The sequence below is a fragment of the Girardinichthys multiradiatus genome, chromosome 22 (genome assembly GCF_021462225.1).
Source record: "Girardinichthys multiradiatus isolate DD_20200921_A chromosome 22, DD_fGirMul_XY1, whole genome shotgun sequence".
NCBI classification, from domain to species: Eukaryota; Metazoa; Chordata; class Actinopteri; order Cyprinodontiformes; family Goodeidae; genus Girardinichthys; species Girardinichthys multiradiatus.
The window spans coordinates 10,959,017-11,029,154 of record NC_061814.1 but is presented as its reverse complement, the minus strand read 5'-3'; the positions used below and the strand labels follow the sequence as shown (position 1 = coordinate 11,029,154).

The window sequence follows — 70,138 nt, the reverse complement described above, 5'->3', positions numbered from 1 at the left end:
TGTGAGCAGGTGCCAGGTCGGGCTGAAAAATGAAATCTTCATCTCCATAAAGCTTTTCAGCAGATGGAAGCATGAAGTGCTCCAAAATCTCCTGATAGCTAGCTGCATTGACCCTGCCCTTGATAAAACACAGTGGACCAACACCAGCAGCTGACACGGCACCCCAGACCATCACTGACTGTGGGTACTTGACACTGGACTTCTGGCATTTTGGCATTTCCTTCTCCCCAGTCTTCCTCCAGACTCTGGCACCTTGATTTCCGAATGACATGCAGAATTTGCTTTCATCCGAAAAAAGTACTTTGGACCACTGAGCAACAGTCCAGTGCTGCTTCTCTGTAGCCCAGGTCAGGCGCTTCAGCCGCTGTTTCTGGTTCAAAAGTGGCTTGACCTGGGGAATGCGGCACCTGTAGCCCATTTCCTGCACACGCCTGTGCACGGTGGCTCTGGATGTTTCTACTCCAGACTCAGTCCACTGCTTCCGCAGGTCCCCCAAGGTCTGGAATCGGCCCTTCTCCACAATCTTCCTCAGGGTCCGGTCACCTCTTCTCGTTGTGCAGCATTTTCTGCCACACTTTTTCCTTCCCACAGACTTCCCACTGAGGTGCCTTGATACAGCACTCTGGGAACAGCCTATTCGTTCAGAAATTTCTTTCTGTGTCTTTCCCTCTTGCTTGAGGGTGTCAATAGTGGCCTTCTGGACAGCAGTCAGGTGGACAGTCTTACCCATGATTGGGGTTTTGAGTGATGAACCAGGCTGGGAGTTTTAAAGGCCTCAGGAATCTTTTGCAGGTGTTTAGAGTTAACTCGTTGATTCAGATGATTAGGTTCATAGCTCGTTTAGAGACCCTTTTAATGATATGCTAATTTTGTGAGATAGGAATTTTGGGTTTTCATGAGCTGTATGCCAAAATCATCCGTATTAAGACAATAAAAGACCTGAAATATTTCAGTTAGTGTGCAATGAATCTAAAATATATGAATGTTAAATTTTCATCATGACATTATGGAAAATAATGAACTTTATCACAATATGCTAATATTTTGAGAAGGACCTGTAGATATAACCTATATATACAACTGAAAAATGCAAGGGAATCTTTCTTTTCTGAGATCATCAGCAAAAACATTAACAATGCTCGTGCATTATTTGCCACGGTCGACAGGTTAACAAACCCTCCTGTAACTGTAGCATCTGAACTCCACTCTACCAGGTCCTGCAATAAATTTGCTAGCTTCTTCACTGAAAAAACCCAAAAGATCAGAGAGGCAGTCAGCACATCCACATCAACTCCAGTACCAATGTTGTCTCCAACTAGAAATTATTTTGACAAAATTTCCCAATTTCACCAAATAAACTACAAAAACTTAGAAGAAATCGTACAACAACTAAGCTCTTCTTCCTGCTGTCTCGATGTTTTACCCACAGCTTTCCTTAAGAAAGCTTTACCTGTAATAACATCTGATTTAACACAAATAATAAACACGTCCCTTTTGTCGGGTGTTTTTTCCCAGGCCCTGAAAACAGCAATTATCAAACCTCTATTGAAAAAGAGCAACTTGGACAAGCTGCTACTACAGAACTACAGGCCTATATCAAACCTCCCCTTCATCAGTAAGATTATTGAAAAAGCTGTGTTTCAGCAGTTAAACAACTTCCTAACAACGACCAACCGCTTCGATGTCTTCCAGTCAGGCTTCCTGCTCACCACAGTACAGAGACTGCTCTTGTCAAGGTGTTCAATGACATCCGTATAAATGCAGACTGTGGAAGAACCACAGTGCTGGTATTATTGAACCTTAGTGCAGCATTCGACACTGTTGATCACTCCAATTTATTAGAGCGCCTGGAAAACTGGGTTGGCCTTTCTGGTACAGCACTCAACTGGTTTAAATCCGACTTGAAGGACAGGGACTTTTTTGTGTCAGTAGATAACTACATCAGAGAGCACAAAAATCACATGTGGCGTTCCCCAAGGGTCCATCGCAGGGCCCCTCCTATTCAATATCTACATGCTCCCACTAACTCAGATTTTAATAAACAACAACGTAAGTTATCATAACTATGCAGACAACACAAAGCAATACATTACGATGTCACCAGGTAACTATGAACCCATTCAAGCGCTTGGTAAATGCTTAGAAGAAATCAATGCATGGATGGGACAAAATTTTCTTCAGCTGAATCAAAACCAAACTGAAGTATTAATCTTTGGACCAAAGTAAGAGCGTTTTAAAGTTAGCACACAGCTTCAGTTAATACAGCTAGAAACCACCAGTCAGGCTCGAAACCTGGGTGTAGTGATGAACTCAGACCTGAACCTTCAGAGGCACATAAAGACAGTAACAAGGTCGGCCTTCTATCACCTAAAGAACATCTCCAGGATTAAAGGACTAATGTCTCAGCAGGACCTTGAAAAACTAATTCATGCGTTGATCTTTAGTAGAATTGATTACTGCAACGGTGTTTTCACAGGTCTGCCTAAAAAGTCGATCAAACAGCTGCAGTTGATCCAGAACGCTGCTGCCCGCGTCCTCACTAGAACTAAGAAAGAGGAGCACATCACCCCAGTTCTAAAGTCCCTACACTGGCTCCCTGTAGCTCAGAGAATAGACTTTAAAATACTTCTGTTTGTCTATAAATCACTCAATGGCTTAGCACCAAAATACATTACAGACTTGTTGTCAGTGTATCAACCACCCAGACCTCTCAGGTCTTCTGACTCATATCTACTCTGCATACCCAGAACCAAACATGGAGAAGCAGGTTTTAGTTCTTATGCTCCACTAATCTGGAATAAACTCCCAGAAAACTGTAAAAGCGCCGAAACCCTAAGTTGCTTTAAATCAAGATAAAAAACGTATTTGTTTAAAGTGGCCTTTGACTAGGCCATCTAAACATTATTAGTTACATTTTCAGTCCAATTTTCCTTTCATTTTCTTATCCATCATTCTGTTCTATTCCTATTATTTTATTTTATTTGTATTTTGTATTTTAAATTACCTCTGTTGTTTGATTTTCTGTATCATTGTAATGTTTTTACTTGTGTACAGCGCCTTGAGTGCCCTGTTGCTGAAAAGCGCTATATAAATAAACTTGACTTGACATGACATTCAACAGACTGAGTGCTCGTTTGACCTCAGGGAACACCCCACATGGTAGGATATCTGGCAAAGAGAATCCAAGATGTTGAATATCCCCTGTTCGAGGTCTTAGTGGTCCTAACGTTATTCCAAGAAGACTAGATCACTCTTAACACACCACACATGGCAGGAATATCTCATAAGATTATTTTAAGAGCCACGATAATTGGGACATGTCAGAAGGGGTAGATCGGGGCAAAAATCGACATAAAATTCCTGCTGTGTGAACCAGGCATACGTTTGTAAATGTAATCTTCAATAATGTTTAAATTCTAACACTTATTTAGTGTCCAGTACCAAATATTTGCCTGGTTTGTATTATGAATGAGTATAAACTTTGAAAGTCACATAAAACTGGATTAGGGCATTTCTGTGTTGGAGAATGAAGAATTTAAAATGTGTTTCCAGCTGCAGCACTAATGCTAAACTTAAACTTGATGGCAGGCTGTGCTTCTTAACTCTTAAGGCAGTTGTCCAATGATTTTGACTGTGGTTGCCAGGGAAACTGTTTATATGCTACATTTTTAGAATATATTAAGTTTACTACTATTTGACTAACATTTGTCACAAAGCAATTATTTAACATGCAAACAAAACCCAGGTAAGAAAAATTATCTTGAAAGCTGGTTAGACATTAACTAATTCTGAATAAATGATCCAAAATACCATAACTAAGATTTAATCCTGTTCTTAAATCCTTAAAGTTTGTTTAACCAGTGCACTAACTTTTTGTATCCAAATGTTTACAATGTTTTTTTAATTTGGACTGAGCCTTCATTGGACAACACCTGGGTTTGCTAACACAATTTGCTAAACAGTTGCGATGAACTGTTTAGTGTTCAGAATAGCCTCTTTTCCCTTTCATATTTACCCTCAAAGGTTTCCGTAAATAGATTTACATTGACACCATTTTTGGATGCATCACCGGCTTTTCATTTCTAAGGCTGCAGCATCACATTAAGCAGCAAATTCAATGTGATTTGTAGCTAATTTTCCACACGTTTTCCTGGAGTCGTTTGAACTCCTGAGATTACATTGAGAATCACAGTTTTTCAAGGTTTGAACATTTCTGTGGTGCACAACCAGCATCTGTAATGAATGACCAAAGGGGCTGTGGGGCTCGAAATGATAACGGTGCATGAATAGATTCCTTTCCTCTCTTTGATAACATCTGCCTATCTCTGCCCTCTGGGTTTATTTTGGTTGAGCTACATCTGTTGGCTTCAGTGAATCAAAGCTAAAGGTTGAAATTTCTTCAAACACTGGCTGTGAGTTTATGGGATATTTGTCACATTTCTGTAGGAAGTGGGATAGAATTTTGAAATAGGGAAAAGTTGATAACAGAATTTGAAAATAATACAATATAAGAAAAAATGTCTGCACATTTTGAATCCTTGCATGCAAAATAATGCATAAGATGCATTTAACAACACAGTTTTGCCCGCAGTGGGCACAGGAAGTTGCTGCTTCCTGTTAAAACAATCTATCAGTACAATTGAAGCACAACATGTTATGCTCTAACAGGATAGCATGCTGCGGTCATGTAAACAGCTGCAGATATCAACTTCTTCTATACATTTAAACTTAAACCCACTTCGAAATGTAGACTTTCTTTAATCCAGCTTCAGAGGATTATCCACTCATGATCTCCATGTAATCACATTTAGGGATGAACAGTCTGTTGGAGGCCATCACAAAGTTAAATGTGTACTCGGCCTGTCCCATCCTCATCATAAGCACACCAGACCTGAGCTATGAATGAGGAGTGGGGACATTATAGAAGAATGCCTCAGTTCTCTCTGCTGATTCACCATCTTTCCCTCCTTCTTGCCAACATCTGTCACATCCCTAGCTATCCTCCTCGCCTGAATAACTGATGACAGAGTGAATTTAAGGCACAGTGAAAACATCTTTCTGCCTCACATTGCTGTGTTGGACTTTGTCATTGCAAAGGAGAGATGGGATCAAAATAGTTCAACAAAGACAAATTAGTAGTCACACTGTCCTGGTGGGTCTAAACAAAAGAGGCGTCAGAAATGGTAATTCAGCCATAAAATCCAAGAAATAACATCCATAACTTTGTAATGTTGCAATGTTCGTCTGGCACAGTGGAGAAAATATGCAGATGTTTTTCAAACAAGAACAATTCAGCCCAAAATGATTCATACACCTGGCAGATTTAGGTTTACATTTTTGTTTTTTATTTTTTTCTTTAATCCACATGTTTTATCTGACTGGAAGTGATTTTAATGCCCAGTCAGAATCCTGACTTGAATCTGATATAGAATATCTGCAGAAAGCCAAAGATTAAGGTAATGGCAAGGAGGCCTTCCAACATCAAAGAGATGGAGCTCATTGTACAATATGAAAGGTAAAAAATTTAGGGGGAGACATGTAAAACAATGATCAGTAATTCTGAGAAAGCTTTGATTGCTTTAATGCAAATAGAAAAATCTCCATTGATTTTTGAGAAATGTGAAAATTATTTTGGTGTCAGTCTTGCTTGTCTATTGTAGAGCTCAACTGGAGCAACCTGAAAAAAATACTTTAGTCATTTTTTATATTATATGTAAAAACTATGTAATGACACCAAAGCACCTTCAGCATCTGTGAAACCAACATTTGGATATAAAATAATTACAGATTCTAAGAGTTTTTTTGGATAAGCATACAATAAAAAGAAACCAATTCACTCAGCCCATAGAGTCAGCATAGCTTAGGAGGTTCTGCTGATAGGATTGATTCTTATCCACAACAATCTGTGACAGTGGCCCCATCTGAATCTGAACCCTGATCTGATCCAGTGTTTTGAACAAATGCATTCAAATTAGTGTGTTGAAGGATCAAGATCCTATCTTTTGAGAACTTAGATGAATCTTCCTAATTAAAGACTTTTTGAATGAACTTTAGCTGTTTTGCTTAGAAAAGAGCAACTGCCCTTGTGGAAAGTATCTGGTTGTAAGCTGTCAATGTTCCAAACCATCAGGGTGTTAAACATACATTTATTTTTCCATCTTCCTTCCACCGCTTTTAACGTTTCTCTCCAATGATCAGAAATTCATAAGTATGTTAAAAAAAACAGCACCTAGGTTCCCTTTCATATATGTGAGCTGAGACCTTTTAACTGATTGCCAATATAAAGTCAGGATTTGAGTGAAGCAGGAACTGATGCTCAGAAAGCTTAGTTCATAAAACTTAGTCTGACTTGATCTTTTTTTATCTCGCCAGCCACTTTATTAGGTACAATTGCTCGCTACCACAAAAAAGCTAATCAGCCCATCATGTGGCCTCGACTTACTGCACTTAAGAACCTAGACGTGGTGAAGATAACCTGCTGAAGTTCAAACTGAGCAGCAGAATGGGGGACAGAGGAGTGACTTTGAATGTGGCATGGTTGTTGGTTATTGATTGCTGGTCTGAGTATTTCAGAAATGGCTGATCTATTAAGATCTTGAGCAACAGTTATTTAAATACTGTTGATATCGAAAGTAAGAGAGAAAGGCAGTCTTGTTCAAGATGATAGAAAGGCAACAGTTTTTTAAATAACCACTCATCACAACCAAGTTGTACAGAATATCATTTTTGAAAGCAAGTTAAAGCAGATGGGCTAAAGCAGCAGAGGACCTCACCTGGAACCCCTCATGTCAACTAAATGCATGAACCTAATGCTATGATTCACTGTTCAGTCTGGTGGTGTGGTCAGGAGGTGGGGATATTTTCTTGGCACCCTTATTTCAAACTGAGCATGGCTTTTGACCACAGCACATCTGACACCTGTCACCATGTCACAAAACTCAAATCATCACTTCAAATCATTACTCTACTCCACAGTGAACAATGGCTCCACTTTCACCAGATCTCAGTCCAACACATCACATACAGGATGTGGAGGATGGGGAAATTGTCATCAGGATTGTTCAGCTGACAAATCTACAGTATCTGTGTAATACTGTCATCTCAATATGGCCAAAAATCTCTGAAGAATGTTGCCCACATTTTGGGAAAATAATAAAAAGAAAAAACTACGATCCACCATTGGAAATTACCAGATGAAGTACCACTGGAATGCCTGACGTCCACAGCAGAGGCCACACTTTACAGCCACTGGATTTTGAAAATTTTTGCAAGCTCTTTATGTAGGAATTTAAATGTTGAATAACATCATCATCATCTGTTCCTTCTCAGAGGTGCAAATAAAGTGGGTAAATCTTTTGCTAAAGTGGTTTTATGGATAGTTTTCTAACTCAAACAGACAAACGAAAGACTTTAATGTTTAGGTTTCCCAACTTTTACACATTAACAGCTTGGCATGGATGAACAAAAAACTGCAGCAGAGTTCAAAAAAGGCTAAATGTGAATCTGGTCCTGTTTAAAAGTCCGCTTTGTGAGCCAGAAATTGATACAAACCTCTCTCTTGATTTGTGTGCATTTTGTGCTTTGAATCCCCAAACTATCTTGGTTGAAATGTCACTTTTGGCTTTCTCTCTGAAGGAATGTTTGCTCCCTCTTGATTTTGCTGCTTGTGATCTTTGACAGTCAGTCAAGTCTCTCACAACGATGATCACACATGTATAGGTCTGACCCCGAAACCTGCAACCTCCGCCCAGACGATAACAGAACAGCATGAAGCTGTGGTTAATTTACACATGGAGCAAAACACAGGATTTCCTACAGGTCACTTGTGATTGCGAGTCAAAGTTTAAGTTTCTTACATGGCCTCAGAAAATTTGACTCAAATAATCTGATTTTACCCTGTATGGAACTCTCTTAATCTGAACCAGGTTGAGCCACGCAAACCCTACAACTCACCTGGTAAAATATATAAAACCTATTAAGTAAGACGCAAAGGTTTTTGGGTTATATCAACTAATTTTATTGCTAAAAAGAATTGGATTTAGTGCTGGACTTTGACTATGGAATTTTAACACATGAATGTGCTTTGATCTAAACCATCCATTGTAGTTCTGGTAGTATGTTTTGGGCCATTGTTCTCTAGAACTTCATTTATCTTCCCATCAACTCTGACCAGCTTTCCTGTCTCCAGTAAAGATAACATCCCTAGAGTATGATTCTGCCACCACCATGTCTGACTGTGGGAATGCTGTGTTCAGTTGAAAGTGCAATTTTAGTTTTCCCAACACAAAGTGATTTGCATAAGGGCCAAACACTTGTAAGGTGGATGTCTTATAGCTGCCCAGTCAACCAATTCTCCCTCCTGAGCTGTGTATCACTGCAGCTACTCATAAATAAAGCGCCGTGACTTGCTCCATAAAATCCAGGTCCGCCATGTTGAGGTGAGACCGGCAAGGAGCAGATAGAAGCTCCTTGTATTTGATGACGCGGTGAAGCGAGTGGAGCGTTGACGCCCATTGGCCATGCGAACTGCTGGTGAAATGTCAGGAAAGCAACAGTACGCGAATGAAACAAAAAATTAGCTGGAATCACGGTCGGTCTCAATGCACCATTAGGCATGATGCAGCATGAGCAGAGGAATGGTTGGAGTGATGACAAGTGTGGTATGATAACCTTCAGTAAAAATACCATTATTTCATTTCAAAATTTCTAACATAATCCCTTTGCTTATATTTATATAATTTATATTACTCTCTCATTTTGTTGTTCTGCTGTCTCGATAGTAACACTAGGAGTCAAACAAGATAATATTAGGAGGCTAATTAGCCAGGCTATTGGCTCAGTTAGCTAGCCTGTTACCATGCCAACTGTACTTACATTACTGCAATAACATTAATGAGCACTTTTTCAGTTTCCATGCTATGACTTCCCAAAGAGTTGATTTGTTACTTGTAAACAATAGAAATGAACTGGAGTGCAGTGAAATAGGTATTGGAGGGGGAGAGTGCAGAGCAGCTAGACTTCACATACAACCAGAGAAAACTTTGCTCCCTCCAATACTTTGTCTGACATTTTATTAAAATGACTTTAAACCATAGAAGGTTTGAAACTATATGTTATAAAACCCTGACATACCTTGAAAATGGTAATCAGCCTGTTTCTTCTTACCATGGTCCTCTTGATTGATTCTCTCATTAATGCATCTGATTTATATTTGTAAAATTGGAAAACCATGTATCATTTTCCTTCCACTTCACCATTATCCACTACTTTGTGATATTAAATGTGTTCACTGAAACCTCTTCTTAGGCATATTGTACTTTACTACTACACTTTATTGATTCAAATTAGAAAATGTTCAACTGAAATGTAGGAAAACAAATGACAAACAAAACAACATCTTTAGTTTTTATTTTATTTGTACACTTACAAAAGAATGGCAGGTAATAAAAAGTAGCTGCTATACACCATAGAAATAATATAGAAAACATTGTGTTAACCATCAAGAAAAAAAAGTCTACTTTTTTAGGAATAAAGGCACATTTTTTTCAAGCTTTTTTTATTAGGTTGACACTCGTGTGTGTATGTACGTGGATACAATCCACTCATATACAGAGACTAAAACCAATAATCATTTATCCGCTCATTCATCACGTCATGCATCAAAGCTATTTTATGTAGACTGTCAAAAAATTGCCTTTTTTGCTTTTTCCAGCAATAAAAAAGCCAAATTGAAAAGAAAAAAAGAAAAGCAAAAACTTTGAGGCACATTTTTTTCTAAATTGATTTTTTCAAAGTAAATTTTCTTAAGAAATACACAAAAAACAGAAAAGGTCTCTCACACTTTAGATCGGTGTAATAAATTCAATAGATTTTGCTTGTTTCTTTTCATAAATGTAAAAAGACGTATGCCTGGACCCCACCCTGAGACATCTGTTTTCACTGTCTGAATCCAAGCTGAGTGGTTTCAAAGGAAATCCTGTTGCAGAACGGTTTTGGCTAATTGTAAAGGATAGTTACAGATTTTTGAAGAAATATTAAGTTTAAATGTTATATATAGTAGATGACCCTTAGGATCTTAATTTACTATAAAGCCAATATTGAAGCTCAAACTACCTGCTAATCCAACACAGACCAAGACCAAAGTGGACTTTTGTTTTTAAACAACTCCAATCTTCAAAAATCTCAGAGCAGCTTATGCATACCCTATTTTATGAATCTTCAAACCGTTGTTAGTTTTTGGCTTGAGTAGTTGTTTACACAAAAGCTGATTATTCACCCAAAAAAATTGAGGTAGGAGGTTGTGCAGCACTAAAGATTTTACTATGTGAAACATACACTGAGAACGGAAAATGTTACATATTTCCAGTTAGAGCAACTGTATGATGTAAAACTGAAGTAAAAAGCAGAAAAGATTACAGCTGTTCAAGTGAACATTATTTCATAGATTATTATAATGATATATATATATCCGTTTGGGTTGTCATTTTGACCTGAAATGTTTTACATGTTCTGTTTTTACAAAATATTTCACAATTGAGGATCATTGGTGGCCCAAATCCTTCTACCTCCAGCTTCTGTTTAAATTAATGGCTTCTTTGTAAATTACCTCCTAATGCTCACATAACATTGATTTAAAGGTTCCTAAAATAGTGTTTGCACTAACTGCTATGACATTTTTGAGACTATAGTTGTTGCAGGACAGTAAACATCCATTTTTGTCTTGGACCTTCTTGGATTTGCTTCAGCTTCAAAGACTAACTAATCTGGATTTATACATCTATGCAACTGAGATGTTACTTGCTTTTAACTTTGTATTGACACATAATTTCAAAAATCCTGAAATTTCCCTTTAAGTGTTTACAGAAAATAAAAGCCTTTCTCAGGTTTTGAGAGCCTTTATAAAGCTCGGCGGAGAACTGAGCACAAACGTTTGTGAAATGGCAAAACCGCTTGAATACATGAAATCAATACACTTATCACACTTTTAAAACAACAGACAACAAGCCGAAACGGCTCAAAATATCTCATCTATGTCTTAAAAATCTTTACATTTTCTGCACTAAAACCGTGCAGCAAATATTTCCTGATGGAAGAAAAAAAGATAACGGACAACCTGTCTGGTGTCTGGCAGATTCTTTAGTTTTTCTTAGACATACATACTTTTTAAAAACAAGTGTAATTACAATAATGATGCACAAGACAGATTGAAAGGTGTTATGGTTAGAGTCCTAAAACAGCTCAATTTAACAGTGGGAAAATGGTTTAATCATGTGGATCAATGAGGAATTTTGAAGCTCCAGTTAAGTATTTTGTTCACATCTTCTCTTTGCACCTTTTTTTTATTTTTAGGGTTTCTGACAAACTTAATTTCCAAATAATTTCAAAACAGATTAAAAAGACAGCGACATTTGATCTACCAACTGGCCTTAAAGGGTTTACATTTCCCTTATTTTTATTGATAATTTGGCCTGTGAAATAAAAAAAATCCGTACACTGTTCATGAGATTCATCTGGGGGCAATTTGGATTTCTGAAAAGAAATGTGTTGCTTCATGCAGATGCCAGGGTAGTAGGTCTTCCTCACATCTTTCCATGTTATGTCTCGTGGTTTCATCACACATCTTTGTTCTGATGTGTTTCTGCTCAGCAGGAACTCCTCTCTGCTCTACCTTGCTCCTTTCCTCTCCATCCCATGTTGACCCCCCCCCCACCACCCTTCATTCCATGTTTCTTCTCGAAATGCTTCCTCTTCCCCTTTAAGACCACTTCCCAGGCTCCTCTAACAGGAAGCATGCACAATGTGTTGGCTCAAGAGAGAGATAACGCAGACAGGAAGGGGCGTGGTACAACCTCAAATGGACAGGAAGCCGGGTCCACTGTTTGCTTTAACTGATTAAAGGACAAAGAGAGAGAGGCAGTTGGCAGGCGATATGGCGAGGTGAACAAGGAGAGCAGGACTGAGAGTGAGGAGGAGGAACTGGCAGCTCTGATTGCATATAAATATAAGTGAAGTAAGCACTGAGAGGGCTTCCGGCTATTGTTTCCACCATTCATCCGCAATATTCCAAGCAGGCCTGGCTTATAAAGAAACCCACATAAGTCTAAGCAAAACAGAATAGACAGCAGAGTAAATAAACTATAATAAGTTTAACTAAAGCTAGATTGAAAATACAATTAGAAACAATGGAACTGTGATAGTGACGCACAAGGTGGATTTTTAGTACAACACCTTAACTGATGTCATCATTACACACAATTAGTGACCTTTTCCCTTTATCGCTGGTTATGAATGGGTTTCTAACTTCAGAGGCCATAATTTATGACCATGTCATTACCCAGTAAGTCAAATTGCCTGCAGTTATTATTTAAATGGTAATGAGTAATAGATGGCTCTCAGCCAGGTGCTCCGCAGGCTGAGGTTAAGGGTCGGGAAGTCCATGGGGAGCAGTTACTCCTGATTACTTGTAGAGTTACCCATGAGCCAATAAATCTTCAGAGGACATTTAATTCATATAAAAGTAATTTATGTGATGTTCAAATAAGTTTCTATTAGTCAAAATTTTTGATTAGTCTGTCAGCATAAAACAAAACAACAAACAAAAAAACAGAACTATTTATGATAATTGGTAGTTTTAGCTTCTTGACATTCTATTTCATCACAGCTCAGTTCCTAAAAGGTGAGTATTTCCATTTGATTTCATTTCAAACAGGACGTTTCTGGATTTAAAGCTGTTTAAAGCTCAGAAAGTGTAAAGAACGAGCTGCTTTGGTCTTAATTTCTATTATCTGTCAAGCGTTATGCGAACATTATGGAAGCCTGTTGATGTTTTATGTAAAATGACTGGCAACAGCTATAGAGCAAAGAGCTGAGAAATTCAGCTGCATATAGGAAACTGCTAATAGTTACCAGACTTCCAGGATTATTGCTTGTAAAATGATAGAGAGGTAAAAACATTTTCAGAACATGCTCAAACTTGGAGAACGGACAAACAGCAACAAACCCTTCAAGATATTTAAAATTGCACATTGTACCCTACACACAGTAAGCCTCCATTATTTTCCATAACCACAGTAAGTATCTAACAAAATCAATAAAAGGTTGCTAAGAGAAATTGGCTGGAGGTCAAACTGATACAAGCACTCTTCTGTGTAAATGTTCTTACTGAGCTGACAAGCCTCAAAATTAGCTAACTTGAGTAGTGTTTAAAATGAAATGAAAAAGTACTCTTAATAAAGGTTTGGGAGAGCGAGTGATGCTTTTCAGCAGATAACAGGAAGGCTAAACAGAAGGCTAAAGAGAGTACAGCAAAGTTGTTCTGTTCAAAAAAATTTTGAGCTTTCAACTTCTATCTGTCATGAAACATGCAGCCTTTGGAAATGTTGGCAGCTTCTGGGAATCCTCTAAGTAAAAGATAAGGACTCAGGGCAATACAAACACAGACAGCTGGTTTTGTACAGCTACTGCTCTAATTGTCCTAATCAATAAGGTTGGGAAAGACAGCCCAAAATGGGAAATCTGTAAAAATTTTGGTTGAAAATATATAAAAATCCTTTTTTACAGTAACTGCTCTTGTTTTCTGACCTGACAGAAGCCAAAGAGGATGAGAGGTTAAAGTTATTGAAGCCACATCAGACACATCACTGCAGCCCAACAAGCTGCTGCTGCAACTCTGTGCTTCCTGATCTGAGTGAATTACTTTTGTTTGACTATGCCTCTAAGGATTCAGCTTTCACCACAACAATAACTGTGATGATGGGTTCTGTCAAATAAAATCCAGGAACAAGCTGTAATTCTGTCAGAGCAGCGGTGGAGCCATTTCCTTTCTGTCTTTCTACTATCTTTTTCTCTGTCAGAGCAGAGATAATCTGGGCGAAAAAATATAATGATTCATGAGATGTATGGCACCTTGGTCACACCAGTTTATGGCTGGCTACAGGACTAAAATTGGTTGTTTTTTTAATTTTTAACCTGTAAATATCAAAAATCTGTGTTAAATATTTGGGAATTTAAATGCAACCTTAACACAGTTAAACATGGCTGCTGCTCAGATACCTGATGGTGTGAGAAAAATAAATTAAATATCTATTTGCTACATGAAGATGTTACATATCACTATAAAACCCAGTGGACATCACAGTAGGAGCTCAGAGTGGAACTTTCCCTATAGACAGTTGTTAATAATGTTTCAGATAAAGATCTGCTGTGCACAAACACCTTCAAACCCTTAGAGATTGAACTCGTGAGGTTTTTTGGTACAATAAAATCCTTGAGCGATCTTATTTTAAAATATCCCAAGTAGGACTGGAACCAACATTATGAATTTCTCTATTAAATAAGGAGTCCCTGTTGGATCTCTAGATAAAGCTTAAATTGTTGCAACCTTGATATAAAAAAAAGATGTGACATCTAAAGGTTTTGAAAATAAGTAAAAAAAAAATGGGGTTATCAGCCGCATTTTGTACATGAGTGCAATGTAACCAAAATCGACGCACAGGCATGAACAAACCCAAAAGAATATAACTAACTGAGCAATACCTCTGGCACTAACTGACCACATTAATTGATGAATTATCCAGGAGCAGTTCTGATTTGTTATGGGGCAGTTTCTGGTATTAAGGTATACAATATTTAAAAAAGTCTTGAAACCACTTCAGTTTTCTATTATACCATTCCTGCTGCTTAAATGCTCTTTAATGAGATTCCATAGAATGTCTCATGTTAATTGGAGTTCTCTCCAGCTCATTGGTGCATAGAGTATGGTTGACATCCACCCATCTTATCAAGGTTAAATTGTTTTAAAAGTTGTCGAGCTAAAAGCGGCAAGCAGCAGACTGCAGGCTAGTTACCCGAGCCTATATTTAAAACGGTGTCGTTAAACAATAAAACAGTGATCAAATCTTTATGCTGGTACCCTTTTATCAGCTGGACTCTGAACAGTATAGATGTTACAGTTTCAAAGTGAATTTCACTCAGATCATTTGTAGCGCACCATCTAATAATGGCCTTAACACAAATGTGTTGATGGTTTAAAGGTTCATAAATAGCGTTTGCAAAAACAACTATGATGGTTTTGACATTTGAATTGTTTTAAAATGATGGCGTGCTTTGGTTTTGACCCCTCTTGGACTAGCCATTAGCTTTGTCCGCCAACACCAAGTAATATGGATTTATACTAATTGCGAATGGCATGAGAGTTGTCAAGTGAAGATAAAATATTAACTGCTTATAACCTTTTACCAGTACCTCACTTTAAAAAATTGGAACTATCCCTTGAAGGAGCTATAGGGCTTGCTACCAAGGCAGGTATTCCCACTGATTGACCAGCTAGTATCAGACTAGGTCAGCAAAGATGATTGACACAAACATGTCTTTTAAATTTCTCATGTCTGCATCAACATATAAAAAGATAGATTTGTAAATAAAATAATTGTAATGAATAATATTTCTCCTTCCCATGGTTATTTCTGATTGGCTACATTCTGCAGGTTTGAGTAGTTTCAACTTGTGTTAACCTCCTAGATTTCATGACACTTGTTTAGTGATTAGGAGTAATTAGATAAGAAACACAAAACACCCAAGGATCCACTAATATACACATAATAACTAGTTAATTGTCTTGAAAAAATAGTCCCTTGATTGTGTTTTGAGGAGTCTCGTGGGGACGCTTGCATTATCTGTTTACTGTGTGTTAAATGTGCATGTTTTCTTTCTGTTTGTTGTATTTTTATGGCTCTTTGCAACCACCAATACACAACATGTACACTTCTCAGGTGCACACTGGGAAATTCCATATTTACTCTCAGTACTGATGGTAGTAGTCGGCACCATCCACACCATACAGCTCAGCCAGCGCCCTGAACCTCGGCCCCCAGTCGTTGAGGAAGTCGTAGTCCAAGTTCGAGCCGGTGGAAGAACTTTCCAGAGAGCTGAGGCTTCCGGCTAGCGACTCGGGTCCTTCGTAGCCGTAGATGTGCAGAGTGTCGTACGGGAATCCGTCTCTGTCGTGGTCGGCTTCTTCTTTCTTCACCTCGATCATTGCAGCCATGTCACCCTTGCACGCGGTGGGTTGAGAGTGGTGGGCTGGTTTCTGCACCATGGCGTACATGGAAGGGTGCGAGAGGCGGTCAGGATGGCGGAGAAGAGAACCATCGTTGCATGCAGAAGTGAGGATTGAGACATCATAGCTAAAAAGAAAGAATATATCACATGGCTGAATGAGCTTAAAGATGAATAACTTGTCAGCATGCAGAGAAATCTCAGGGCCGTGAATACATTTAGGTCTTAATAAATTAGAAGATCTTTAATTAATATTCAGTTATTTCAGTAATTTGATTGAAAAAGTGAAACACGTGTATTATATTTTTTTAATTGAATTACAGAAATAAATTACTTTCCAATAATATTTAGTAAATTTCGTAATTTAGTAAAAAAGAAAACTTATATACGTACCCATTTGTGTCCATTTCTCCTCCTCCTTCCTCATCATATGTGACCAGCTGCTCATGAATCTCACTGCTGTTCTTCATACTGGCAAGAGAATCCTTCTGGTAGTGTTTCCTCATCACAAACAGGATCACTATTACTTTACAGAGCACAAAGAAAATAAATAGTATTTGTGTTTTTTTGTAAGAGGTCCTTTATTATCGTTAGAAAAATTTCTAATACAAAGTGCGAAGATTAATCTAGCTTTAAAGTATCTAAAGTTACCATCTGGGAACTAGAAGTAAATGTAAATAATGTATTTGGGGATTTTGAAAGTTCTACAAGGTAAGTAAGTACTCATGGAATTTCAAGATATATACAGAACAGAGAACCAAAAACACATGAAGATTGCAATTATGTTGGAGATTTTAGTACCACAGATAATTCAAAATGAGATCATTAGAAAACCAAAACAAAATGAGAACGAGGCCTTGAAACAAGTGAAGCCCCAACAAGAGAATAACACTAGAACACAAGCAGTGGGAAAAATTCAGCTCAGTCAAGAAAACTTGAAAGAAACAAACTCAGCCAGACTCCAGCAGAAACAATCTCCTCACAAAGGGAGAGAAGAGAGGGGAGCACAAGAAACAGGAAGATGCGCTCGGTAAACACAAGATGGAAAGTGGAAATGAGTAAGAGAAAACAAGGTGGAAGAGGATACGTCAGACCAAACAACAGACAAAAATGAAAGAATAAACCAAGAAATAGGGAGGAAAAGGGGTCACAAAGGGTTAGGCACAGAAAAGGAAGTGAGAAAATAAAAATATGTGAGAAACCGTTAAGTTAAATTTGCTGAAAAAAGCACCAAAGAAAAGAACTTCAATCATAGGAGAGAGAAAGTACGCCCTCCTTTAATTCCATGGAATAATGTATAAGGATGTAATAAAAATGATCAGCACTTTGAATAATTTAAATTTAAGCTAAAGTCTAAAAAAAAACTCTTATTATTATTTATTTAACAAAAAAAAAGGCCAACAAGGAAATAGCTGTGGGTGAAAATTCAAGTATGCCAAAGAGGTTTTCTATATAAAACAGATCTGGTTTACATGTTGTAATAATTAGGGTTTTCCACATTCTCAGTCAAGGCTACCTTAACTAATTGGTGTTAGAGTCTATGACTAAAATCAACTCCGACAACCCTCTGCTTCACTACTTTCAGTGATTATATGTCAGTCATATGTTGAGAAAATAGCTTTTATGTCCTATAATTAGAACCATAACAAGGTGAGTTCACTAAACAGTACTGGGATCTGAAGTAAACCTGTGTGATTTGGTTCACATTAAGATATATATTTTTGACGTGAATCACAAGATGAAATGTGGAAAAAGCACCTCAAGCCCACTGTTAAGTATAGCAGAGGACCTGTGATGCTGTGGGCCTGTTTCTATTGTACCGCATCTTGAACTCTTGAAAACACCTGGCCATTTCAAATAAAAATCTGGTGGACTTTCCCAGCAAACTAAAAACAGGTCATAATTTGGTCTTTCAGCAAAAATCAGCATGGAAATGATTCCTTAGACACAAAATCAAGCTTTGTCCAATACCTATTTCTTATAAAAAACAAATAGCCTGTGGGGCGAGATAAAGAAAAAAATATATATCAATTGAGGATCCAGCACTCTGGACAATCTACATAGAGAGATTGTGCATTGAGAAATGGTCAAAAATCCCTCACACCAAATTATTATTGGTACCACTGATTGTGGTGGTATATTAAATGTAATATTACGGTATCCCGCATACAACAATTTATGCATCCATCAGATTCACATTTGTAACAAAACATAACCATTGCTTTATTACATAAGTATATCAGAAAAGAACCAAATATGCATATTATCCCGATATATGAAATATATTAACTTTACAAGGTTAATTTTTAAAGTGAACCTCCACTAAGTTTTTCATGCTTGTGACCTATTTTTCATTGTAGCCATGAGAATAAAACAACTTAGGAAGCAGGAGAAAGGAAGAGAAGAAAACAAAAAGAAAGGAGGGGCAAATATGGCAAGCAGCTGCTGACTGAAGACAGGAGAGGAGAGAATCTCAGACTTAAGGGTGAGGAAATCAAGCACAAGGACAGATGAGGAGAAAAGGAGGAAAGGAAGGGAAAATGTGACATTTGATTGGGCCCCAGGCTTCAGACCCAGTATGAACATCTAACTCTCTCAGCGGATGGAAAGCATTAGCGATGCCTCTTAGTTGAGGGTGAGTGAGACTGATTTAAGTTTGCATGGGAAACCAACTGATTAATCTTTTACAACACATGCTTCTTAGTTTAATAAGCTCCGCAGATATCAGACTTAGAGGGACGAAAGACGAGAGAGTGTTAAAAAAAGATGACTGAGAAAGATTTCTGGGTGTCAAACCTGACTTTATGTGAGAAAATGTGCGTGTGAATGGCAAATTGCTTTGTGCCCAAACAGATAATGGCAAGGGCATTAAACAGTTAATCTAGCTTGCTTTTGGGGTGTTTGATAAAGAGAGACAAAGACAGGAATCGGGAGAGTGGTGGGCAAAGAGAGCGACAGAGACACCCCGAGGGAAAAGAGGAAGAGAGAGATGAAGAAAAATGAAAAGGAAAAGGGATGATAGTGAAGGAGTGTATTAATAGTTAATAGGCTGGGTGTTTGGTGGTGTTGATAAGCAGACTGCACCTAAAGAGCTGATAAACTCTCCTTATTACCACTCCCATTCTTCCACTACTTTTCCCACAGTTCTCTTTTCCGAATTTCCAAACCATGTTCTGTTTCTGTCACTTAGCTGGACTGATCACACCTCAAATGTCTGCCTCAGCTCCCCTGTAGCGTTTCTTTCACCACTGTGTATCCCCATATCCATGTCTCCATAGATGTTTCTCTGCCTCCATCCCTTTTTAACTTCCCTGTCTCTTTTCCTTCCATCTTCCACATTCCTCATCCCAGATCCCTTATGTTTGGCCAACTATCCCCATTGGGCCTCTGATTTGACATGATAAGTGTCTCTTCTTCTCCAGGAAGAAAAAATAACAGGGGGAAGGTATCAAAAAGAATCCTAAGCTCACAACCACAGGCATTATTTCCGCATCCGTCACTGCATTATTCATAAAACCAACATCGAGGATGGGGGTTGGGGTTCCCTTAGAAAAACCCAAATCGTGCTGCTTTAATGATTTTTTTTTTTTTTTCAGAGAACAGCTGAAGAATGGCTTTGAGGCTGTTTGAAGCCTTAAAGGCACCCCATAGCTTAAGGTTGTTTGAGAGTTTTTATAAACAGGAAATAGACTCATTTCTTCGCAAAGGAAAACAGTTTAAATTGTGGCATAAATGTCAAATAAGCTGATAAAAAATCTTAAAGGGTGCTACATTTTGTTTAGATATGAACTGTATTAAAAGCATGTTAGCCATGGCATATCACACATTATGCAGATGACTACTTTGTTTCCTTCTATATTTAAAAAACACCCAAAAAAATTATAATGATAAAGTTATAAAAATTAAACAATTCCTTAATATAACAACAAAGGAATGAAAAATACATTTAAGGTTTTTTTAGACATCTGAAAAGCTATGAACTGGTATATTTAAAGACATTTACACAAAATGGAAAAATGTGTTTTTAGTTGTAAGTTTTTTGTTATTTATAATAATAATAATAATAATAATAATAGTAATAATAAGTATTATTATTGTTATTATTATAATTATTGCAAATATATTTTGCTTGTGTCTGTATTTCTAAGTCACAGCAGATGTATCCCATTGTTGCCATTTACATGCCTCTCTTAGGTTTTGGCCTGCAACACTTGGCCTTATCTAAAGGAAGAAAACATTAAGTTTATGGACTTATAACACCAATAAAAAGGTTGCGTTACTTTAGTAACTTCATGATTTGCTATCCAATCTGAAAATAATTATTATTTCTTCATCACACACCAGCCAATGTTTATGCAAATATTATGGAATACTAGTGCAAAGGTGTTGTACTCTCACAGTGAACAAGTGTGTTAGAGTCTATTTGTGATATACAATCTATATGTGATTCATTGAAGATCACTGTGCAAATGGCTTAAACATTTGCCACTACTAAGTATTTTTTTCCAGGAGAAAGACAATTACTAACTAGAAGAGCATCTCTATGATTTAGACTGACAGAAATGCTCTTGGAATTTACTTTAGAAGTCTTGAAGAGATTCGCCAGCCTGCTTCAAATTAATATCTCCAGATGATTATACTGTCAAATTAAAGCGACATTCAGAAAGAAAGGTTACAAATGCTGATAAAATAAAGTATAAAAATACATGAAAGACAAAAGAGCTTATGAATAAACCAATGAAAAAATTGAATCTTACCCAGTATGGTCAGTATGCAAAGCAGTATGGCTATTAGGGCATGGACGCTGACTCCCACCCTGAGTTTACTGGCCTTGCACTTTGAATAAACCCGCTTAGCATCACACTGGCATGACTAAAACAAATAAACAAGGATTGCATAATCTTTAAAGTGAAATGTTTGACTAAATAAACAGTTTAAACAATACACTTCCCATTGATTTGTTTAGCTTGTCAAACAAAGCTTAAACAGACCTTGATTTGCAGTTTGGTGACGCTGCTCATGGGAGGCTGGCCTCCATCACTGACATGCACATCCACACTGTAATCACTGGAGTCCTCCAGGTTGAAAGGACCCTGTTTCACCATTAAAGCTGCTGTGTTGTCTGCACAAGAAGTATGGTAATGCACATAGTTAGCATACAACAATAGAGCCATTAGTCAAATTGCTGGAGGACAGACGTATCCTGCTGAGCTGATGTGGAGAGCCATCCACAATACAACACTGTTGTAGGAATTTCAGAGAACACAATGACAGGAAAGAACCTTATACTCTCCAGTTGGATACAGTCACTGTGCCTTAAGGGCAAGTTTAAATAGAAATTGGGCCCGAGACAGTTACCGGTATCAAGGTATACCAAATGGTCTCAAAACCATAATTTTCAGTCAAACCATTTCTATGGTTTACAGTGCATTTTAAGATGTCAGTGCTGGAGTAACCCACATTCTTTCAGGTTTTATATTCCATTGAGTAATGCAGTACTACTCCTTCCCCTGCTGTTGCTAAGCACGGGTGGTCTGCTGACTGAAAAAGCCTTTTCCTCAATTACAAAAAAAAACAACCCTAAAATGATTTCAGTTGTTAACAAATGTTTCTGGGGGTAGGAAAACTCAGACAGTTATTGTGTGAAATCTAAAGACAGATCACTCATCACTTGTGTAATGGTAAATGTTTGAATACGATAGCTGGCTACCTTTGAAAGGTGTTTATTAGGCAGATGACTGCAGGCTCCATCCAAGCAGAAATCCTGACTAATTGTGCAGTATATTGCCAATATTACTCTACACTATAAAGAGCAGCGTGGTAAAAAAGGTACATTCCAAGCCAAGAAGGTATGAAGACTTAGACTAACATTGTCTGTGTTTATTCTATGATTTTGCCTAAATTTATGCATCAAAACCAAATAAATATAAGGACTCGACCACCTTATTATGAATGTAATAATCAATATGTTATGTTAGTTTGGCACCATTGGGGATTATTGTTGTTTCAAATAAAACAATTAGATCATGTTATACATTTTTGTTTTCAATTTTTTGTAGGTTTATAGGTGTCTATGATGTAACATTTCTTTTTAACCAATTACAGTCCAATTTCTAACCTTCCCAAAATATTTAAAATAATTGCAAACAACAAAATATTTCATTATTGCATCTGATAATGATCTTTTCTGCACTGGTTCTGTTGGATGTCTGGGACATAACTGATACCATTGAACACAACGCATGATCTGTGAAATTATGTTTCAACAGGTGTGGACTGCTGGAGGACATACTGACTTCTTGTCCTCGTTCCACTATTTCCTGCTTCTCACCATCTGTTCATTATTTGCAGTTATTATTACTTCCATGAACATTGGGTTCTCTCTCTGTTTTTCTTTAATAGGTGCTCCTGGCCCATTGATTCTCTTTATAAATGGGTGTCTTTCCTTACTGGTCTTACTGATGGAAAGTACAGCTGCTATTTACATGGTGGATTCTGTTTGTAATTCTTTCCATAGAAGGTACAGTATCTATGGTCCAGCGATTCTGTGTTAAACTGTGTCTCTTTCTTGGGTCACGCCACCTAAGGTGCTACTGCTACCATTAATTATGTGTGTTCGTCTTTGCTACAGAAAATATTATAATAACATTTATAGAATACTATCCTGTCAACTCCAAGGTCAGTGTGGTAAATGCTGGAGGTTTCTTCCTGTTAAAACACACTTGTTCCTTTCCACATGCTCACTTAACAAAGTCATTTGGCTGGGTCTCCTTAGTTTGACAATTTTTGATTAAATGGCAGTAAATGATCAGCTAAGTTTGACTATACTGTATGATAACTTCAACTGACCAGAGTGTATGTCAGTGGACCTGATTGAATTTTAATGGAATAAACTGAAGTGATTTAAACTGAATTCGGGTAGAACTGGATTTTGTTTGTTTGGATGTTTGTCTGTTTGTCTTGTAAAGTGCCTTCAGATTACCTTTCTTATGACTTGTTGCCATGTGAAGGAATTGAGTTAAATACTGGAGAACTTAATTGGAATCAAGGCTGCTAATGTGCATCAGTTTAACTTATCTGACAGATTTCTATTTGTAAATGTTAGTTCTTTAAATTGTGGTTAATAGTGGTGTTCTGCAGGGTTCTATGCTAAATCCAGATCCGTCTTCTGAATCTGAGCTCAACAAATGTGATGAGATTGAAACGTGTTGTAAAACATCTGAATAAAAGAAGTGTATTTTTTTCCAATATTTCATTTGTATATTTTTTAAAAAATGAATAAAGTTACCTGAAACATAATAAAACAATTTGACCACATTGCTTAAGCAGCAATTGCAGTTATTGACCAGAAACAGAAACAATGAATTATATGTTGTATGTGTATACCGAGGTGGTATGTCAATATTTAGAACGCAAAGTCTTGATAAAAAAATGTACAAAAGAAGCCTAACTCAGTGAATAAAAACAGAGTCTATCAGCCCCTCATCCCATCACTCTTCTCCTTTGCATCCGCCACTTGTTCTGTTTGATTTTCTTTTTTAATCCTTTCTCTGCAGATTTTGGGATATTCCTCACTGCCCTCTGGAGAGTTTTTTAGCTCAATCTCATTACTCTTCTTTCCTTTTTACTTGTTTGTCCCTCTTATCCTGCCTCTCTGTTATTAATGTGGCAAGCTTCATGTAGCTGCCTCCACACAATACACAGTCATGTCACTTCAGGGTACAGATACACTGCCTCTTCCTGTAGCAGGTTTTGCTGTGTCTGGGCAGTGTTGGGAGTGTTTGTGGTTGCGTTGCAAAAGGGGCTGTAAGATGATTTTTTTTTTTTTTGAGAAGTGCATAGTCCAGTGAATCACACTGACAAACAACAGTTATCAGACAACTATCCGCTTCTTTTCTCTGTCTTCTTAATTTCTTTGTTGTTCCTTTCATCTTCTTCCACCTCTCTTTTCAACAGTTGACATTTTGATTTGATTCCTTTTCATGCAGTCTTTGCCTCACAGCTATTTCTTCTTTCATGTCGTTACTTCTTTATTCTCCTCATCCAAGCCCTCACACTCTCTTCCTTAATTTATTCATTTGTGCTTTATTTCTCCCCTGTAATTTTATTCTGTTTAGCTTATTTTCCAATAAATAATTTTTTTTTACCACAATATTTTCATTCTTTTAGAATCATCTGTAGCAACTTCATTTTAATCTTCCTTCTTTTGTCCTTCTTTAAAAATGTTTTCTCCGCCTCCTCTCATCTATACTCTTTCATTTCTTAACTTGTCTCTGTTCTTTCATCCTTTCCCCCACCTTTGCCCTGCCTGCCTCTCCTTCCACTTATCTCTATCCTCCTCTTCCTCCACCACAGCTACATGTCAACTCCTTCAGGCATATGAAGAGTGGAAACGGATGAGGGTTGTTTATTGCCTTTTTTCATAGTTTTTCTTGCTTTTAGAAATTTTCGAGTTTCACTTAAATATTAACACTTTGCCTGAATCTTTCATCCGACTACCTGAGGCTCTGAGCATTTGGTAGCAGTTTTCTGGAGGCATTGTCTTCTGACAAAATGCAATCATCAAATATAATAATAAGACTTTACAATGCAATTTCATTACCTACTGAATGTAGATGTTGCTTTGCAAAAATGTTCATATCTCCCCCAGTGGGCCCACCACCTGCAGGGGGAACCGTGAGGGACCGGTGCAAAGAGGATTGGGTGGCGGACGAAGGTGGAGACCTCAACGGCCCGATCCCCGGATGCTTAGGCTGGCTCTAGGGACGTGGAATGTCACCTCGCTGGGGGGGAAGGAGTCTGAGCTTGTGCGGGAGGTCGAGAGATATCGACTAGAAATAGTCGGGCTCGCCTCCACGCACAGCGTGGGCTCTGGAACCCATCTCCTTGAGAGGGGTTGGACTCTCTTCTACTCTGGAGTGGCCCACGGGGAGAGGCGGCGGGCTGGTGTGGGTTTGCTTGTTGCCCCCCAGCTCAGCTGTCTCGTGTTGGGGTTTACCCCAGTGGATGAGAGGGTTGTATCCCTGCACCTTCGGGTTGGGGAGAGGTCTCTGACTATCATTTCAGCCTACGGGCCGAGTGCAGAGTACCCTGCCTTCTTGGCGTCCCTGTCGGGGGTGCTGGATAGTGCCCCTCCCGGGGACTCCATTATTCTGCTGGGGGACTTCAACGCCCACGTGGGGAACAACAGTGACACCTGGAGAGGCGTGATCGGGAGGAATGGCCTCCCCAATCTGAATCCGAGTGGTGTTTTGTTATTGGACTTCTGTGCTAGTCACGGATTGTCCATAACGAACACCATGTTCAAACATAAGGGTGTCCATCAGTGCACTTGGCACCAGGACACCCTAGGCAGGAGGTCGATGATCGACTTTGTTGTCGTATCATCAGACCTTCGGCCGCATGTTTTGGACACTCGGGTGAAGAGAGGGGCTGAGCTGTCCACTGATCATCACCTGGTGGTGAGTTGGATCCGCTGGAGGAGGAGAAAGCCGGACAGACTCGGCAGGCCCAAGCGCATAGTGAGGGTCTGCTGGGAACGCCTGGCGGAGCCCTCGGCCAGGGATGTATTCAACTCCCACCTCCGGGAGAGCTTCGACCAGATCCCGGGGGATGTTGGAGACATAGAGTCCGAGTGGACCATGTTCTCTGCATCTATTGTCGATGCTGCTGCCCATAGCTGCGGCCGTAAGGTCTGCGGTGCCTGTCGTGGCGGCAATCCCAGAACCCGGTGGTGGACATCGGCAGTAAGGGATGCTGTTAAGCTGAAGAAGGAGTCCTATCGGCTGTGGTTGGCTTGTGGGACTCCTGAGGCGGCTGACGGGTACCGTGAGGCCAAGCGTGGTGCGGCCCGGGCTGTGGCAGAGGCAAAAACTCGGGCCTGGGAAGAGTTCGGTGAGGCCATGGAGAAGGACTACCGGTTGGCCTCGAAGCGATTCTGGCAAACCGTCCGGCGCCTCGGGAGGGGGAAGCAGTGCTTTGCCAACACTGTTTATAGTGGGGACGGGAGACTGCTGACCTCAACTGAGGACATTATCGGGCGGTGGAAGGAGTACTTCGAGGATCTCCTCAATCCTGCCATCACGCATTCTGTGGTGGAAACAGAGGCTGGGGACTCGGGGTTGGACTCTTTCATCACCCAGGCTGAAGTCACCGAGGTGGTTAAAAAGCTCCGCGGTGGCAAGGCTTCGGGGGTGGATGAGATCCGCCCTGAGTACCTCAAGTCTCTGGATGTTGTAGGGCTGTCATGGTTGACACGCCTCTTCAACATTGCGTGGCGGTCGGGGACAGTGCCTCTGGACTGGCAGACTGGGGTGGTGGTCCCCCTTCATAAGAAGGGGGACCGGAGGGTGTGTTCCAACTACAGCGGGATCACACTCCTCAGCCTCCCTGGTAAGGCCTACGCCAGGGTATTGGAGAGGAGAGTCCGACCGATAGTCGAACCTCGGCTTCAGGAGGAACTGTGTGGTTTTCGTCCCAGCCGTGGAACACTGAACCAGCTCTATACCCTCTACAGGGTGCTCGAGGGTTCATGGGAGTTTGCCCAACCGGTTCACATGTGTTTTGTGGACCTGGAGAAGGCATTCGACTGTGTCCCTCGTGATGCCCTGTGGGGGGTGCTCCAGGAGTATGGAATCGGGGGCCCTTTATTAGGGGCCATCCGGTCCCTGTACGAGCGGAGCAGGAGTTTGGTCCGCATTGCCGGCACTAAGTCGGACCTGTTCCCAGTGCATGTTGGACTCCGGCAGGGCTGCCCTTTGTCGCCGGTCCTGTTCATAACTTTTATGGACAGGATTTCTAGACGCAGCCAAGGGCCGGAGGGGGTCTGGTTTGGGGACCAGTGGATTTCGTCTCTTCTTTTTGCGGATGACGTGGTCCTGCTGGCCCCCTCTAGCCAAGACCTACAGCATGCGCTGTGGCGGTTCGCAGCTGAGTGTGAAGCGGCTGGGATGAGGATCAGCTCCTCCAAGTCCGAGGCCATGGTACTCGACCGGAAAAGAGTGGCTTGTCCTCTTCAGGTTGGAGGGGAGTTCCTGCCTCAAGTGGAGGAGTTTAAGTATCTCGGGGTCTTGTTCACGAGTGAGGGAAGAATGGAGTGGGAGATCGACAGACGGATCGGTGCAGCTGCCACAGTAATGGGGGCGCTGTGCCGGTCCATTGTGGTGAAGAGAGAGCTGAGCCGAAAAGCAAAGCTCTCAATTTACTGGTCGGTCTACGTTCCTACCCTCACCTATGGCCATGAACTTTGGGTCATGACCGAAAGAACGAGATCACGGATACAAGCGGCTGAAATGAGCTTCCTCCGTAGGGTGGCCGGGCACTCCCTTAGAGATAGGGTGAGGAGCTCGGCCATCCGGGAGGAGCTCGGAGTAGAGCCGCTGCTCCTCCACATTGAGAGGAGCCAGTTGAGGTGGCTCGGGCATCTATACCGGATGCCTCCTGGACGCCTTCCTCGGGAGGTGTTCCAGGCACGTCCCACCGGGAGGAGGCCCAGGGGACGGCCCAGGACACGCTGGAGGGACTATGTCTCTCGGCTGGCCTGGGAACGCCTTGGGCTCCCCCTGGAGGAGCTGGAGGAGGTGTCTGGAGAGAGGGACGTCTGGGCGTCTCTGCTGAGTCTGCTGCCCCCGCGACCCGGTCCTGGATAAGCGGAAGACGACGAACGAACGAACAAATATAATAATAAGACTTTACAATGCAATTTCATTACCTACTGAATGTAGATGTTGCTTTGCAAAAATGTTCATATCTCATAAACCTTTTCTCTTTTTGTCACATTCCAATCAAACCCTTTAATTTATTCCATTTGGATTTTATGTAATAAACCAACACAAAGGAGTGCATGATTGCAAATTGGAAGGAAGATGAGATATGGTTTAAATTTTGTTTTACAAATAAAACATTGAATACTTGTTTTATTTGTGAAACAAAATTAAAACCACGTTTAAATTTTGTTTACTTGGCTGCACGCTGGCGCAGTTGGTAACACTGTTGCCTTGCAGCAAGAAGGTCTTGGGTTCAACTCCTGGCCGGGGGGTCTTTCTGCATGGAGTTTGCATGTTCTCCCCGTGCATGCGTGGGTTCTCACCGGGTACTCCAGCTTCCTCCCACAGTCCAAAGACATGCCTCTCTAAATTGCCCTTAGGTGTGTGAATGAGTTTGTGTGTTGCCCTGTGATGGACTGGCAACCTGTCCAGGGTGTGCCCTGCCTCCCACCCATAGATGACACCGGCTTCCCTGCAACCCACTATGGAATAATCGGTAGAAAATGACTGACTGATGACATTGAATACTTTGCAGAGCAACCAACTATTTTTAAATGTCAGCACCATGAACATCAAGTACCAGGCCAGATGGATCAGGAATAATGTTGTTTAAATAGATTAGGTTATAAAACAAAACCTTTAAACATCTATTGATCATCTGAAAATGGAAAGAATATGGCGCAACTGAAAACCTTACAAAGCATGGAACTCCACCATGGAAGTTCAAATAAAGAATAAATAAACCAAATAAACTCTGAAAATCAGAAATAAACTAGAATCAATCAATATGCAATTATACACTTCTTTGTTTTTTTGCCTAAATTTCAATGTGAGGATCAACAGGCTTTGGCTTATATGTTGATCTTGGTAACTTGACCTCTATGGCCCCTCCTTTTTCATTTTCTAACTCTAAAGTTAGTGGGAAAGAAAGTGATTTTAAACTCAGAAGCCACACCAACCTCAAAGATCTGCATTAGCAAGGCACCATTTCCAACAAACTATGGTGCAGCTTTCACACCACCCCTAAAATTTTCATTTGCTGCTTCCAAGAATACAGAATTTGTTGTAATGTTTGAATTTCTGAGGGGCTATTGACTTGGTTTAATGGCTTTTATAAGCCTGATGAATTGTTAGGTGAAAACGAAAGCTGTAATCTTCTTTCTTAAATAGTCTTTTATGCTAGACAGGCAAGGGTTGCCATTAAACTCCACCAACATAATTTGGATTTTCTAGGGAAATTTGAATTGCTTATTTTTTCATAAATAAACTTGATTAAGGGAGGTGTTCCAGGCATGTCCCACCAGGAGGAAGCCCGGGGGATGGCCCAGGACACGATGTAGGGACTATGTCTCTTTGCTGGCCTGGGAACGCCTTGGTCTCCTCCTGGAGGAGCTGGAGGAGGTCTCTGGGGAGAGGGACATCTGGGTGTCTCTACTGAGTCTGCTGCCTAGCGACCCGGTCCCGGATGAAGCAGAAGACGACGAGTATGAGTACGAAACTTGATTAAATACATAATATGAAACAGTGTAACAGTGAAGTAAATATACACAATGATGAAGCACAAACGTACTATAGAACCACTCAGTTACAATTAATCAGCCCTGATCACTGTGCCTCCAATAGTTTCATCTGTTGCTTAACAACACATTAGGGGGCCCACTGCAAGCTTCTCTTTTTACTATGATCAAGAGGTAAAGATACAGAAAAGCAAGGGAAGTGTGCAAGCACTCACTGCCGTAGTCTTTAATGGAGAAGTTGGAGCTTGGAATGGCGAGGCTGAATGTGAAGGTAGCTGGTCGGTCATCTTTGTCAAAGGCTTCCAAGATACCAATTACCTAAAGAGGGACAATAGTTTAAGGAAAGATGCTCAAGTGGGGACCGTAATAAATAACAGTGGATTCTGTAGCATCTTATTGAAATGTGCTAGATATTACACATTAGTCTAATATTTTATGTAATAAAAATAACACCAGTTAGAGAAGAAGAGACACAATTAAAAACTTTAAGGTCTGGTGATATGTGATCTAGATTCTGTTCAAATATTTTTGAAAACCTGCATGTAAAAGTAACAAAAAATTAGGTATTTAAAATGTGCTTTTCTTACAGTGTTTTTGACATCGTTCTCACACAGGAAGATATCATGGGCGATCAGTTCAGGTGGGTTATCATTGATGTCCAGAACATTTACGTTAACTTTCACAAATGACATCAAACCTAAAGAGGAGAGAAAATTCATAAATATCTAAGGGTATTTTGTAATTACATTACAAGATGTTTCATTTTAGAACTTTTAGAGATGACTCAGAGTACCGTTGAAATATGGTACTAAGGAGTAAAGTCACAATGGAATTGCGTCAAAGATTGTGAATAAAAACTGCTGCTAATTTGATGCCAGCAGGGCGCTGATAAGCTACATTCTAGTTAAGGAACAGAATACTGCTTATTACATTTTCCTCTTCTGCTGTCATTTCTGTCCTGTAGCTGTTTTATTTTCTCAACAAGAACTCTCTGTGTTCAAGTTCAATATACTGAGTTCACTCAACATTCTCTGCATCAAGATGATGCCACAATGTGTTTGCACAATTTACCAGTTACATTCTGATAATAATCCTATATTTTTCTTTTAGTCTAAACAAAGAGTTACATATAACTTGAATGACCAAATATATTAAAATAAAATTAATAATGGCTTTGCAAGCCACCCCCAGTGGCTATTTGAAGATTGAAAGGGATTTAGCACAAGTTAGACAAGCATCGACTTTAAGCAATGTTTTAACAATAAAAACATTAATGGAGCCTGCTGAAGATGAAGGTTTTCTGGCTAAACCATATACACTTTAGCTTTTTTCCTACCATAAAGGAAACTATATGCAATTAAAATAAAACTGACTAAATAACAGGGAGATTGTGAGATTCATTGATGGAATCCCTCCAACATCCATTTGTCTGCCTTCACACTCATATGAACTTGAGTGACATCCCATTCTTAATCCATAGGGTGTCATGTGATGTCGGCACACCCATTGCAGCTACAACAGCTTGGTCACTTCCTCATAGGCTTTCAATGAGGTTCAAGAGTATGGCAATGGGGATTTTTCACCATACATCCATAGGTGCTTCATGAGGTCAAACACTGATGTTGGACAAGAAATCCTGGCCTCTGATTTATGCTCTAATTCATTGTCTGGTTGAGATCAGGAGTCTGCTCAGGCCAGTGAAGTTCTTCCACACAAAACTCACTCATCTATGTCTTTATGGTCCTTGCTTCATGGTGTGCCGTCATGTTGAAACAGGAAGAGGCCATTCTTTGATTCCACAAAATTGGGAGAATAAAGCTTTTCAAAAAGCCTTCGTAAGCTGAAGAATTAAGAGTTACTTTCATCAGAACTGAGGATTTGAGTCTAACTCCTGAAATACTGTTACTCATAATCTCATCTGATTCTAACTTTACACTAGAGATAACCTAATCAGACAAGTGCTGTTAACCTGCCAACTTCCAAACCCAGACTAGTTAATTGAACAGCCAGAGTAGAGTGGTATTGTTATGCCAGAGAAACCATCTTCAATGCTCCAGAGTCCAGTGGCAGCAACCTTTACGTCTCTGCATCCAACGATCTGAGCTGCACTTGGTGAGGCAAAGCTTGGACGCAGCTGATGGGTAATGAAAACCTATTCTACGAACCTCTCTCTATGCAATGTTCTTGAGCTAATCTTAAGGCCAGCTAACGGTTGGAGCGTTGGAGCTGTTGACATTTGCAGACAGTTGGTGACTTCTGCAAGTTGTGTGCCTCAGCATCCGCTGAGCCAGCTCTGTGATTCTATATGGCCTACCACTTTGTCTGTATGTCTTGGTACTTCATTTCAAGCATCTGTGGCAATAAAAATCTGAATCCAATGATTTGGATGAGTGGGTGAATGCTTTTGCAGAAAGTAATCATAGTCGTCGTACTTGTGGTCTTTCGCTTTATCCGGGACCGGGTCGCGGGGGCAGCAGACTCAGCAGAGATGCCCAGAAGTCCCTCTCCCCGGGCACCTCCTCCAGCTCCTTCGAGGGGAGCCCAAGGCGTTCCCAGGCCATGCGAGAGACATAGTACCTCCAGCGTGTCCTGGACCATCCCCTGGGCCTCCTCCCGGTGGGACGTGCCTGGAACACCTCCCAAGGAAGGCGTCAAAGAGGCATCCAATATAGATGCCCGAGCCACCTCAACTGGCTCCTCTCAATGTGGAGGAGCAGTGGCTCTACTCCGAGCCCCTCCAGGGTGGCTGAGCTCCTCACCCTATCTCTAAGGGAATGCCCGGCAACCCTATGGAAGAAGCTCATTTCAGCCCCTTGTATCCGGGATCTCGTTCTTTCGGTCATGACCCAAAGTTCAAGGCCATAGGTGAGGGTAGAAACGTAGACCAACCGGTAAATCGAGAGCTTTGCTTTTTGGCTCAGCTCTGTTTTCACCACAACAGACCAGCACAGCATCCCCATTACTGTGGCAGCCGCACCAATCCATCTGTCGATCTCCCACTTCATTCTTCCCTCACTCCTGAACAAGACCCCGAGATACTTGAACTCCTCCACTTGAGGCAGGAACTCCCCTCCAACCTGAGGCGGACAAGCCACCCTCTTTGCAGAAAGTCTATGTTTTAAATCCCCTAGTGACCCCTGCTCAGATCTAGTGAGGCTAATATTCTAGGCAGGACCCATATATAATAACTTAATGGGCGGGGGGGACACACTGATTTGTTTAATGATGAAATTTCATTTAAGAAACAACTGTTGCATGTCTTTAATCTAGAAAGCCTTAGAAAGTCTCAGACCCTGTCAGTGCAGAAAGAGGTCAAATCAGAGACCGTTGGGCTCTCAGGGGGAAAGTATTACACCTAAACTCATACACTCCTCATCCTTTTTCCTTTGCTGGTTCCAAACTATGTAAAATTCCTGCAGTGGAAACTACAGGGGATTACAATATTAAACACTCAACTAAAAAATTAATTGTCACTTTGACAGCCTCTAAATTTCCACCAAGTTTCCAAATCTGTTAGAAGATCTTTCTCCTCGTAAATATTTTATTTTCTTTTTAGGCCCAAACTTCTGCTCACGCAGCACTTGTTTATTATTTACTTTTATGGACAGTTCTGTCAGTGATTAGCTATGATTATAATTAGCTATGAGCAATTTGCATCACTGAAGAATTTGATTAAGGTCAAGTGACTGAAAAGTTTTCTATTTGGGAGCTCCGTGTTTGACAGGTATTTTTATGTCGTCGCATTAAAGCATTTTTTAAATGCATTTGCATCTTTTTTTGAATGTTCCTCTTTTAATAGGTCTCTTTGCTGTCTTTTGCACTGATATTTTAAAAATATCTTTAGCACAGAACAGGTAACATATATCGGGGACCTTGTCAAGCTCAGTGGACCGTTGTGCTCCCTAAATGTTGTGACAAGCAGCTAAAATAGATCTCTGGATTTCATTCATTGCTTGTCTAAAAATATATGGCTTGGGCTTAAAAGCTGCAAGTGAACAAAAAGACTCGCTAACGTGATTTTCCTGCTTAGTTGCTGTTTCCAGAGCAGGTTGAGCAGGTGTTACGGCAATGTGTTAAATCTATAATAAAATCCCTGTTAATGGGTTACACTCTTAGCCTTCATAAACCGAACGGAAAAGAGCAGCTCATCAAAACAACAGAACATACTGTCCCTTTCGGCCCTTCTTCTGTAACTCCCCCAGATTACCATTGTTTAAAACAAAAAAGAAACACATGGTTTCCATCTTTTTTGAAAGGATCTATTGTTTCAGGGCGATGGGATTAATAAAGTCGAGCAGTGCTGATGCGGGTGTGTGACATACCGCCGTTCTCCTCCTGTGCTTTAACTTGAAACACGCGTCTTTCCTGCACCTCTCTGTCCAGCTTTCTCAGAATGAATAACTGACCCGTTTTTGAGTCGATGTCGAAGGGTGAGTCCGTGTCTAGGATGGAGTACCTAAACAATGAGACCAAGAGATCAGCCAAACAATCAGGCTGCACAGCTGGACAACAGGTGGAGTGTTATTGGTTATCTAAGTGAGTGTGTGCAGAACCATACTCTATGCGCTTGTTGGCTCTGTCAGGGTCTCTGGCTTGGATTGTTCCTAATATTTCCCTCTTTATCTCGTCCTCGTACACACTGAAGTTATAGATGGAATGGGTGAATACCGGTGGCTCGTCAACGTCTATCACCCAGATGGTAACCTGTTGGGGATTAGTTGTAGCAGTTGAAAGACATGAACCTTGTAGAGTACTGTTCAAAAATCTTCCCTGAATCCCTGAATTCTTTATATTTTGCTTCCAAAGAGTCATAGTTTTGTCTGAAAAAGTGATCCACAGATTTGAAGAAGCTTTATAAGAACTATTAATAAAGACAGCTTTAAAAGATAAAAAGTCTGGCCTCCGTGGGAAGAAACATCAAAGGAATTTAGAGGGGGTTTAAGACTTTTGCACATCATTGTCCACATCTAACTTTGTATTAGGGACTTTTTGCAGCTCTATAATGTGCTTGTATACAGTACTAGGTCACCTCCTTTTCTAAAAGCAGATGTTTGTGTTTTAGCCCTTTTGCTGAACATTAGCTGATCCTAAAATTAAACACAAAATGAAAATGTGTGAGAATCAGTCTTTAAAGTAAACTGTCCATACCTCTTGATAATATATCTACTGTTTTTGAATTACTTTGAGCTTGGCCACATTGCCCAGCTTATGATAGACATTGAAGGAATTACCTGTGCTGTTGTGTTTGCCACGTTGAAGTTATCTGCAGGAGAAAAATGCAGATCTTCATCCAACTTTACAGTAAAGGTATAGCTGTTCCGTGTCTCGTAGTCTAAAGCCTGGGCAGAAGAGAGAAGGTGAGGGAAATGATTACCATAAGCCTCTTGACATCATGTAATTTGCACATCTGAAGCCAAGGTGCTCTAAAGTTGAATTGATCCTCCAGAGAGTATGTGAAAACATGTGGCTTCTTGTTTTGTTGAAGTAGGAGCGCATTTGCACCTCAGTGCACAAATGCACCTCTTATGTTTGCACTGAGTGAATTTGCGCCTCCATTTACTTGAACAAGTCAACTCCAGGTGTAAAAAGGCTGCAAATGTAAAACAACCCAGGAGACTCAATCTGGCCGAGTGCATCATTAGAAGTTTGTGAAACTGCTGCTAAAGTTTTTTGATGGAAACATTTGACAAATAAAGATAGAAAAAACTCTTTTTTACAACTGTCTTGGCAATGTGGCCAAGATGGGGATTTTGAACAGTGAGAAGGTCCAATATTCTTCCAGAATCACAACCATAGTAGAAATCAATTCGAACAAACATGTTGGGCAGGCACATGTTTCCGCATCAATTTTAATGGCTCTAAGTATCTTTTTTCATTTATAAAACAATGTTTTCTGTAGAGGTCTAACATAGTCTTTGAAGAAGATACTGACGTCATTCTTGGATGGGAAATTGAGGTGAACCATCTATCCATCCACTCATCCAGTCTCCATTGACCTCACGGCAGGTCATATTTTGATGGATTTTACGTTGGAATCTCATAAACTATATATAAACAGATGTTTCATACATGGCATTAAATGTAAACGTTAGATGACTTAAAGTGCAAAGGTTCAGACTAAGCATATTGGGATTGACTATGGTCAGAAGACGGCCTGTCAGCTGTAAAGTGAGTCCTCTGCTGCTTAGCATGACCAACATCTCAGTGCTAAGAGGGAAAAACTGAAGTCATTTGTTTGTTGGGTCAGACATGTTTAGAGGTGATGCATTAGGTTGTTACAGTAACAATATCCAAAGAAGAAACTCTGCAGTATAATTAGGAGCTATAGCTGCGGTTATAGTCAGTGATGCTAGCTTTGCTAATGGTGCTAATCACAAATAAAAGCTGTCTAAAAAGTGTCCCCGTCATATGGTCTGGACTTCATTCCACTAAAATGATCCTCAGTGTGAGTAACATGTGAAAGGATCATTCTGACATTTTAAATATATAAAACTAAAAGTCAATAAAACTGAAGATCTGAGAAAAACTGCATCAGTATAACTGATAGTACATGTGTTTATAGCATCTACAACACAGGGACAAAAAAACAAACAAATGGTAAAGCAAAACCATTCTGGATTCAAAAATAGCAGTATTTATGTGTATTTATATTCAGATTAGGCCTTTATGACTTTGCTTTTTCAATGTAGTCAACATTAGGCTTCAAAAACAACTTGGTTTCATCATAGCATCTAATTTAAATCCTTACTGGGATTGCTAAAACACAGCGTGACTTCAAAGAGACCCATTGGCACTGTTGATTAGAAACATTCACTTTCACACTTTCTAAAATGCAATTTCCCACCTCAGTAATAAAGGCAGCATTTTAAACCTCAGAATAATTTAGTTTTTAAATATTTTACAGTTTCCCACAAGAATCTTGAAATGAAAAGATAAAAAATTGAAATATGTTATCATATTTCTAATCAAAGAGGTTTTGCTTTTCTTTAATTTTTGAACATTTATTTCTGCTCTATGATGAAAAGCAATTCTTATCCTGTGTGTTGTTATTTCTTTCCACTGCATTACAAACCATGCTTTTCATCTGTGGACGGGACAACACATAGACAGGAATATTCTCTTAACAGGATTATTCACTGTAACAAGGATGCTCAGTTGCAGGGTGTCAAAGGCATTAGTAAAAAGCTTAGCACGAAGGAAACCTTCACGGCGGTGTGGACGATAGCTGGGCTTATTCTGTAAGCACAGACGGTGAAGAAGATGAGAGCCGCTGCAGAGCTGAGGGGCGAGTGGAGCAGAGAAAAGATTGGAGTGCGATTTCATTCTAGGCCAGCATGGGAGCCAGTTATTACCCAGCTTAATTTATAAGAATACATTTCAACTCTCTGAAGTCCTAAATACTTTATCTTCACAAGTAAACCTTCTGAAATTCCTGCAAGCATAAATATCTTCTCCAACCAGAAGGAGGCGGTTCAAACAGTGTTGTATATTACTGTCATCCTGGAAAAAACATCTCACATTTCAGGGTGCAGGTTTGCATTTTACACTGTAGTTTTTTGACAGTAGATGTAAGGAAGCATGTTTAAAAAAAAAAAAACACAATAAGATTGTCTGTATATTCGTGCATGAGAATTTATGGAAATCCTGTCAGAGCACTGCTGCTATCATCCTTCTACTCGACTCCTGCGTGTTTGTAATGTTTGTCATACCAAAATTTATTTTTACTCTCGTCTTTTAATGTTGTGCAAGAGCTTTCAATCAGTTTCTGGGGCTCAAACATTTGAACATGAGGTTTTTATAAATCCTGAGCAATTTTTACTTATTTTTGGAGTGAATTTAGACGAAACTCATCCCTGTTTGGTACTTCACTCTACTTCAGGTATTCGCAGCCGACGTGTTTCCAGGAAACAACTCATGTGCAACACTCAGGCAATAGTTTTTTTTTTTTTTGTCTCCAAAGTGTCTCATGAATATATTTTTGCCCGTCTTGCTTAAATTTAATTCCTAAAAGAGGAACTGAAGGTATATTTCAGGATCCTTGCCTTAATTACTTTCGGAGTATAATCAGTGGTGTTCAGATTTCACATTTCTCAAAGAAGCTGCTGAATTTCAGGTCAGAAAAGTCAAACTATGCAATGCATCTAGAAATGTTTGTGGCCAGAAGTGGACAAATTTCCCTTGTTGGTCGATGAACAGTGACCGGCCATAAAATGCTATTTCTTTTCCAGTCAGTGAACACGCCATGCTTCAGCACTTAAAGCTAACCACAGCACTCTTCACTGCGGGAGGAGTTACAAAAGGAAGAAGACTAACAGTTGCTACTTTTTAGTGTCATAAAGAGCATTGAAAAGGTCAAAGGAAGCAAAAGGGAAGCTATTGTCTGTTGGCCTCTCATTCTGGCTGCTACTTTTAAACAGGTAGGGAGATATCAGAAGATAGTAGTGAAGCTAAACAGAAAATGTTGGCATTTTTTTCCATTTAAGTTTTTCAACCTCTGCCCAACCCCAACAACTGGATTGGAAACATTAGCGGACTCTTAATGAAAAAGGGTTAATGTTAGTGTCTACATTTTCTAGGGAATGCATTTTGAGACTGCTTTGTTGATAATGCGAGCCAAACTAATCGTTCTAAATGCTGTAAGATGCAGACTTGAAGGCAGGCAGAAGGTGGGAACTCATCAACAAAAACTCTCACTGATGAATCTCTAGTCTGAACCACATATTTGGGATATTTAGACTTTTTCACATGCAGGCGCTTTAGGACATCTCCAAGCTGAAATTCTTCCCTAACCAACCATATTAATTCATTAAGGTCTAAAAATAAAACCTTTGCTACACCAAATTCAGACTGAATCAATAGCAGCAATGCTTTGAGGCATTATCAGTTCTCTTGTCCTGGCCTCCTACCTGTTTGAGCATGAGAACGCAGTTCTTGTCTTGGTTGGGTTTAGTGCCGAATATTTTGTCACCGTCACTTGGAATAGAAAATATGGGCTGCTTGTTCTCAATCTGATCTCCGTCCTCCACCTCCAACACGCCAATTTCCTCATTAACTTTAAGGTTTTCTGGAATGCTTATTTCATATTTGCCTGAGGACAAAAAAGACACACAAGAATAATACTATATATATATATATATATGTATATATATATATATATATATATACATACAGTATGCATCTATTGATTACTTAAAACAACAAATGATCAGATCTCCCACTATATCATTGCTGTAGGGTTACATTACTATGTTGCTTACTTCTGGTAAAAGATGCTATGTTATCATTAACGTCAGTGATGGTGATGGTGACTGAGGTAGTGGCAGTGCAGCCAGTGGCCATTCCTGCCATGTCCTGAGCTTTCACCACTACCACATACTGACTCTTTGTCTCCCGGTCCAGCATGTTTATCTTGGAGCTGATCGCACCTGCCGAGCGACAGAGGAGGTGTTATCTTTGATGTCAGCTCTGACTCATGTTCCAGTAAAAATAGCCGAACGTGCACAGCTTCTCCCAAAAAATAATTTGCTGAGAAAAAAAGTTATAGTGGCCACTGCTGCAACATGCTGCCTACCTGTTTTCTGGTTGATTTCAAAGAAAGCAGAGGTTTCTTCATCTCTGGTCAGAGAGTACCTGACTTGTCCATTGGCAGTGGTTGGATCATCTGCATCAGTCGCCTTCACTTCAACCACAGTGTTTTCTAGAGGAGGTGGAAATATAGGGATTTACATAACTGCCAGCCATGACATTGGATTTCTCACATTCATTGTAGAAATTAAATCAAACTTGTGCATGTACTTTATTTTATATAATAATAATGACGATAACAGGTGTCAGTATTCTCCATATATCTTCACACTGAAGTCTATGAATTACAGTCCCTTGAAGATATAAAACTGCCTATGTTTTGTTTGGTTACTAATAAACTTTTATGTGACCAACACAAAGTAGTGCATAACTGTGAAGTATAAGAAAAATAAAAAAAACTGTTCTCAATTTTTTGCACAGTAGTATATCTAAAGTGTGGCATGCATTTGCATTCAGCTCCCTTACAATAAACAAAATCCAGTGCAACTTAATGCCATAAGTCACCTAATTATTAAATTGAGTCCATCTGTGTGCAATTTTGTCTCTGTATAACTCCAGTTGTTTAGTGAAGACCTCTTAGGTGTTTTTTAGAGATTAGTGAACAAACAGCATCATAAAGATCAAGGAGCACAGCAGGCAGATCAGGGAGAAAGTGGTGGAGAAAATTAAAGCAGATAGGTGATAAAGCAAAATCATTTGATAGAATGGCCAAGTCAATGTCATTTACTTGAAAATGAATGTTCAAAGATGCTCTCCAACCAACATGGCTGAGCTTGAGTTATTTTATGGCCAGAAGGTATACATGGATCAGAGCCATTGAATACAAATGTGCCCTATAGTTTTGAGATTTAAAAAAAAACAAAAAAAAAACAAATATATATATATATATATATATATATATATATATATATATATATATATATATATATATATATATATATATATATATATATATATATATAATAATTGAAACATTGTTTCCTTTTCCTTTTTATGTTGCTGTCATTTGTTATCTTATGTTGGACTGTCACATACAATTTAAAACAAATACATAGAAGATTGTTATGTAAAACATGTTGAAAATGTTCAAGGGAACTGAACACTTCTTAAAGGCTCTGCAAATTGCTTAGGAGTTGGTAAGTGCAGTACATGTTTGTATTGTTCTTCTGATTATCTCTTTTTTCTGGTGTTTTTTAAATTTTTTTGGCTTAATGAGTTGAACGAAGAATATTAACACTCATTTAGGCTATTCGGTATTTAAGATCTGCACAAATGAGCATAAATTAATGTTTGTGGTCCAACATACTTATTCTCTCCAAGACAGATTCATTGTACTCTGTGGGGAAAACTGGGCAGTTGTCATTGATATCCGTCACTTGGACAACAAAGTGCCCAGCGTCCTCTATCAACTTGTGGTTTCCGTCGTACATCCTAGCCATCAAATGATACGAGGCTTTCTTCTCTCTGTCCAGAGAAGTGGTGACATAAAGGTCTCCTTGGTTGTCTACAGTGAAGATGTCGTTTGCTCCTTCACCTTCTATTGTAAAAGTCTTCACCTCCACGTTCAGGCTTGACCGAAGCTGTAAAACAACAAGAAAACTATGATGGTTATGACGCATGACAACAATTTTCTAGCAAAAAAAGACCCAAGACCCAAAAGCCATATAAAAATTAGACTGGTCAGGTGTTAGACATACCTTTCCTATGTTATGGGGTATGGATACAGCAGTCTCTTCTGTTACATAAAGAGCGTTCCACAACCATTCTCTTTTCTGTCTGAGCAGCACCGGATAGGACTCTTTCTTCACAATGTCAGCTGAGTCTTGTCTTTCTGGTACCACCACAGAAAGGCCAGAGTCTTGACAAATGACAACGAAGAAGAGGAACGCCAAAGTGACTATAAATCCCGCAGTCCACAGTTGGAGCCACGCCATCATCTAAGACATATCAGGACAGGACCAAGAGGAGGGAAGAGGGAGATGAGAGAAGGAGGTGATGAAAAGGGTGAGAGAAGGAAGAGGCAAGGCAGTAATGAGGGATGGTCAAAGGGAAATGGATGTGAAAAGAAGAGTGGAGATCACATTAAAACCACTTATCAGCTGTGGACAGACCCCTTTACTGGGCCTGGGTAAGAATTAGACGGAAGGCTAAGGACTCACTGTCCCATTACAGTGTACGGCTGAGCTCGACATCTAGCTATCATTTAGGTCCAGGGCTCTTAAATCTTTGCAGCCTGGGACCCAAATGAAACATTTAGGGTCTCACCAAGGGACCTGTACTGAAAGCATTTCACCAGAGTGGTCATTTGGGGATCTATTAAACATAGGCATGTGACCCATTTTAGGTCCTGACCCATTGGTTGTAGCAAAAGAGAGAGAGACTGGCAGAGACAGAGAGAGGAGATGGCATTAAAAAGTACTTTGAATGTCTGTGTTAATCAGTCATGGACATTTTGAATTTGTGACTACTGTTAATTTTTTTTATCCTGTTAATACAGCAAAACAATTTGAGAGAAAAGAGCAACAGCTTGATTTAAAATATTGTAAGGGCTTAGAGGATAATATAATTTCCATTTTAAAATATGGATTAATTTGGCATATATATATATATATATATATATATATATACATATATATATATATATATACAGTATTGTGCAAAAGTTTTAGGCATGTGTGAAAAATGTTGTTTGAGGTTCATGTATTGGTTGGATCTGTTAATTGTTTAAAATTGCTGTTTGTTTGCTGTAGAATAGTATAAAATTATTTAGGGGATTGCACTACATTGGGCTCACAATACAGCCAAGTCCAAGGGTGGAATATCTCTGTTTGGCATTTTAGTCAACAAAAATCTATGTTGCAAATTCCTCCTCAAAGCATCACAAAAGCCTAAAAATACCTACATTTTTATTATGATATGTCATGATTTATAAAATCCCTCTGGACCAGTCAATTCCACCTCTGACCCACAATGTACAACTAAACCTCACATAATACTGTATATTCTTGAAAAATCTGCAAATCCGATCATTCATCCATTATCTTCCACTTATTTGATATTGACCCACTTGGTTAAGAAGGGAAACATATGCTTGAAAAACCAATTACGCAGGTCTAAGTGTTAAGGGGAGTTTGTAGAATGTTGGTCCTGTAACATCTGTTTAATTGTGTTGTGGTTGGTCCAGATGTATTGGGATCAAGGCTGTGGAATTCACAGTGTTTAGCTGTGTCAGGACAGGGTGTAATACTTTTGCCTCGATCTCATTATCTCCTTGTATATATTCACATCTTTCATTCTTATTTACGGATCAACTGACCTCCTGGGAATTGAATTGCAATGCTCTAAGTGCTCCTAAAAATCCAGATTATTAATAGCCAAATTAGTCAGAAGGTAGGGCAAGGTGAGTGAATCTTGATCACTGCAGTCAACATAATGTAGCTTTAGATTAAGTAATGATTTTGTTGGATTATATGTAAGTTCCAGTTGGATCGATACTGAAACAGTCGCCATGCAATGGAATTATTTCCTCAAAACAATTTGTGGCAACCTGGCTTATCTCGTTATAAAATTGTTCATGCATACTACAGTGTCAAATACACAATAAAGCAATGCCATCATTTCCCTTTATACCATTAAAACAAAAGGCAGATATACAAACGTGTGACATAGGGACTGGGATGGATCATGTGAACACAAATTTGAATGGCATTCTAGCAAAAAGCTTCTGAATCTGTTCAATCTGTTCAGTCATACTCTAGAAAAAACGTATTCAAAACATCCTAAATTATTATTGCAAATCTTTCAAACATTTTAGACACCTTTACAAACTCTTGGCGTATTTAAAAGTTTCTTACTTTATTTTGAAGAATGTAACATACTCAGAAGATTAGCTGCTTTTTTTAGCCTGTTTTATATTGGTTAATTAAATTAAGCTAAAATTAAATTAGAAATTTGTTCAAATTTTTATATTAAATTAATTTGAGGCCCTTTTGAGTTCATGGCTTTTGACTGGTAACACGTGTCTCACATCAAATTTATTCTGTCGTTATACCATTTAATGTCATTAAATCTAAATAAAATTGTACAAATACCAGCAGCCATGGGTGGAGTAGTTTTAGGATTTCTGCTTTTCTTACAATTTGTCTGTTTGCTTCAGTCTCCCTCATTGTTCTTGTGTCCCCCCACTGGCCTCTATCTAATAAAGCAGAAATGCCAGAGAAATAATCTTCAAAACACTTTAGCCTATCTGCTATGTACTCCAGTAGATATCTCAGCGCAGCCCAGTGCCATCCCAGTAGACAGATTAGAGCATCTTATTGTCTTCCAGCTATTAGCAGCGGGGAGGGAGAAAGAGAGATTATGGTGAAGGGATTATACTGGCACAGTTTTTCTCCCTGTAATGGCCTAATCTCATATTCTGCTGACCTCCCCTGACCTCTTCACACAGCTCTCCAGAATTAAGCACTCACAAAGACTCAATAGTGTTTTTTGGCCTTTGCCTTACTTCCTTTTGTTTACGTTTTCTGTTGTTTCTTTGTATGTTTTCCTTTTAGGACTCAATTAACTGAAAGGATGTGCATTGTCCTTTGTTGCACTTTACTGCAGACTTAAGAATGCATGTGTTGACTGTGAATCCCTATGTTCGCTTAAACAGAAAGCCAAAAGCAAGCCATTTGGTTTGCAGATGATTTATTTATTTACTAAATTTCCATCCAGTCCTCGTACTTGACCTTGACAGCATAATGTTTAAAATAAAGAAAACTGACAAGCTGATTACAATAGAAAAGAAGTTGGGCATTTAATAGTATCTACAGCAGATAAACAGTATCTGAAAGGGATGCCTTCAAAAAACCAGAAAGAAATTACAAATGATCTAACAGATGATATCAAAGAGATCGATCATCCCTCAGTTGATCATCTACTGTCTCATTAATTCCCCCTAGGTGTGTGAATGAGTGTGTCCCACTATGGAAGAAGAGGTATAGAAAATGACTGACTGACTGACTGACCCTGTAGGTTCTAAAATGGGAATTTCAGTCAAAATGTGTTGTGTTTTGGCATGTAAACCAAAGAAGTTGGATTGTCTCTTTGTGGCCGGCTGCTAATAACAAAGGGGTTAAAGCTCTAGTGTACAACTGTGGTGATTTATTACTCATAGTTAAGTGATTTAACAAACTTAAAAACCACCGGGAAGACACTGAAACATATAATGAGAAAAGCTAAACAAAAATGTATCATATTGGTATAAATGTACTGAGAAAATAGTTAAGGATTTAAGAAAAATGACACAATCCAATTATACTGGATCAACCTAGATGTTATTTATTTATTAGAGGCATAGGTGAATCCATGGAACGAAGTCAGTCATGTGAAGTGCTTTCCAGTGCTTCACATGACACTAAACAACAACAACAAATACAAAGACTCATCAAATCTGAACTGGGTGATTTTACATTCAACAGATTTTCGATATAAGAAAAAACAGCACTTATGGGCATCAGGAAATGCTAATAATTTAAGATGCAAAATGTGGACTCACCAAACCAGGACTAGATTTTCTGCAATGATTAGGATTAAGGATTTGAAAATGGAGTTTGTAAAATTTTGACCTTCACCGTAGTTGTAAAAACTCCAACATTGGAATTCTTATCATTCCCAAGAATGTTTCTTAAATCTCCTCTCGCTCTCATGAATCCAATATCATGTATTATCTGGTCTCGTTAGTTGGATTTATGGTCACACCAAGGACGTTTAAAAGTTTAAGTCCACTCTCAAGCCTTTGAGGGGCAAGTTGAGGTCAAGTCTTAAGTTTTTACTGACTTAAATAATATTTTACAATCAAATCCATCACATCTAGGTAACCCCTAACTCTGCAATGCTGTAGGTTAGGATTACAACCCCAATTTATGGTATAAATTATAACTTAATGAACAAGGCACGGTCTAGAAAGTAATTGAAAGAATGTTGAATGTCTAAATGAAAGGAACAGGAAGTGATTTTATTATGATTTTTACAGGTGGAACCATTCTTGAAATGACACATTTCTCTTAACAGCACAAAAATGTCGAAAGTAATTAATGTCTATTTTGTTCAGAAAAGATCCTAGCTCATTTAATACAGCGTTCATTTAGCGAGACATTAATGTGGTCACTATTATGAAGCTACAGCTAACATGAAAAGACTCTTACAAGCCATTAACAGCCCATAATACACTAATTGGTTAATAATCAAGCCCATCCTTTCACAGTTAAACATACGTAGCAGCTGCCATCTGTAGTTCACATACCAGCTTCCTTTCACTCTTCATACATGTTACTAAGACTTGATTATTAGACCTGGACTCCAAGTCAAATCTCAAGTCTTTAGGATACAAGACTAAGTCAAGTCTGAAGTCTTTTATATTTTCGATTTAAGTGCGACTCAAGTCAGAGTCTTTGACTTGAGTCACCATCTGGGTCAGACCTCTATTGTATAGCTGTCCTCCATGACCACTCCAAGGAGCCTGTAGTGTGAACATACGTTGTTAAAGAAAGTGTGTTGTACGTGTTAGATTGAGTGAAAATTATTATTTCTTTGTCTGAATGAGTCACAAACGATGGTTGTTTTGCCACAAACCTTCCAGACTGTGTAAATGTAAAGAACCTCTTTGTTCTCCATTTGATTTGAACCAAAATTGGAATCCAATGCACTGATATTTCTATGAACCAAAGAAAAACAGCCTTATTCAAGGGGTATTAGTCATCAGTACTGGCAATATAAAAGAGGCACTGCCTGAATTGCAGTCAGACTTTTTTAATAGCTTATTTTAAATAAGCTATTAAAAAGTCCTGATGTTCCTGCATGCAAAACCTGGAGTAAAATACTAATGTCATAATGTTATAATAACCTAATAGAAGTAAACTAAATGCCCACAAAGATATGGTTGTTGTTTCAGACCAGAAATGCTTTCAGATAAGGTCCTTCCTCAGCTGTGACTGTCTCCTTCCTTTCTTCATGTTCTTTACAAACAAAGCAATCATACTGCGTTCCAAACCTGCATTTTGTTCCACACTCATGCATCCTTTAATTACTTTCTAGAGATGAACAAAAATTTAAATGAGTCACAACTGTTTGTATTTTAAAATAAAAAGTGTTTTTATGTTTTCAGTGAACTGAAGAAAGTTTTGATTTAGAGAATAAAGCCTATAATTTCAAAAAAATAGATTATGGTTCTGTGTTAAAACTGAGTCATCAGGAATCATTATGGCCCCCGCTCTACTACTTTGATTAATATCAATGCTGGGCCAGGAGGAGGGGATATTGTCAACATTAAGAATATCATAAGTGAAAAAAGAGCTGTGAAAGACCCTTCTAAATGTTTTCTTTGACACAACTGACCTTTTCATCTCTGACAGTTAACTTATTCAGCTTTATGTTGAAAATTTGGAAATCAATTTGATTTTGAACATTTGGAAAGAGTCAAGACAAAAGGAGACAGATGTGGTTAAAACTCTACTAAAACAGCTCTAGCTTGGTTGTGGTTTCTAGCATGGAAAGCAATAGTGGCTCATATATGTGGACCCTTCACAATTGGTGTTTTTAAAAATTGCAATATTGGAATACATTTTAGAAAAAAAGTCTATTTTTTTGTCAATACCCAGTTTCTTTGTGAACTTGAAATTTTTGCTTTGCAAATCATCCACGATAGTGCAGACAGGGCAGCTCTTGCTTGAATGTAGTGATTACTTTACTGTAAAATGCATCAAATCGATGCTGACTCACATTTCTGAACTTTATCACATTCACAAACAGCAACATCCTGAATCCACCCAACTTATTTTCTTCTAGTTACTTCTAAGAGGAGTGACGCCGTTTCATGGGCATTTTTTGAAACAGCATTTCCTTCTTCTTCAAGATTCAGTGTCCACTCCTTGTCTTTTATCAGCACCAGGAAGTGCTGACACAATACCTTCTGGGAAATGCTACTGGTCTGTTCATTTCTGGTCATTAGTGAGTTTACACGCCCTTCCTGGTATTCAGTGGTCTTGCTAACATCTGGTTCACACTCGCTCACTTCACACTGTTTTTCATCACCTTTTGACTAAAGTAGACTCTTCCTCTTTCTTTCCACCACTTTGATCTTTTGCTTTCTTGATGTGTTTTCATCCAAGCTTGGGCATTCCATTCAGTTCTTTAGAATTTTCCTTTGTAGAATCTATTGAATCTATCAAAATAAGAGTTACATCTTCTTGTCCCCTTCATCTATTTCTGTCCACTGTCATTCATTCCATCATTCATTCCCTTTTCTCACCCTAACCTCCTCACCTCTCTCCTTTAGCACCCTGTTCACACTCTCGGCCACACCTTAAAAGCAAATATAGCAGGTCGGTCTGAAGGATGAATTCATCAGCACTTTTACTTTGACAGACTCTAAACTCCAACCCACTTTAAAACTTTTACAGGCCACAACAAAGTAAATTATGTGAGAAGTTTAAGAATCATAAAAAGAAAACTGCTTAAATTTGAGCTCATTCTTGGCATTCCTTTATATTTTAAACTGCAATATTCAGGCACACAAAACTCACTAGAGGATATGTTAAGAGTTATTTAAAGCATTATTTATCAAAGGCATCTCTTAGAGGTATGCAGAATAAACAACATCCTAAAATATCTGTAATTGCATCTGTACATTGTCTGCAGGCTAAGAGCGCGCCCAGATGCAATGGAGGTGTAGAAGAGGCAGACACCGGAGATACAGTTGTCATTCTCAGTGAAGCTGCATGACTGACAGACAGGTCTGACCTAGTTTTCAATGTACCACAGGCTAAAGCGCAGAAACGAACAAGACTTCATAATCCTGCCGGTCGCTGAAGGGCATCAGAAGTTTAACTTGTCCTGTCATTTCTGTTTTGACGATGAGAATATGGTTTGATTTTGTCACTCAGTGAAGGAAAGTGTGTAGGAAAAAAATCGGACATTACTTTTGTTCATCCTAACATCTACTGGGTGCCAATTAATGGATTTCTGTTTTGCTGTTTTTGAAAAGAGGAATTCATGTAAGCTCTGGCCTTTATATATCTACATAGAGTTAGAATTTGTCCACATTGATATAAGCCTGGTTCTAACACTAGGAAAATGCAGTGTTTCGTTTTGTTTGGTTCGAGATGATGTTTTCTTCATCTTGATTTGTGAAAAAATAGCAGGATATAGGCTTCTCGCTAGGGCGTGGTTTGCTATTACTGCCACCTGCTAGACTGGAAGCGTACTGCAGTTTTATTCACAACTTTTCGATACGTCATTAAGCTGATTTAAATACATTTTCCACAGCCTTTCAGAGCAATGGAAACAAAGAACACAAATTATCCAGGATTCATTTTGCCTGACTAAAAACTAAATCCCAGCTATTTAAATCCCGGTAACTTCGGTGGAAAAGGGGCTTTTCTTTCTGTTATATAGAAATAAATGCTACTGGAAATAATGGGAACACTATATCCCCGTTGTCAATGACTTATCAGAGAAGATGGAGCTTTTTACCTTCTGCCTTATCTATTGTTATTTTAAATATATTTCACCAAAAACTCTAATTGTCATCTTAGTGTTAAGAGAACTCTACAACAAAGCTTGAATTGAGAGAGTAAAGAACTGTATTTTTGCCACCATTTATACATTCTTCAGAAATTAGATGGCTATTGGTTGCTATTGTAGATACTGTAGCTGCTCTCAGCTAAATGTTATGTTGAACACATCAAGTAGTCTAGCTGCTACAGCTGCGTGATTTGCTTGTACTATTCAGCAACAGGTAAATCTCACGTACATCTATCCTGGATAGATTCACCGAGGAACTTTTGGCTACATCTGTTTACACCTGACTGGGCAAAATGTAACTTTTTTCCGTGCTGGTAAAATCTCTAAACATCTAAACTTTTGTAAACACAAAACAATGTAAATTGTATCTTTCACGCAGTTTCAAATATCTTTTTGTGAAGGATTTGCTACATATTTGACACCATTTCAGAAAACCCACTGTATCTATAATTAAATCTATCTCACAAACTTTTATATTATGGTAATTTGTTATATAAAATGTATTTGATGGTAATGCAGCTTACACAGGGGAAACAGACTGCAAACATTAAAGCATATTCAAGAGTTCTACATAACATACTAAAGCTCAAATAGCCGTAAGAATTAATACATTTTGGGTGGGGAGGGGATGGGTGTCGAGAAGAGAATGTTGCACTAAAATGGCTATAAAATCATTATTGGCACACCTCCTTCTAATACTATTTTCCATGTAAACAATCCATGCTGTGTTGCCATCCACTGTAAACATATCAGCAGTAAATAACAAATATACTTCTGGGATGTTTTTGAAATCAGTTTTTGCTCTGACCCCCTCTACTCTGGCGGTTAGCTTCAGGCTTCAGGACCAACTAATCTGGAGTTATACCAAGTCATCAAGAGTTAGCAAAGGCAGAGAAAATATTAACTGTTTCTAACCTTTTATTATAAGCTTTCATATTTTTTTAACTATCCCACTGAGGACAAATGCAGCACTGGAAAAAAAAAAGTAAAACTTTTAGATTCATATAATCTTTATTGTCATTTAGCTTAACATCAGAGATACACTGCAGAACGTTAGTTTCACTGATTTTAATATTTATAGGTATGTGTTTGGGTAGATTGAACATTTTCTCATTTTATTCCAGATAAAAAACCTGAGCATTTATTTGCAAATGAATAACAGCAGTTTTCTCAAACCTCAACTGATGCAAATAAAAATTTTTATCATATCCATTTTTAAATTACACAGTACTCTCCACCAACCTTTCACTCTGCTGTTGACTTCAGCTGATCAGGTCAGAATCAGAATTACCTTATTAACCCTCATAAGGAAATACCTGTTGTTACAGTATGCAACCCCACAAAAGAAATAAAGAGCAGTAATAAGCAATAAATTCAACTGATACTGAGATGTAGCGACGTGGGAGCATTTCAATAAAGATCTTAAAAATTAGAACAATGTTAAGGCTTCATCCAAAAACAACATTCTTTCAGTCAGTGTTTGCGAATCTGTTTTGAATTCAGCTAAATTCTAAGTTGGTCACTTGAACATTTTCTGTTAAACACTTCAGACTTCTTTTTTCGCCATTTGGGTTTGTTGGGTTTTTGATGCTTGCCACGTGTGTGTCTTTTGCTGAGATTAGAACAAGTTTAATGACAGAGCGGCTTCTAACAATCTGTCCGCCAGCAAATCACAGTGACACACAAGCACAGACACGGCATTCACTCCAGCAGCGAGACAAAGTCAAATAAGGCTAATTAGACTTTAACTCTGACATGAAGAATGTCTGCCTATTCTGAAACTGATACTAATTATACAATTATTTGCTAATCTTTTATTTTTATTTTTTTTTATCCATACTATTGTTGCAGTCTGCAGCTTAAACAGTTGCATTATAAGCAAAAAGTGCGGCAAACAAATCTTAATAGTAGATAAATGTCAAAACCTGACTATTCAGATCCATTTAAGAAATTTCAAAGCCTAAATCCTTAACCTTACAACTCATTACCCCTAAAATTGTTCGTTTTATTACCTTTGCTTTTTTATTTATAATCCAACAGAGTCATTCCCAGGGAAGTGGAAGTAGAAACCAATTTACAGAACAATAAAAATATTGTATTACGGGCTTGAGTGGAGTATGCCATGAAAAATAGAAGGGAGAATGCAGGTCAGTCACTGAGAATAAACCTTAACTGGGTCTTTCAGTAGTAATCAGTGACTTGAGCTGAACTAACAGCACCACAGCTGGACAGCTTGTCAACCTCACTGACATATATCGGAATGAATGAACAGCTCTAATCATGAATCTTGGGTTTGTGTGCGAGTCTACATGTTTGTGAGTGTGAGTGTGTGTGTGTGTGTGTGTGTGGTTATGTGTGTGTGAGGGTGAAGACTCCCAGATGGCACCCAAAGGATTTTCCCTGAGAGTTTTCTCTTCAGGAATTAGACCACTGGGTTTAGTAGCATCAACGGCTTTCAATGTAACAACTAAATCAAATCACTTCTATCACCCGAGGGTACTCTGGAGAAAATCTATTTTCACAGCACAGACAAAACAGCACACAAAGAATTCAGGAGGAAATATCTAAATAGTGTGTTGAAATCTTTCTTCGAGGTGTTATTTTCCTTCCACCCTGCCAGAAAACATGGAGCTGATAAATTAGGTCTCTGTTGCATATGTATATCAGGGAGGTCTTCAGCTGACAAAATGACACCACTCCGAAGACAAGATCTTCCCCACTTGTTAAATATTAGATGTGCTTCATCAATACTTCATAGGTGAGCAGACTTGATCTTGACAGCTGCGATGAATCAGTTTCTTGCAAATGCGAAACTATTCTAAAATGTACAGCCGAGGACCTCCTGGTGGATTTAGTTAAATTTCTTCCTGCTGTGTCGACAAATCAGCCCGTATCATTTTAATGGCCTCGGCCGTCTGTCTCCAGGAATGACAGTCCACCCCAGGGACGGCACAATTACTGCATTCAAATCCACACCGAGCTGTCCAAGACCATTGCCATAACATATGTGAGGAGTGACAGGTGCTGACAACCTGTCCGAGAAGGGGTTATCACTGTCAACTCAAGTTATTTTGGTACCTTCTTTGAAACGGTTTTACCACTATTCATCAGTGTTTCGCCCTAGAGTGAATGAGAAAGTGGCCTAGAGCATTTTCAAGGGATCTGGGTTACATTTTTCTGGCATTGCTGCAGTACACAGCTCTTCAGTCAGAGGGAAATGTATATTCACAGTCCCATTTGCTGAACAGTGATGCTCGGGAAATACTGTCTGGCTACTGTAAACCTAATCACAGAGAAAACTCCTATTTCACCATTACAACTTAGACAAAAAAGATTAACTTACCTGATTTGACCCTTGTCTTGGTGAAGCTCAAATCCTCTAGAAATTGTGTAATGTTCGCTGAAACAAAAATTTTACTTGGACTCCAGGAAATTCAACAGTTCCTGAGTCCTGCTACTTATTTTCAGAAGCAGGTGTTTTCATAAATGAAAGGGATTTCTCCTGAAGAACTGTTTTCTTCCAAGCCTTTGACCAAACCATTTGTTGATTTTTGGCCAGGTAAGAAAGTCTTTGAGGTCTCTTCAATGAGAGTGTCTCCCAAAAATGTAATTCCGAAGATGAGTGAAGACACTCCCAGAGTCAGAACACCAAATATTTAAGAATTAAATTCATAAAGAACTGTGGATTTTGCTATGACAGTTTTAAAACACTTTTTGTTTTACTCTGACAAGCACACAAAAAAAGTTGTCCCAGTCACTCCAAGTGCAGAGTATTAACACCAAAATGTCCTTATCGCCTCCTTTTCCTCCTCAGGTTGTTGAGGTTTTTTCCCTCAGGTGTGAATCCAACAGGTTTTCCGTCTCTCTTGCTCTTTTTTTCTCCCAGCTGCCTCTGATGTGGTTTTCTCATCCAGCATCTAAAACTGTTAAGCCACAGCTGTCCAACCACAGTCCCCTCTCGCACAGGTCACTGCCCACTTCCTTTTTCCTGTTTTTGTGGTAACGGTCTTCTCTGCTGGTGCTCCCAGCTCCTTCTCTTTTTCCTGTTCTGTGAGGACCTGGACAAAACTGAGAGATTGGTTCTCTGTTGAGTTATGGGGTCGGCAAAATGACGGCAAAAAGAAAGCGGCATGGAGGCAGAGGGGACACGCATATGTCAGAACAGCTCAAAGACGCACGGTGAAGCAGAGAACGCAGCCAGCTCATGCTCGAGAAGCAGATGGAGTGAGGGAGTGTGTGTGTGAGGAGGGAGAAGTGAGGGAGTGTGATGAAGAGTAAGGTGAGAGAGGAGCCTCTCCTGAGTCCATCTCAGAAAAACAGAGGGTGGAGAGGCAGGGGGATTTATTATTCATGTGTGTGAGATACGGATTAAGTTAAACAGGTTATTGGGGATAATCCTAAGAGATTTCCCCACATGAGGCTAGTAAATATTCCAGGGGGTTGACTTTGAGATAAAAGTGTGTGTTGACGTATCTGACGAAGAGATCTTATCTAAGTCTGTAAATGAGATGAGATGAGTAGGACTTTAGCCACACATCTAGACAAACCCTCACCACCTAACCCCTACTCCCCTTCTCCTGTCTTTCGGGCAGGTTTGGTTCGTTCGTAATTTAACGAATTGGAATGTGTGTTTTTATATGAAGCCTCTCCCGTGGCAACAGCAGTCCAGTCTTTCCCTCCCTCCTCCCTTCGCTGTCTTTCCCATTGTTTGCTCTTACTGTTACCAACATCTCCGATTCTAACAATACTTTAACAACATCTGGGAGCAATTGTGCCTCATAACATCCATCAACGATTGCTTTGACTCTGTATATCCAATTGTCCTCATTTCATTCTGATTGAGGTCGTTCCAATTCAGTCAGCTCCAAATGTCAACACATAGTTTTTACAGCCAAACAAATGGTTCTAAAGGGGGAGTGATTCTTTACTGCTCTAATATCAAAAACCACTTGCATCAGGGACTAAGAGGAGGATTAACATGGACATCTTGGTGACATCCAAGTTTGAAAAACAAATGTGATTGGCCCTGGTCACTGAATCTCAAAAATATGCAAACACACTATTTCAATCTGACAAGACTCACAAAGAGAGGGTTGGCAATTAGAAAAGTTTTAATGATGTGAAATTACATTATTATATCTTTGGCGCTCGGACCTGGGAAGAAGACATGAATGCTGTGAATGATACGAGCTAAGATGATCATTTGTAAGGCTTAGATTTAGAGATGTCTTCCTCCTGATCCGACACTGGTGGTGGATTGGCAGCCAGGGAGCGAGGAAGCCAGGAGTAGATGTGAAGGAAGGTGGTGGAGGTGGGGTGGAGGAGGGATGAGCTCAGCTGACAAGCGAGGAGGAACACCGCCGAAGGTCCTTTAAAAACAAGGCATTGGAAGGTGATTGGATGATGAATCAGGCGGACAGGATGCTGATTGGAAGGCCGGGAGACGCACGGGGAAGTCATTGGAAGGTGGAGACGGCGAGGGTGAGTCTTTCATTCTGAATTTTCATTTAAACTCCATATGTAAACATTGCAAAATTGCACAAGTTTGAAACTTTTAGCACTGGTATAAGTAGCCTGGCATTATGACACAATCTGTTATGTTTTGTTTTGTTCAATCCAAAAAGATACCAAGAGGAATCCAGCAAGGTGATTCTCAAGGAGATATGTCTAACAATGTAGCATATAGTAGATGATCAACTATAAAATGCTGCTTCTCTTCGGTTCTTTGTCAGGTCTTTGCTGGATTTTTTTAGACGGATTTACCGTATAGTTAAAGCACAGGGGTGCCAGAAGCTTATAAAAAGAAAGTTTTCTATATGTCTGCAGTTCATTCAGGCTGTGAGAGAGCAAAAGAGAGCAAGACTTTAAGCAGATAATAGGAAGCCTGAATGGAACACAGCAAAGTTGCTGTTTATTCGTTTTATCTTTCAATGTGTTTGTCATGGAAGACGCTGGATTTGGAAATATTGGTGGCTTTTTTCTAGAGGGAAGATTCTCAGAGATGGCTATTTTGATAATGTTAGCCAAATAACCACGCTAATCACTTAGAAGAGATGCTAAAGTCAGTTTATAATGTAAACTCCATAACTATTTTATCTGTTTTTGAATACTCAATTTCTTTTTACAAAAGCTGCTCTGTCACACAGGCGTGATGTCACATTGGGTCCTAAAATAAAGAAATAATGACTGCTCACTAAAGGTAGGATTGAAAAACATTTCCAGTGTTGTTCTTATGCTTTCTTGTAGCTCTTAAAGAGATATTGGAATTGCCTGGGCTTTATCCGTACAGGGTCGAGGGGGGTTGGTGCCTATCTCTGTCATGATTTACAGCCGACTTAACCCACAGGCAGAGACTCTCAGAGAACTTTGTAAAAGGAATAAGTTTTTATTGAAAGATTGATCAGGAACAACAGGAGCGACGAGTCTAATATTCCTTACTGTGAAAACACAAAGAGGAAAGATAAATAGCTGAACCTCAGAAACATAAACCAACATAAACGTATCTTACTGGAGATTCCGGAATAACCCGCCAGGGAGAGAATAAATGTCAGGAAAGGAGTTCAGCTTGCCATGCACAGACTAGATCAGGAAGTAGCCTTAGCCACTACGGAGGACTGGAACAGATCAGGTAGGATTCACACCTGGAACAGGTAACAAAGCAATTTAGAGTTCGCAACAACAGATCCTTCAAAAGATATCCATGGTAAAAATCATGCAAAGATTTCAGAGCTGGCCAGAAATTACCATAAAGGCAAAAACACTCAGGCACTGAGGTGTTGGCAACCTTCCTCTATATGCTTCCCAGCTGATGAGTAGATGCGCAACACCTGTCACCTCAGGTACACTCCTACTGGCGGCACCTAGTGTCGAAAAGGTGTAAGCAGCAGGCAGCAGCACTCCAAATCCTGACAATCTCCAACAGTCATTGGCCAAGAGGTTGAGGTCGCCAACACATCACAGGGCAATACAGAGACAACAGGACATATAACCATGCACACACATACTCACTGCTGAGTGTAATTTAGAGATTATGGGAAAATAAAATTTCCTTTTTTTAACATCTCCTCACTTCCTTCTGTCATAGTGTTACGTATGGCTCTGACCCACATGCAGAATCACGCTCAAGGGAAACAGGTACAAGTTTGAAAAAGGTTTATTTAAGAAGAATGGATCGGTATTGTGTGCAGGAACAACTGTAAGGAAAAACGACAGGTAAGTGGCACAGTAAACGAAACCGGAACTTAAATGTGAAATGTCTCTTACTAGGAGGGAGTAGGCAATCCGCCAGGAGGAGAGGGATTCGGACTGGAGAAGAAGTGAATATGGAGACAATGGTAAGTCCGATGATTTCTTAGTTACTTGGGTTAGAGCTTGGAGTGCAGGCGAAGCGTCAGTGTAGAGGTGGAGGGTGGACAGGTTAGGTTGAATGGTCTCTGGAGAATCCAGGTCCGGAAGCAGCCAGCCGGGGAAGTTCCAGTGTTCGGCGTCGGGTAGGTGTGTGTGGAAGATCCTTCCTGGGGAGATCCTAGGAGCGAGGCTAGTGCGAGACGAAGCCACTGGGGCTAGCCTGGGTAACTTCCAGGTAGTCGCCGGTATAATCCTTGGAAGGTCCTTGAAAACGTAGTTAGTGTTTGAACGAAGCCACCAGGGCCAGCCTGAGTAACCTCCAGGTAGTCGCCGGTTCAGTTCACTAAGAAGAACAAAGAACAAGTTGAATGTTGTCGAAGGCAAAGTACAAATAAACTTAATTAATACGAGGCTGGCTGAGTAGCTACCACAGAGGCTAATACTCGAGCGACGAGATGCTGGCTGCTTCCTGCTGAAGTACTCCAGGACTCAATCACCGAGATGGAAAACACCTGTCTCCACCACTGCTGAGCACTAGCGCCTACTAGGAGTCAAAAAACACAGACAAAAACATACAACAGAAACTCCAGCCCCGACACCTTCTTTCTCAAGGTAGGACATTTGAAAGCATCCCATTGGTTGCACTAACCTGTTTGTTCCTTGTGTCAATAAGAACCGACCGGGACTATTTCCTCATTTGTCCCCCTGCTTGGAATTTCTTTAATACTCACGTGGATTGCCACTTACATTACTTCACTCCAATATTACCACATTACTCCCCACCTCAACAAGTCAGCAAAGACACAACATAAATATCCACTAATATCTGCTTTCAACAAAAGAATCCAATTCTTAGAAAAACTTAGAACAATTACCATCAGGATATAAAAAAACTAACTTTTTAATTAAACACTGCTTGCCAGAGCAGGTTTATATACGACAGTCTTTTTGTGAAAACATGACAAAAAGTTATTTTTAAAGCACAATTTTATTGGACAGAATACATAAATAAAGAATTGCTAGGTTGAAGAAATGTACAACCCCTTAAGAACCACAAACACTAGGCAAGGCAAAAACACCATCGGTTTGAGAAGGGGGACTTTATTGACATATAGGATGTCTTCTGAAGTCAAATGGTTGCACCTTCAATTAAGTTTAATCACAGTAAAGGGGGTGAATCCAAATGCATGCTGGGCTTTCCAGATTTTCTTATGTGTTCTGTCTTGGCATTGCAGCCATACCATATAGAGAAGCTTGTTGACTCAATATGCTGATGCAGTTTTGGCAAAACAGACTAATGGTTTCAAACCAGAATATTATCCAAATCTGTTCCAGCATTATTTCATTGCTAGTAATTTGGGTCAAAAAGGGTCTGCAACCAATTTTGAGTTTGAAAAAGTTGAAAGAAGAAAAAGAAAACAAAAGTCCTCCAGGCTCTAATATAAACACTGCTCTATCATCGCCTTTAAAAATAACTACATCTGACATTAAAAATTTTCACTTGACATTTTTTTTTCAAATCAGGCAGCAAGAGTGCAAGGTATTCTTTTTTTTTTTTTTTGTCCGTGAGAATTGCCACCTTTCCTAAGATTGACATTAACACAATGTGAAGCACCATCTTGGGAAAATGCCAATACAAACAATCTCAGCTAAAAAAAAGACCAATTTGAGTTGTCAGGCCTCAGCATTTATTTAAGCTGCACCCAGAATTGCCCTGGTCTATCAAGTACATGCAAGCACAAATTATTTGTAATTTACTTTGTGGCATGAGTGCCATATGTCAGCACTTGGCCTCTCGGTGATTAGAGAAGAGGATAAAATTACAAACATCAGGATACCGAATAAGAGGTCCTACACTGTTTCAAGAACATTATGGTGCTCTGCAATTCAAAACATTTTTTTTTTAATTCTCCATTTCCAATTTTTTATTGTTAGCTGCCTCATGAACAAACACTCCTTCTGTCTTTTTGTTTCTAATAAAGTAGTTATAACTCCTGGGAATGTTATCTCCCCCACCCCACCACGTCTTTCTCGCCGGCTTTGCCTCAAACTGAAAGTGAACATGTGAAGAATCTAGTGGATGACATCTGTTGTCCACAGAGAAATAACTAAAACAGAAACAAGTCCATCACTCTTACTGTAATGCCCACTTATGAGAATAAATTAAAAGGCATTTCTGTTTGTCCTGCAGTGCAAGTCTTTTTAATATTTAGTTTCATTACAATAACAAACTTTCATGTATTTCATTGAGATTTGTGTGCAGCATTTGTTTTTGCCCTCCTTTTACTCTGATAACCTAAAATTAAAACCAGTGTTGTTTAATTTTGGGATTCCAGCTGCTCCGTGAAGGCCTCAAAGTTAAGTGAAATAAATAGCGTCATGAAGATCAAGGAACACAGCAGAAAGGTCAAGTATAAAATTACTAAAGGAGTTAAAGGGTTAGGTTATAAAACATTATGTCTACCAATGCATGGCAGTCCACCTAAACTAATAGTCTGAGATACGAGAGTATTGATCAGAGAAGCAGCCATTGCAGCTCAGGAGGAGATGCACAGTTCTGGAGCGTAGATAGGAGATTCTGTTGACAGGAGAACCACTAGTGCACTACACAAATCTGGCCTTTATGGATGAATGGCAAGAAGAAAAGAATCATTAAAAAAGCCATTTGAAAGTCCTGTTTGCAGTGAGCCACAAGCCATCTAAGGAGCACAGCAAATAGGTGGGAGAAGGTGCCCAAAAATTAACTTCCTGGCCTACATACAAAATGCCACAAGCAGCAGAAAACCAACGCTACACATAATCCTGAACACATCATCTCGAGTGTGAAACATGGCGGTGGCAGTATCATGCTTTGAAGATTTTTCTTTTCAGCAGGGATCAGAAAGTTGGTCATAGGTGATAGGAAGATGCAAGGAGATAAATAAAGGTCAATGGTTGAAGAAAGCCTGTTTAGAGACTTCAAAGGTCTTATGCCAATTAACCAACATGTTTAACCAGAACTCAATCAAAGTGTTTTGATCAAAGCGTCTTTTTGTCATAGAATGGCCAAGTCAAAGTTCAGATTTAAATCCCAATGTGAATCTGAGACTTGATAATTCAATCTGAGCTTGAGTCATATTTATTGCAAAGCAGAATGGACAAAAATGTCAGTGTCTAGATGTTCAAAGCTGGTGGGCACATACTCTAGAAGACCTGGAGCTGTAAGTGTAGTGAAAGGTGGTTCTACATAGTTTTGACTCAGGAGGGCTAAATTTATGGTTGTGACATGACATAAGGAGATTGATCCAGGGGTTATGAATAATTCTGCTATGTATAGTATGTATGTTATGTTTTCAAGATTGTTAACCTTTTGAAACTGTGCCCAGGACTTGCAAGTTACGTGAATGAATTTGGTCTAAATTAAGGAGAAACAATGAGCTATATTTGTGGGAAAACACTAATATAAAGAGAATTCAAAAGAAACAGGTTTGCTGGCTGTTTTCTGTGATTCAACCAGCATGTATAAGAGTGATGGTGCTCTCTTCAACAAGCAAACATGTCACACACGATGGAAACTTTCTTGTTTGCACGTCTTTTCCCTGTACCCCATGTGCCTTTCAGATTTCTGCTTTTTTGAAATATACTGGTGCTCTTGGCCTACTTTCCCAAAACAAAAAACAAAAACAAGAAAACTCACTGGCACTAAGAACAGCGTCTACGTTCCACTCATGACATGTAAGGAAACGGGCAATATTTCCCCCGCTGGTGAAGGGAAGACCACAGGAGGCGAACAACAAGGATCGCAGGACTGAGAGCAAAGAAAGTGACGTAGAGACAGAAAGATGCTTAACATGACAGATCTTTGAAAATAGTGTATCTCTGCTAGAGGGTCGGCTTTCATCAATAACACCTACAAGGCTTCAGCTGCAAAGATTTTTATAGAGAAGCTGTGAAATCACACAAAATACGTTGCAACCGCAAATGGTACGACAAATCTGGGTCACGGAAGGTTAGGACTGTGATAAAGCTGCATCTCTAGAAAGTAAGGGACGTGACAGCTAATTTAAGTAAGTGTATGTGACCTTTTGAGCTGATGCTCTTTAACCCATGTTTTGACTTTCCTGTGTTTGTTCCTGTTTAAAAAATGTTTGGATTACATGAATGATGTATTTTTGAAGCCTGATGTTCTTAGACTGAGTCTTGAAATGTTTTTATCTTTCTAGCATCCATTTATTTGTTTTGTGCTGTTACTCACTGATGCTTTTTATTCTTCTAGCTGTACAGCAGTTTGTTCAAAGACTTTAAAAGTGATTATAAATAAATTCCCCTTACTTATTGTAGGAACACACTCATCTGAGGTTTTCAAGTGTCACCCTTTTTTAATGTTTCCAACACAAGCGTGCTTTTGACGAGGCTAAGTTTTAAAGGTACTTGCGATTATTTCATGTGGATACTGGCTTTTTAGTTTGACAAGTGCTCATGGAAGCAACAAAGCACTTACCATAAAAATGGGCTGCTGTAATGATTGCCTTTCATCTGTTCTTCATGTTGGTTTATTCTTTTTCTGTCTGCATGTCAGAAAGTAACTAAACTTCTGCTTTGCAGTGAAATCTAAAAGGCATTTGAGGATATGGGTAAAAGCAATTTTGTTGGTCAGGTTGCATAGAGGTTCAGGAGGCCTGCTTTGGAAATAGCAAATACATTTTTATCCCAAAATTGTTTTGTTTAGTTTGTGTCTTTCTTTGTGGTTATTTAGTCAGTAAGTCATTTATTTAGTCATTATTATTTATCTTATTCTCTATGTTTTCTTTTATCAAAATCTGTAATACACTTAGACATTTTAAAATCAAATGTGTTTATTCCCAACTGGATTCCTTCCTTCTCATCCTTTTATCAAGCTTTAAACTATGCTATAGCTCTTGCTGACACAGCAAATATTGGTAAAACATTGTGAAAATATCAATATGGAAGCAGAAATTGGTTTTCCCTGCTATACAGCTATGAAAGCATGTTTTTTGTTACATATTTTAAATACTGAGGAAAGCTGGAGACATTTTTTTGGTAAATAAAATTTTTGTCACATTCAGGGTTTCAGGCAGACCAAAGTGCAGACAAGAGCTGGGCATCAGCATGTTTAAAGGAAGGCTTTATCTTTATTCTTAGGCTTTCCAAAGACATAGCAAAGACGTAGCATAAACTCTGCAGGAGTTAACATGAGTAGAGCCAAAAACTTACAGTTCTGAGTGGATGAGCTTAACTTAAACAGGGGTAGTGAACGGGAGGAACCAGCGAGGAACAATGAAAACCAGAGAGCTTATAAACTGAGGGAAATGGAGTATGGACCAATGAGACAGGGAGGCAGGTAATCAGAAGAAACATGAATCAGGTGTGGACCAGGCTGCAGAGAACTGAGGGAATATGAATGGTTGCTATGGTGACCAGACTGCAAGACAAAGGGAACATAAGAGAAACTAGACTAAGAAATAACCAAAGGGAAACTGACTACAAAACTAAACTATGAGAAAGGGACTGGATAACAAACTCAGGGAGACAGATCTAAGTGAAACTATGGACAAAGATGAATAAGAACTAACAAATGAAACCATAAAGAAACTCTAACTATAAAAGTAAACAAACCTAAACCAACACTGACTGAACTGAGAAGTAAGCAGAGAAAGCGAGGACTAGAATAAATGTAAACAAAACGTAAACAATAACTAAAGCTAACCTATCAGGAGGGACTGGAGAATAGAAATAAACTAGAGGAACTAAGCTAGGATGGACTATGAATATAAAGGGAACTAAAACAGAGTAAATAATAACTAAAGGGGAAACTAATGACAAGAGGAGTAACAGAAAATAAACTAATAATTTAGAAGAGTGCAAAGAGAACCAATATTAAAACATGAACATATGAACATACACCGAGACACTAAACGAGAACTAAGCTAGGAAGCCAGAGAACTATTATGATAATAATAATAATAATAATAATAATAATAATAATAATAAAGGGAAAACCATTCTAAGTAATAAATAAGAAAACACCACCAAAGGAACTAAGGGCGAGGGAAGAAAGAACTACAACACACTAGAAGGCAGGAGGGGGAACAGAACTGTCAAGAAACAGAAAGAAATAAACAACAAGACTACAAAAACCCAAAATATCATACATCTAGCTGAAAACACAAAACCACAACCAAAGTCCAAAATGTCGCACCACAACAATTTTTTTTATATCTCTTGTGATGAACAAATTAGTAACCCCCCACATTTGTTTCCATGTAAAAACGATCCAACTCAAACAGAGCCGTATCAAATCAGATGCCTGTGGTTATTGTTACTTAGCATTCTGTTTAAACCTCAGACATTTAGTTTGGTGTTAGTGAGAAAGTGAATGCCAATGCATGGTCCAAAGAGCTGTCTAAGACCTTCAGAACGAAGAGTTTGGCATCTTATGAGAATGGTGAGGGATTTAAAGAGTCCTGAAAAGAATTTAAAATCAACGATTCTCCTGTATGGAAAACCTGGTGGAGAAATTCAAAACAACTGCCAACATCTCCAAGTAAGAAAGTTCATCCTGATGTCAAGCCTCAAAATGCTAAAAGAAGTCACCTAACCCCTACAATTGCCATCATGGGAACTACAGCAGACTCTCGCTAATATTGATATGACAGTACGTCCCTGTACACTCAGAAAAAGACTGCCTTAGTTGCAAAGCTTCCATTGGAGTTGTGCAAGGTGGAAACCTTTGCTCTTTAGGCCAGATTGAAAATTTTCAGAGAGAATATTGACAAAAAGCTAATACAGCATTCCAGGAAAAACTTGAAACATCTCACCCCTGAAAGTGAGGGGAAAACCTTTCTCAGACTGATGTGACATACTGGCGGATGACTACAAGAAGCATCTCACTGTGGTTATTAAAGCCAAAGGGGTAACCCTTGCTATTTGGAGGTTGGTACCTTAACTTAGTTAGAAAACATACCTTTGTTTGTATTGCTGTCAATTTTAGGGTTTATGTACAAAAATACTTGGCACTTTTACTTCCCCAATTATTGTGAACAGTTTCCTGACTTTTACTTAAGTACTATTCTTATCAGTGACTTTCACCTTTACTATTAATTTTCTGTTACGGTATTTTTACTTTTACTTAGATATTTTTTGAGTACTATATACATCTCTGCTTTTAGCCAGTGCTTGGACCATCAGGCGTAGTAACTGTGACTGAACCAACCATGCCAGCATGAAGCTGAGTATAAATGCTGCACAAGAGTATAAGAAATGTATAGCAGACTGAAGAATAGCAATAGAGGAACAATCATTTATATTGTCATGTAAGGGCCAAACGTTGTGATCCATAAAACACTTGTCTTCCAAAAGCATCTGTTAGCACAGTGTGTCAATAATAAAAAGAGACCAAGAAATATCCAGTTGTCACTTCTTAATGGGAAAAAATCAACTATAAGAATCAATCATAGCTGCAAATATGTCTTATCATATCTATGGCATGGTTAAAATCTGGTGATTTTAACCATGCGTCACTCTCTGCTACACTTCCAACGTTTCAACAATTTGTCAGCTGCTTTGTTTTATGCAAATGTCAAGGACTCATACATCTCTACAGCAAGACCTCCTCTAGGCAAATCAGATCACAATCTTGTTTTTCTCTGCTCGAAATATAAGCCCCTTGTTCAGAGGCAACCTGTAATAAAGAGGACTGTGAGAAAATGGTCACAGGAAGCTGAAGAAGCTCTGCAAGGTTGCTTTGAGGCTACAGACTGGGACGCACTGTGCCAGCCACATGGAGAGGACATCAATGCCATGACTGAGTGTGTAACCGATTATATAAACTTCTGTGTGGATAACATCATCCCCACCAGAACCGTGAGATGCTTCCCCAATAACAAACCTTGGATCACCAGAGGGAGACAGAGAATTATTGAGGAGTATACAGAAGCAACTTAAAGTCAAGATAAGAGACAGCAAGGATGTGTACAAGAAGAAGCTGGAGGTCAAGCTCCAGCAAAACAATATCAGAGATGTGTGGACAGGGATGAAGAAGATCATAGGCTTCAAGCAGAAGGATGATCAGACCAATGGAGGTCTGGACAGAGCCAATGAACTGAACACATTCTTCAATAGGTTCAGTTCAGAAACAAGCTTCGCATCCTCCTCTCCTGCTCACAGCCAAACAGACATTCCGTCTTCCTTTGACCCACAGGACCCACAGCTGTCCAGTAACACCTCACATTTTTTATCTTCCACCTCAGCCCTAGACCCTTCTGCTTCTACATGTTTGCCTTCAACCATATCAGAAGATGCTGATGCTTCCTTTGCTTCCCCCTTCCACCTGTGTCTCAAGAAGTCAAGTGAAGATGCAACTGGAGAGACTGAATAGGAATAAGGCTGCAGGTCCAGATCATGTCAGCCCTAGAGTCCTGAAGGCCTGTGCAGAGCAGCTCTGTGGGATTCTGCAGCACCTCTTCAACCTTAGCCTGGCCCAGAAGAAGGTTCCGGTGTTGTGGAAGACCTCCTGTCTTGTTCCGGTACCAAAGAAAACTCACCCATCAGTCCTCAATGACTATAGACCTGTTGCCCTGACATCTCACATCATGAAGGTCCTAGAGAGACTCCTGTTGGCCCACCTGAGTAAGCAAACAGTAAACCATCAGGACCCCCTTCAGTTTGCTTATCGCTGTGGAGTTGGAGTTGAAGATGCCATCATACACCTGCTTCAACAAACCCACTGTCATCTGGACAAAGCCAGCAGGACTATGAAGATCATGTTCTTTGATTTCTCCAGTGCATTTAACACAATCCAACCTGATTTGCTTTGTCAGAAACTCCAGAAGACTCAGGTGGAGGCCTCAACAATCTCCTGGATCAAAGACTACCTGACAAACAGACCACAGTTTGTGAGACTGAAGGGTTGTGAGTCTAACCAGGTAGTCAGCAGCACAGGAGCACCACAGGGGACTGTACTCTCACCATTCCTTTTCACTCTGTACACCTCAGACTTCCAGTACAAGACAGACTCCTGTCATCTGCAGAAATACTCAGATGATTCTGCAGTCGTGGGGTGGATCAGAGTTGGACAAGAAGCTGAGTACAGGAAGGTGGTGGACCGCTTTGTGGCATGGTGTGGAAACAATCATCTCATTTTGAACGTGACTAAAACAAAGGAGATGATTGTAGATTTTAAGAGAAACAGGAATAAGTCAAAAACTATTTCTATCATGGGAGAAGAAGTGGAGGTGGTGGAGGAGTATAAATACCTCGGTGTTCACTTGGACAACAGACTAGAGTGGAGATGCAACTGTGAAGCCATCTACAAGAAGGGACAGAGCAGACTGTACTTCTTGAGGAAGCTTAGGTCCTTTGGTGTTTGCAGCAAGATGCTGCTTATCTTCTATAAGTCTGTTGTGGAAAGTGTGAGCTCTTCTGCCATCATCTGCTGGGGAAGCAGCATCAGAGCCAGGGACTTAAAAAAGCTCAACAAGCTGATAAAAAAGGCTGGTTATGTTCTGGGGACTCCTCTGGAACCTCTGGAGATCATTGTGGAAAGACGGATTCTTCATAAAATGAAGAACATTATGGAGAACCCTGAGCATCCTCTTCATGAGACTGTCCTACAACAACAGAGTGTCTTCAGTCAGAGGCTTCTTCAGATCTGCTGTAAGACGGAGCGCTACAGGAGATCCTTCCTGCTCACAGCCATCAGCATCTACAACGGCTCTTTGAAGGAACCCTCATAATATGAGCTACAACAACATTTAATTTCCCTTTTGGATTAATAAAGTATTTTTGAATTGAATTGAATTGAATTATCAAAATATTAAGGATACATGACAAGATTTAATTTAAGTTATCTTCAGTGGTCAAGGTGACATTATTTTCAAAGAATTTGTTCTAAAACTTAGTTTGTGAGCAAAATCACTTTATAACATATATTTCATCAGTTTGTTTTGTATTTCATGTGCTCCACATACCAACTGTTGAATTTTACTAAGAGCATAGCAGCTTTACTTTAAGAGTCTTATTAACCCACCTCGTGCATCCTGAGAAGGACGTTTCCATGTGTATTACTTCACAAACTGATCACAAATACATTTTCTGATCATTTTTTAGTCATGATTCATTAGTCAGTCAGCATTGTAATTGTTTATCACCAAACCACCACAAATAGGCAGTTAGAGAAGCATTAATGTTTAATGTGACAAGTGATCAAATTGGGTTCTCAGCATGTTTTTGCAAAAAGGGCAGCTTTCATTTCTACAGAAACGCAGCATATCCTTGGGATATCCTTGCTAAGAACTGGTGATTCTTAGCAATTGTGAATTTGGGTCACATGCAGGGATTATAGTTTAATAAATTCAACATAGACACTTGAGGAGATGAAGTGAAATATCCACTATGATGTGTAATTAGACGATCCGTAAAGTGATTAAGCCAGAATACCTAGGTTAGCTTTTATGGTCTGAGTGACCTGAATTACATGCATACGTACTAGATGCTACATGTTCTGACTCGAGAGACAGTATTTCTTTGACATAGTGATGAAAAGGATTCAAATATATACCCCAAATGTGCACCCCAAAATAGGGGTGCACAATACATTCAGCTCACACGATGAGATGTACCAGATTGGAAGTTATCTGAGGACAGGGTTTTCCATTATTTCCAGAAAAACTAATAATTCTCTATTTTTCTTGTTTCCTTGATGTTTGTTTTCATAAAATAGTCTCTCTAAAATCGTGTTTTAAAGAAACTGTAATAAATATTGAAACGTTTAGGTTTTATCAGTCCATTGAGGGCTTTTTATCATCAAAGCGGTTACAGTGTTTAAATGGGGCTGCTGCTAAAGTAGGTTTTAAATAAAAGAACTAGTCTGATTTTCCACAGGGAGTGACCCAGCTCAGAGTTACATCATTACATCACTGTAAACATCTCAGCCAGTAAATGTTAGATTCTCGATCACTTTCTCTGTATTTTTCTAGAGGATCATATTGGATCTCGACAAGCCATCTACACAAATTACAGTATTTTTTCAGTATCCATATAAACAGATGTCCTAATCAGCTAGTCTTATTAACACATTGTTCAACAACAACTGATGATTTTGAAATGCCACAATCCCAACAGCACTGTAAGAAGCAGTTCAACACAGCATTTAGAGCAGGATATCTTCACCTTACCGGAATGAATTAAAAATCCAGCAGTGTTTAAGAATTGAGTTGACCTGAATTACATGCATACGTACTAGATGCTACATGTTCTGACTCGAGAGACAGTATCCCCTATTTATGGATTCTGCAGAAAATATCAACTCTAGTGTAGCTCTGTACTTACCGCCTCTGTGAAAGGTGATAAAAGATCTAAATAAACAGCAGGAAGGCAAGAGACAGCTGGTGTCCATGAGCCCACCATCAGCTTTCGCAAAGGATTAATTACTACTATCCTACTAAACTATTTTCATAACAAGAGAATTACCTTTTAAGTTTTGGACTTAATCAAACTTGTTGTTTAATGTATAACCCGTAGGTCACCATTTAGTTCAAATTAGATGACTAATTAGGAGATTTAAAGTGAATTTACCACAAAGCTTGCTTTCCTGTACATTGCAGACTACCTGGGAGCCTCTTGACTAGGAAGGGGTGGCTGGTTTTTCTGTCTTTGCTTTGAAAATGCTGCAAATAATCAATGAGAAAAAAAAAAAATAAAGAGTCCTTGGATTATAAACATTTTTTGTTTGTATTGACTCTGGTTATTTTTGTACAAATAACCAGAGTCAATACAACAAGCAGTATATGACATAATGATTTCACTTCTTAGGGGAAAATAACTATAAAAACATCCTAGCCCAGTGGTCTATAACCTTTACAATCCAAAGAGCCATTTCTGTCCTATTTCTTTTAAATAAACTTGTTTAGAGCCACAAATTTTACATTAGCTTTTAAAAAAATTACAACTTATAATTTTTGATAAATATCTACTATAATAAATTTGTATCTATGACTAATTTATTGTAATTTTTAAAGAAATACTTTATTTTGGGGTTTTAAAATAAACAAAGACATGCAGCTTCTAAAAAAAAGAGGAATGAATATATTTTATATGGGGTGTTGATTTGTGTGGCACATTATGTAAAAAAAAAAACACAGTTTCTAATGTAATGACAGGATTATAGATGTGATTGTTCCATGATAAACTGAAAAACTGCAAAAACCTGAATTTGTTAGTATATCATCAGTCATTTTCTACCACTTCTTCCATAGTGGGTCGCGAGGAAGATGGTGCCTATCTCCAGCAGTCTATGGGTGAGAGGCAGGGTACACCCTGGACAGGTCGCCTGTCCATCGCAGGGCAACACACAAACAACCATGCACACACTCATTCACACACCTAAGGGCAATTTAGAGAGACCAATTAACCTAACAGGCATGTCTTTGGACTGTGGGAGGAAGCCGAAGTACCCGGAGAGAAGCCACGCATGCACGGAGAGAACATGCAAACTCCATGCAGAAAGACCCTCGGCCGGGAGTCAAAGAACACAAATTTCTTTCTCACATTTGCCAAAAACATCTTGATGATTCCAAAGACTTTTGGTAAAATACTGTGAAGACTGACGAGACAAAAGCGAAACTTTTGGAAAAGGTGTTTACCATTACATCAGATGTGAAACTAACACGACCTTTCAGAAAAAAGAAATTCATAATGAAACATAGTGGTGGTAGTGTGATGGTCTGAGACTGCTAAGCTGTTTGAAGAATTAGACAACTTGTCATTATTGATGGACTCATGTAGTTTGTAACTTTATGTTCAAGTGCACTTGGTTTATGCAGAACTACCAAGCATACCATTAAGTCCAACTCTGACTGGCTAAAAAAAAAAAAAAAATCACATTATTGAGTGGCCTATTCAAAGTATTGACTTAAATCTGAGATGCTGCGGTATAACTTAAAACAGGTAATTTATGCTCAATATTCTGCAACTTGGCTGAATTATAACATTTCTGCAACAAAGACAGGGTCAAAGTTCCTCCACAGTAATGTAAAAGACTTAATGCAAGTTAATGCAAACACTCTATGGCACTTTTTGCTGCAAAAGGTGGCACAGACAGTTATTGGCTTTAGAGGGAAATTACTTTTTTGCATTGGATGTTGTTGGTTTGGGTTGCTTCTTTAACTTAAGTCAATCATATGAAATCTGCTGTTTATATTTTGTCAGTTTGTCTTTATCTGATATTAAAATCTGTTTGGTGATCTGAAACATTTAAGTGTGATGAAAAAGAATCAACAGAAGAAGAGGGCAAATACCTTTCGATACTGTACTATATGTGTACCACTATGCTCCCAACATTCAGTGTGGTGCAAAGAATTGAGATATGGCAAACAAAGAAACAAATTCTCCAATGACTTTCATTCTAAAATATGATTTGAATTTTTGTCTGACCATTGTTGTGACACGACTCCAGTGATATATGTTAGGATATTAACCTCTAATGTGTTCATGTGTGCGACTACTTTACACTGACTATATCATGCTCGCTTAGATGAGTGTGTCTACCATTTGTGTATGTGTGTGTTGTGTAAATAGAAAATTGTCCCAGGGGACTAATCATGAGGAGATGATATCTTGTGAAGTGTGCCCTTTAAAAATAGCAGGGTCGCTGTCAACATTACTCGGCTCCGGATCGGGCTTTGTAGTTCCGCGTGTGCTTTTGTGGGGGTTTATTTCTGCATGCCACTGTAAACAGTGTGTGTGTGTGTGTGTGTGTTTGTGTGTGGGGGGGTTTGTGTGCAGCATTGCAGTCCTCTGTCTGAGTTTTCTGCATGTGCGTAGACAAGGACCAGCTATTGGGATCTGTCATCATACATGACTGATCTCCACATGCCCTGTGTGTATATATGTACTAATAAACGGCAGTGTCTTCAAAGAGGTATGAGGTGCATTTATCCAGGGCCCTTGTGACTGAAGTTTGTAGTAATGTGAAACACTGCCTGAGGGTTACACAGATAGAGAGAAAAGGGACAGGATGTAATAAAAGAAGGTGGTTCAGGAGACAAAGGGGCAATATAAAACAAATGATGTCTTTACATTCATATGTTGCTAAAATGTAATTTAGTCCTCTTCCTCAATTTTGGGGATCTCCTTATCTCTTGTTTCACATTACCCTCCATGATGGAGCCCATTAATAACAGCAGTATTGCATTTAGGTGCAGCAGCAAGCCACAACATATACTAACACATAACATTAAGACAATAAAATGCAATTCAACAGAGACTGATTACTATAGTTGTAAAATTCCTCAAATGTCCAAATAA

General features: G+C 39.2%; 1 protein-coding gene across 1 annotated transcript; it reads right to left on the bottom strand.

Annotated features, from left to right (window-relative positions):
- Window positions 1-9,398: 9,398 nt before the first annotated feature.
- Window positions 9,399-52,699, bottom strand: cdh5 (cadherin 5). The gene is made up of 15 exons (XM_047351489.1): window positions 51,831-52,699; window positions 40,621-40,860; window positions 40,230-40,503; window positions 38,910-39,035; window positions 38,596-38,763; window positions 38,245-38,426; window positions 34,570-34,677; window positions 33,897-34,042; window positions 33,661-33,794; window positions 29,926-30,035; window positions 29,554-29,656; window positions 21,048-21,178; window positions 20,814-20,928; window positions 16,450-16,582; window positions 9,399-16,184 (listed from the first exon to the last, which is right to left on the bottom strand). The coding sequence occupies exons 2-15, from the start codon at window positions 40,858-40,860 to the stop codon at window positions 15,800-15,802; spliced, it is 2,355 nt and encodes a 784-aa protein (XP_047207445.1). The 5' UTR covers window positions 51,831-52,699; the 3' UTR covers window positions 9,399-15,799.
- Between the last annotated feature and the right edge of the window lie 17,439 nt (window positions 52,700-70,138).

What these genes read in the sequence shown, in the direction of transcription:
- cdh5 (XM_047351489.1), bottom strand. Translation starts at nt 40,860, where the DNA reads ATGATGGCGTGGCTCCAACTGTGGACTGCGGGATTTATAGTCACTTTG. An exon ending in GCGTTCTCATGCTCAAACAG is followed by an intron (nt 34,678 to 38,244) that starts GTAGGAGGCCAG and finishes TCTTCTGCCCAG; the next exon opens with GCTTTAGACTACGAGACACG. An exon ending in TCACCAAACTGCAAATCAAG is followed by an intron (nt 20,929 to 21,047) that starts GTCTGTTTAAGC and finishes TATTTGTTTTAG; the next exon opens with TCATGCCAGTGTGATGCTAA.